This window comes from Gobio gobio (genome assembly GCF_949357685.1).
Source record: "Gobio gobio genome assembly, chromosome: 6".
Classification (NCBI taxonomy): Eukaryota; Metazoa; Chordata; class Actinopteri; order Cypriniformes; family Gobionidae; genus Gobio; species Gobio gobio.
This window is the reverse complement of record NC_137102.1, coordinates 41,171,518-41,229,818: the sequence shown is the minus strand read 5'-3', so window position 1 is coordinate 41,229,818 and position 58,301 is coordinate 41,171,518. Positions and strand designations below refer to the sequence as shown.

The window sequence follows — 58,301 nt, the reverse complement described above, 5'->3', positions numbered from 1 at the left end:
ACGTAATGATGATTAAAGGGTTAGTTCACCCAAAAATGAAAATAATGTCATTTATTACTCACCCTCATGCCATTCCACACCCGTAAGACCTCCGTTCATCTTCGGAACACAAATTAAGATATTTTTGTTGAAATACGATGGCTCAGTGAGGCCTGCATAGCCAGCAATGACATTTCCTCTCTCAAGATCCTAATGTACTAAAAACATATTTAAATTAGTTCATGCGAGTACAGTGGTTCAATATTAATATTATAAAGCGACAAGAATATTTTTGGTGCGCCAAAAAAACTAAATAACGACTTATATAGTGATGGCCGATTTCAAAACACTGCTTCATGAAGCTTCGGAGCGTTATGAATCAGTGTATCGAATCAGCGGTTCGGAGAGCCAAAGTCACGTGATTTCAGCAGTTTGGCGGTTTGACACACGATCCGAATCATGATTCAACTCGCTGATTCATAACGCTCCGAAGCTTCGTGAAGCAGTGTTTTGAAATTGGCCATCATATAAGTCGTTATTTAGTTTTTTTGGCGCACCAAACATATTTTCGTTGCTTTATAATATTAATAATGAACCACTGTACTCACATGAACTGATTTAAATATGTTTTTAGTACATTAATGGATCTTGAGAGAGGAAATGTCATTGCTGCTATGCCTCACTGAGCCATCGGATTTCAAAAAAAATATTTTAAAGGGATAGTTCACCCAAAAACGAAAATTTGATGTTTTTCTGCTTACCCCCAAGGCATCCAAGATTTAGGTGTCTTTGTTTCTTCAGTAGAACACAAATGAAGATTTTTAACTCCAACCGTTGCCGTCTGTCAGTCGTATAATGCATGTGAATGGGGTCCAATTCTTTTAGAGTAAAAAAAACCATGCACAGACAACTTCAAATTAAACCCTGCGGCTCGTGGCGACACAGACACGAAACAATCAGTTTCTGCGAGAAACCAAGCAGTATTTATGCTATTATTTCACCTATTATCAGACGAATGTCATCAGCTCTCCAGACCGCCATAACTTCCAGCAAATAAGGTTAAAATACCGGTGCGGTCATAGATATATACATAGATGACTCATTAGTGCCTGTGCGGATCGGTCGAATGAGGAATCTATATATTTCTATGATCGCGCCGGTATTTTGACTTTATTCGCAGGAAGTTATGGCGGTCTGGAGAGCTGATGACATTCGTCTGATATGAGGTGAAATATTAGCATAAATACCGTTCGGTTTCTCTGAGAAACCGATCGTTTCGTGTCTTAAGACATCAATGTGTCGTCATGAGCCGCAGGGTTTAATTTGAAGTTGTCTGTGCATGTTTTTTTTACTCTAATAGAATTGGACCCCATTCACATGCATTATACGACTGACAGACGGCAACGGTTGGAGTTAAAAATCGTAATTTGTGTTCTACTGAAGAAACAAAGACACCTACATCTTGGATGCCCTGGTGGTAAGCAGAAAAACATCAAATTTTCATTTTTGGGTGAACTATCCCTTTAATTTGTGTTCCGAAGATGAACGGAGGTCTTACGGGTGTGGAACAGCATGAGGGTGAGTAATAAATGACATTATTTTCATTTTTGGGTGAACTAACCCTTTAAGCTATTGTGCCCCACTTTACTTACATGGTTTATTATAGTCAACCTACTGAATGGTCTTATGAAAAGAATTAACAAAAGATTCTGATTGGTCAACCATGGCATTCAGAGGTCAAATATTACCTACTATTCACCATTGTCCATGGCAAGGCTGTATATCTAGTAACTGAAGGCACTACTTTCCTCTGAGCACTTCAGTTTTAATATACTGTAATTTTGCTGCAGTGTTCGTCTTGTTGCTAGGCTGATTGTTTAGTAAATTTTAGTATGCAATATAAAATATGCATTTTTATATTATACCAATCAGCGGTTTATATTGTATTCTAAAAAAACAAAACAAATAAAATGCATATTTTCAGCATTTATGTGTTGGTATACTGTCTGCATGTATTCAAAGGGCTTCTAAAATAGCGCTCTTCATCTACTGCACTTAATCCATCAGGAGTTTACATGGGGACTCCAAAGGACAGGTTCCCATGGCAACTGATTTATATCCTAATTAAAATGGGAGGGTAGTTTAATTGGCTTAACACTGGTTATTGCTCAAGGCGGGCCGCCCTTGGTGGAGGTGTGAGGAGAGGGGTCACTGCTCTGTGCTATCCACGAGGAGCACCTCGCTAAACGGTTAAAGCACCTGTGGAACCAGATAGCTCACGGTGTCAGCTACGCCCTTCATTTTCTGTTTTCCAAAGCTGGATAATTAATGACCAGCTTCAGGCTAAATGAGCTTCAAATGGCCTGACCACCGGATTACATCCCGTGATTTATTTTTCTTCTGGAAAAATTGCACCTCTAATTGTGTCTCTTCAGTTGCAAATTAAGACAGCCAAACAGTCAAACAGTTGGTTTCATGTGAGAGGGATTTATAAATGAATCGGAATGCTTTAAATGATCTGTTAATTAGTCAAAGGTGGTTAAAATCATGTAAATCCTTAATACAATCATTCTTCAAACAAAGCTAATCTTTTGTAATTATATTAATTACATACAATTACTTGCTTCAATTGAGTGTGTGCAAAGCATGGCATGGCTATTATAATATTATGGAATGGAGATTCAATTGTTTTCTTTGAAGGCGGTTGAAATATGCTTCAGGTCAGAATATGGCATTAGTTTTTGGAGACGGTTGGGTTTCTGGACCCCATTACTATCCTGTCAATCACCGAGCCCTCTTCCTCATCGCCGTGTGATGGCTGCCTGCCCTACACCACGTACCTTTAATAGCACATTTAAAATCATAATTTCAACCCCACAATTCCTAATCAATAGTTTGTTTGTATCTTTCCTCATCGAAAGGGCTCTTGTAAATACCCTTGCAGCAATTTGATGGAGAAACGCTGCTTTAATCACCTTTAACATGCTTCAGAAGAAAAGGGAAGCTGCTGTCGCAAGCCAATTCACTGGAACATGTTCAGATCTGTAGCCCTGATCTGTGTGACGGCATTAAAGTTTTTTTAAGGATCTTCAGGAAAATGCTTTAATGCTCAAAGGCACAGAGAGCTGCCGAGACAGAGTATTAAATAGCTTTAGCTTAAAATCTCTGTTACCTGTGGGAAATTCACAATAAAGGGAAAACTAAAGTCGATATGCCTATGTGTTCAGAATATTACTCTGGATATATGAGAAGTTTAGTCGTATGCTTTGGTTCTAACATAAAACATAGTGATTAAAGATTGCAGGTTGCTGTATTCCACAATAAACCAAAATGATGAGATGAGAAATTGCATTTATTTATATCACTGTCAAATGACAAACTCATTATGAAGTAATTAACTGGTGATTTATAAGATAATTAATCAGCCATATGAGAGATCAGCAAAAGTGGGCATCAAGTCAACATTGTTCATTCTCAGTTCCAAAATAAGCAACATGCCCATGTATGAAGCACCACATTGTTGTGCATTAGCAGATGGCACTATGTTTCCATGGTAACCAAATTAAGATTTCATTAAATTGTTAGGGCCCTATACCACGAAGGATGATGAATAAGTAACCCAAGAAGCCATATCGCTCTGGGAACAATTGCAGTATTATTTCATATTACGAGTAGCCTAAAGTAAATAGCCAGTGTTACGTATTCTGGGTACAAACAAACTCAACTACTTTCCCTCGTAAATCTCACAAATATGCCTCATGAGAGCGAACGTAGCGTTAAAAAGCCAAGTTAAACCTGAAACGGTGTGTCGCGCGCCGACTTCTGCGTTCATATTATTCTCATCATCTGCGCATATTTGGAGCGTTTCATAGCAGGGCTGCAGGCGGGCGGGCGCGCGCGCTCGGTGCAATAGCTATATTTTACTTGGAAACCGAAGTCCGAGGCAGCGCCATCCTGTGATTTTATTTCAATGCCAACTTGCATAGTCTACTTGAACCGGGTTAGTTTTTGTATAGGCTGTTTCCAACCGATATGCACTAAGGTCTCGCTCATCATCAGTCCTCACAGTGGTGCTGAACTGCAGCCTTCGCTGTCTTCACTGTTGAGCGCTCGTCAGGGGAGCGGACCTGCATCCTAAAGCAAACCTTTCTGAGACATTGCAGTCCTGTCACGTCTTCGGCTCTCCTATTTGCCTCCAACACGAGAGCGGGGAGAAGAAGAAGAAGAAGAAGAAGCGGCGGCTCAACGGTGGTGACATGGCAAGAAGCAGCATTATTTAAAGTGGTCAATCTTCTGCTCTTTTAATTCCACTGCAGCAACCTGAGTGAGTAGCGCACATTTCTGCTCAGTTAATGCCTCTGATATGGATCCGGACGCGGGCGTTGGTAACGCCAGACAAAGGGGAATGCTAGATTGCATTTTAGCGCATTGGATTATCATTATGTGTTAATTATGTATCTGACAGGGTAAATTAATGGCACGAATCGCTCTTGGTAAGCTAATGAACATTGCATTGTGTTTAGCTTCCATAAGTTCAGCTTTTTCATGCAGTGCTTGAATGGTTTCCTTATGTCTGTATTGCATACTCAGTTCAAAGCTGGATCTGATCTTTGGGTCTGTTCTGTCGAGAGAGCGATGTGATCATCTAGACTGGATTTCAGTTTAACTTTGCCTTAAAAATATGTATTTATCTTGTTTTTTACGTGGATTTGCTAAATATGAATATTATTTTCCTTATCATACTTTACCTCAAAGTACTGTAACTGCAAGATTTGTTTTTCTTACTGTTACCCTAAAAGATTTTGCTTGCAATAATACGCTTTGAATGCATTAGTGGCGGCCTGAGGGAGCTACATTATTTCAATGACCTGTATCCACATACCCCTTCAGCAATCAATAGAACCTAGGTCTTATTAACATCACATTCCTAAGTGCCCTGCTGTGCACATTAGCTAATAGGTGCTCATGGAGGAGGGGAGAAAGAAATATTTTCCATGGAGGTCAAATTGATATTCCAGAGTCATTAGCTGATTTAGAAACTAAAGCGAAACCTCTAGAGAAGCATTATGCCTTTAAATGGATTATGTCACATTTTGCATCTCCTCAGTATCACTATAGTAAATGCGGTAGGCACACTTTTAAGTCAGTATTAAGCTCTGGTGCATTTGCTGACATTGGTAATTGAAGCCTTTATTCTTTATTTCGACTATATTGTTTGCAGTGAAGAACTGCAGTCAAAGCAGCTAAGCTGCATTCTACTCCGTCATACAGTACATGTGATAGCCTCCCTATTCAGTCATATCACAACTAACTAGCCAAAAGTCAACATTAATTGGATTGAGCAGTTGTTCATCATCCTCTCTGTATTCACGCCACTAAAACTGTTGTATTTTTTTCAGTGCAGTGAAGGAGCTCTTGAGGCTATGCACTTGCCTGCATTTGGTGAAAGCATGTTGTGGGTTACACTGCTAAGCACAATTGCACTCGGATGGACGACACCTATCCCTCTACTTGATGATTCAGAAGAAATAGACGAGCCTTGCTTTGAGCCCTGCTACTGCGAAGTGAAGGAAGGCCTGTTTCATGTTCATTGTGACAGCAAAGGATTTACAAATATTAGCCAAGTCTCACAGTCATGGCTTAGACCATTTAAGCTCTACCTGCAGAAAAACACATTACGGAAGCTCTACTTCAACAGTTTTTTGCACTTGAACAATGCAGTGGCCATTAATCTGGGCAATAATGCCCTGCAGGACATCCATGTTGGGGCTTTCAATGGTTTGAGCTCCCTGAAGAGGTTGTACCTTCACGAAAACAAGCTGGAAGTGTTCCGGAATGACACATTTCTCGGACTGGAGAGTTTAGAATACCTTCAGGCAGACTATAATGTTATCAAGAGAATAGACAGTGGGGCGTTCCGAAATCTCCACAAACTCAGAGTGCTCATCCTTAATGACAATTTAATACCCATGCTGCCGGCGTTTCTATTCAGATCTGTCTCTCTGACGCACCTTGACTTGAGAGGCAACCGACTAAAGACGTTGGCTTATAAAGGGATTTTGGAATATATCGGTCGCAGTCTTATGGAGATCCAGTTGGAGGAGAACCCTTGGAACTGTGTTTGCGATATCATCCAGCTCAAAGCCTGGTTGGAGCGGATTCCGTACACTGCAGTTGTTGGCGAGATCACGTGCGAGTATCCCTTCCACCTCCACGGAAAGGACCTCAGAGAGATCAAACGCGGTGAGCTTTGCCCCTTACTAAATGAAGTCGAGATTGAGTCAATTCTAGCCGTCCTACACTTACCATTCTACACAGGGAGGGCGAGGCCTACAAAGCCGTCGTCTATAGTCTCCCCCAATCAAAATACTGTCTCCTCCGTGGAACAAAAAGAAAGAACTCCAAAGCCAACAAAAAGACCCAGGCCATCAAAGACACCACCAACACCACGCAGTGTGTTCCCTAATCAGCCGCCTGTAGCCGGATACCAGACACGGCCGCCTATACCCATCATTTGCCCCATTGGATGTACCTGTAACTTGCATATTAATGACCTTGGTTTGACAGTCAACTGTAAGGAAAATGGGTTTCGGAACATTTCCGAGTTGATGCCTCGACCCTTGAACGCCAAGAAGCTTTACTTGAGTGGAAATCTCATTCAGAGAATATACAAGTCAGATTTTTGGAATTTCTCCAGTCTTGATTTATTGCATTTGGGAAACAATCAGATATTTTACATTCAAGAGGGGGCTTTTGTTAACCTCCCTAATTTGAGAAGCCTTTACCTGAATGGTAATAGTATTGTGAAGTTAACTCTTGATATGTTCCATGGTTTGCACAGCCTTGAGTATTTGTATTTTGAGTACAACGAGATACGAGAAATCCAGCCGGCTGCCTTCAGTTTAATGCCCTCCTTGCAGCTAGTCTTTCTCAACAACAACCTCTTGCGAACGTTGCCCGTGGGAGCATTCGCAGGTACCTCGCTGACACGCCTGAACCTGCGAAACAACTACTTTCATTGCCTCCCAGTCAGCGGCGTTCTAGAACACCTGCATGCTGTCGTGCAGATCGACCTGAATCAAAACCCTTGGGACTGCTCCTGTGACATCATCCCTCTCAAAGAGTGGCTGGACACGCTGAGCTTAGTGGTCATAGTCGGAGAAGTGGTGTGTAAGACCCCCGAGCTGGTCTCAGGAAAAGATTTGCGCTCTCTGAATTCTGAAGTGATTTGCCCTGAGCTCCGACAGTCCTCGCTGTCTCCTGCCGAATCAGATGGGCTTATCACTACGTATCCCGAGGTGGGGCCGCACCCGCCGAAAGGTGCCATACCCCTCTCTGTTCTCATTCTCAGCCTGCTGGTTCTGTTCGTGTCTGCCTTCTTTGCTGCTGCAGCCCTTTGCGCTTATGCTCTTAAAAAGCGTGAAAAGCTTCCCTTTAGGAAGCAAGGGGAAGTGGGCCTGGCAGGCATTCAGATGGAATGTGGAATATTCACAGAACAGCCACCCACCTTACCAGAAACTCCTCCTTCCAATCACGTGTACGACAGCATTGGTGCTCCCTCTTCGCACATGTGCAGCAACCCCGTTTACAAAAGCGGGCAGGAGGAGTCAGGGCAGAAGCATCCCTTCTCAGAGACAAAAGAGAGCGGTTCACACTACAGAACGCTGGTGGAGAAGGAAAAGGAGTGGACCATGGCCATCTCCAGCTCCCCCATTAACACTATCGTCAGCGTCGGCACGCCGTGTGGTGACATTGCCGGCTTTCATGAAAACGGAATACTCTGCCCGACTGTCATTGATAGCCAAGGTCCCACGCCCAAGGTGGGATTAGTGGACAGTCTTTTTGGCACAACTCCCCAGTTTAGCAACCTGCCTGACAGACACACGCACCCTCCCTCAGAGTATCCACATGCCAAACAGGATGCCAGACAAAAGCAAACGATCACAACCACCACAGGGACAAGGACAGGATGTCCTAATCAAACCCAAAGTGATTACCCTGAGCTGAGGGCTAGACTCAAAACAAAGATGGATTACATTGATATGCTGGAGAGGTCATATCAATTCTAAGACATGTCAGATATAAGACTGCACATCCAAAATGAAAATGGTAAGATGGAAAAAGAATTAATGCGATGTAAAATGGGTACGGTTTTCCCTCAAGTTGCTCTGGAGGAAATCCCTTGATCAGATTTTTTAAAAGTGCCTTCATAAGAGCAGCCAGCAATGTTGTAAATGAGTATTTTTGTATCACAGTTTTATTTATCTAAAATACATAGATTTACATTAGACGGAAAAGGATCAACTTGCTGTGTCCAGACTTTGCTATGTTGGTAAAAGTGAAGCAAATTATACGTATGAATGCAGGGCGTGCGGTCTTGGCTTTTAACTCGTTTGCATCAAAAACTTCTGAGATATTTTTTATTTAACTGAAAATTGTCTATCAGCAATAGAGATACTGCAGTTATTGTATAACTGTCAAGTGCTTTGTTGAATCTGTATTTTCAAATTGAGTAGATCGTCTATATCTGGACTTATTGAATGGTTTTATGGACCAAGGTAAGGTCAAAACATGTAAAAGATTGGGAACTATTGATCATGTCTATGGACGTACCTTTCCATGGTCAATCTCACAAAGGCTAAGACAGATCTGTGCATATATTTATTCTTAGATTTCAGTGTTGCAATTATTATTGTAAGACATCATGTTAAATCAGTGTATAATGATTATGCCTCTGGTTTAGCCTTCCTTGAAAAAAACCCCATTAATTCAATAAAGGGTGCTAAACTAAGCCAGGTTCTGCAAACTGTACCATTTTCAGTCACAGATATGCAGATTTTGGCCTCTGCATAGCATGCACACACAACCACACACACACACACACACACACACACACACACACACACACACACACACACACACACACACACACACACACACACACACACACACACACACACACACACACACACACACACACACACACACACACACACACACACACACACACACACACACACACACACACACACACACACACACACACACACACACACACAGCACCTTACCGACATGCTCATGGTATGCTTCAAAAGAGATTCAAAAGAACAAAGTGTTTCAAACGAGAACTCATATGCTGGAAACTAGTAAATAACAGCGTGAAATTGGTCAGAGATTGCATGATATTGGCACTGTCGATTTGTGAAAGACTCTGTCAGGTCACCCACATACCTGGAGGAGAGGAAGCAGAGAATATGTGCAGCATTCTTATAGCATCCTCTGCAGTCTCCAGTCCCCTGAGTGTCCATGGGAGGGCATCAGTTAGATACACCTATTCACCATGCATAAGCTGGCTTAACCTAGTTACGCAGCATTGCGTAAGGGAGAAAAATAGCGTTTTTGGCATCATACTGTTAAAGCCTCGATTAAAGCCAAACCTGGAAAGAGATGAAGCTGAATATTTATGAGTATCGAAGTTCCTTCATACCGCGATTTGACATTTGTTGTTTTTTTAATTCCTCATTCGCATGTTCTTCTTTCATAATTTCTCATCTCATTGCATGAAATGCAATTACAAACCTCCCCTTAGTGACAACTAAACACATATTCCCGTTTTAGTCTCAAAGATCGACAGTAAACGTTAAAGTCAAGTTGAGGGTTTTCTCTGTTTTAGGGTTTTGCTACCGGTCTTGAAATTGGCCAGCCGACGAGCTGAAAGTCCAAGGACACGCGTGTGAAAGGAGGGTAACGTCAGAGCCCCGGATCGACTCTTATCGCGCTGCCCCTGTTTATTTTTGCTAATGTTGTACTTGGCAGATTCCATCCCTCACAGGCCATCCATCATTTACACAGTTGGACGTTTATGACGGCATTTCTGCTTCTGGCATACAGACCTGCTTGTCAAAGAGAGCAGCTTCCTAACCACCTTTCCTCAGTGCTAATTCACAAAGCTTTTGTCCAAAGTATGAGGAGAGATAATCCTCTCAATGCCACTCCAGTAACCCTCATTATACGCCTCTGCCACCCAATCCCACAGACGGCCCGGCCAACTGATCCTGTATGCAGAGAATGCGATCGCAGGGGCAGTCAGCTGCTCTGCTACATAGTGCTCATGTGCCCCGCCAAGACAAAGTGGCATTTAACCAAGAGACCATGAACAGGGAGAAATGGGCAAATGTGAAATGATAGCTTATGTTTAAAGGTTGATGCAATCGAACTAACCAGCAGTTACTTTCTTTGATAGTATTGTGTGACTATTTTTATGGGAATGCTCCTAACATAAAGTGGCATCATTATGAGGTTAATAATTACCTCGGAAAAATGCTCTCAGAACAGCCATTTAACGAAACACTGTTATTATGAATTCTGAACACGACATATGGCGATGAATGCGAAAATGTAATGCGCCGCACCACGGATAATGTGTTCCCAACACGTAAATGAGCCACAAAGTACCTGCAGAATTTTCAATGGGATGCAATTAGTCAGCAAACGGTGTGTGCCGTGGCTCTCTGACATTTGCATTTTTTACCAGAGACTGTGGCCTTTTCCACTGGCTGTCACGCCTGTAATGTGTCTGCTCAGACATGCCGTCAAAACCCTTGCCCCTTGGGAAATTCAGGGACACCATAGTGCAGGCAGTTGTCATTTTACTAAGTTGAAAAGCTGGACAGCTTGGACATGGTTCAAGTGTTCTGCTGTCGTCAGTGCTGCACTTTCTCAAAATGTATCACTGAGCAGAAAAATATGAAAAAGTTTGCCCTGGCTTGCATATAGATGTGTTTCTCTTCGACAAGAACTAGGCATGTCATTGTTCTGAAAAACCCCAGCGAATGCCTTTCTAATACTGATAATACCTTTCTGTATTGACCAATATTGCTGCGGTATTGTGTTGGGTGATATTTGCTGCATGTGGTTTGTGCTTTAACCTTTCAATATATTGAAGTTGCTTTTTTGGGAGAAAAGAGGAATAATAAGTATGTGCTTGAAGGGGACAGGTAGAGACAGAGAGAGAGAAACTGGAAAGGTCCTTTAGAAACCACGCATCTAGTTGAAAATGAAAAAGGCGTTAGATATAAGATTTTACACAGGTCTCTTATTTTATTGAACCAATTGAATCCCTACTGATCACTATACTATACTATACACTGTAAAATGGCAACCAATTGTTACTCTAAAGAACTGTCATATAATCCTTACATTTAGTTTTGGTGGTGTATTTAGGTTTATTTAGTGAATAACATTCTTGATTTGAATAAAATTGTTTAGATGCTACCACAGGAAGCATTTTTTTTATAGCAGGGATGCAAAATATGTCTGTACCATATGTGACCCTGGACCACAAAACCAGTCATGAGTCACATGGGTATATTTGTGGCAATAGCCAACAATTCATTGTATGGGTCAAAATGATAGATTTTTCTTTTATGCCCAAAATCATTACACTCTAAAAAATGCTGGGTTGTTTTAACCCAGCGATTGGGTTGTTTTAACCCAGCAATGGGTTGTTTTAAGCAAACATTTAACACAATTGCTGAGTTAGTCCATTTTCAACCCAACTTGGGTTATTTTTAACCCAGCATTTTTTAAAGTGTAGGATAGTAAGTAAAGATAATTTTCCATGAAGATATTTTGTACATGTCTTACCGTAAATATAAAAATGTATGATTATTAGTAATATGCATTGCTAAGGACTTCATTTGGACAACTTTGAAGGCGATTTTCTCATTATTTAGATTTTTTTGCACCCTCAGATTCCAGATTTTCAAATAGTTGTATCTCGACCCAATATTGTCCAATCCTAACAAACCATTCATCAATGGAAAGCTTATTTATTCATGATGTATAAATCTCAATTTCAAAAAATTGACCCTTATGACTGGTTTTGTGGTCCAGGGTCACATATTTGTCATCGGCCGTTATATTAATGCTTTGGAATTAATGAATATTGAATATTTAATTGTCATTTCCTTTCTTTTCATTTTATATTAAGTGAGTGTCAGATGATGGCAATGGTTAAGGTTAATCCTTGAAAACACTAATAATTTAATAACACTTAAATGGATATTTTTTTCGTACATTATACTGGCTAAATTCACTTGTAGCATTTGAAATGATTTTAGTTTTTTTTCTTCATGCATTAAGACACGGTAGTAATAACACTGAATATTAATATAGCCATTTATCTGTTAATGTTGAAAAATATTTTAGACTTATTATCAGTCAGAACTGTAATTTTGGGGCATCATTTAGTAGTGTGCTTTTCTTACTTTACAACACTACAGTATCATTTGTTCCCCTGTTCCTGTGTCACTATAGTATCTCACATCGACCTGAATGTCAGATCAAACCCTGTCTGAATGATAGATTGTGGTTGCTAGTATAGGAAATGATAAGAAAATATTACCTCACACCACAAACTTCTCTAAATGTACAGCCGGTGCAAGAACAGGCTCGTGTTTTGTATGCTGTACAGGTTCAATCTCTGTTTGAAGCAGCTCTGACACCATGCTGGGAGCTTTGTCTTGGGAAAAGAGAGTAGGATGCTGTCAAACCAGATCTTTTGTTTCTCCTCCTTTACTTTTCTTTCTTCATCTAGAATTAAACTCTGCCAGCAAGTAGAAAAGTTGTGTTTTAGTGTCTGACGAGTGACTTTTTATGCCCAATTTCTTCGTACAATATGGAGGTGCTGATATAGTTAGTGCGAGCTGGTTATTCCCTGTCCATGGTGCTGAATTTCTTTTGTGCAAAGGATAGAGAAGGAATCAGCAAGGCGTTCTGCAAGGCTGTGCAGCTTTTGCGGTGTGCTATTTCCTGCAGTGGGAGCTGTTTTTATGCATTTGAGGATGAATCTAGAATCTAGCACACTGATGCAGCAATCAGCGCCGTCTCTTAAGTCCACCATCTGTTGTAGTTCTTGGACATTTATGGGAGATCTGTCAGTGTAATTGTGTGTTTGTCTTGGCTGTGAGGGCATTGATCTGACCTACGGCATCTAACGGAGCAGCAGTCACTGTCTCAGTAATTACAGGTTTTCATTAAGAAAGGGGAAGACGAAAGGAAAACAAAGCATATTATATGTGGTATTTGTTTATTTGAATTGAATTAATATAAACATTTGAAAGTAATGCTTTTTACCTGTGATATCTGGCTTTATGGGAAATCACTACATCACAAAAAAAAAAAGGCTTCTTGGAACTTTAGACAGCATGGAATGCTTTTAAACTGCACTTTATTTTTTAATTAGGCCTACCTATTATTCTCAATGGAGAATTTTGCTGATCATGTTTATTATCCAGCAGCATGTTTCCTGGAAACATCTCTCACCTAGAACATTTCTAAGCTCTTTCTTCATCTTACACAATATAAAAGGAGAAAGAGACAGACATGCACGCACTAAGGGGTTGTGTGATTGAGTGATGATTTTATTATACCAATATTAAAATGCTGAAGTCTACACAGAGGTGTTTACACTTGTGTCAGAGTGAGCTGCTTTGGGCAGTGGGAACTAAATATGGAAAACGAACAAAGGAGCAGGTGAAAAAAAATAAATCCAAATGGACAAAGGAAGCTCTTTGTTTATAAATCTCCTATCCACGTTTCATGTCCAACTCGATCACTTATGATAGAAAATGATGTTAGAAATCATGTACGTGAAACAAGAGAGTAAGTCCATGAGGTGATGGCGCCTGAGCGTCGACATGAATGACGGCAAATATTGTGCGCAACAGTCCGATTCCGGAAGTAAAAATCCCATTCATTTTCTCCATAGGGGAATTGATTTTGTACGATTACTTACAAACCTTTAAAGAAAGACCGATGGTATATGCTTTTGAAGCTGTCAGCCTGTATTATTTCAATGTATTTTTTTTAAAAATCGTGTTAAACAGTGGAATTCCTGTTGAAAAACTACATAACCCATAATTCGGCTGAGAAATCTCCACCAATCAGAGAATCGATTGCTACAAGCAAATCTCACCAGATGAACACTTTAGCACCAGCCCTCAAACAGTCATGGGGACTGTAATTCTTTCCCTCATTAAAGATAGGCTATTATAAAGACATATATAAAAAAATATCCTGTAAGTTTCAGAACTTAAAATGTCCACGTTAGTCCAAAAACAGGTTTTATTGAAATTAAGCTGCTTAAACACCTCGCTTTGGACTTTGTCGCATTATGACATCATAGTGCAGAAGAAAATGAATACCTACTTCTACATCATTGGCTCTTTAGCCCCGCCCACCGATTCGTCCATGTCATGTAGGCTAATAGTAAATAGGCTACCTTATTTTCTTATATAAAATATTTTATTTATATAGGCTATAAATCTAAATAATTTATATCAGATGTATACTTGTATATAAATTGTATTTTATATTTATATAAAAATCTGAGACAAACACAGGATTACTCCAGCAACAATTTGAAGATAACAAGACATTTTGCATTGTCTTCCTTGCAGTCCGTAACTTTTTGCGCTCTAGCGGCTAATAAACAGAACTGCATGCGTCTAGCAGAAGAACGCTGTAGCCGGAGCTACTTCTCTCTGTTTATGTCTATGGCGAGTCACGCAGGGACTGTGCTCCTCCGCAGCGGTTCCTACCAGTCTGGTCTGAAATAGTCCCAATATAAACACTTATTATAAGTGTACCAAAATGATTCAGGGTAAGACAAAAACACGTTTTGGAAAATGGATTCATGTTGTACATTCTCATTATATAATGTTTGTAAATCTTGAATACAAAAAAGTTACGGACAGCAGCTTTAAGAAAGCGTGGATAAACTTTATTTTAACGAAGTTCCAGCGCCAGTAAGACCCTGTTTAGTTTGTTCACCTCATTTCACTGTGGATGTGTTTTTAAAGGGATGGTTCACCCAAAAATGGAAATTCTGATGAAATGAAAGATCTAGGAGATTGGGACAGGCTACCCACATGAAAAAATCCTATAGTATATTATAGTAAAATTACTCTAGTAAATACTATAGTGTTTTTGAACCGTATAGTAAATATACTACAGTAAATTAACAAAGTGTAGTAAATACTATAATATACTACAATATACTACAATTTACTGTAGTATCTTTACTATAGTATGGTTCAAAAACACTATAGTATTTACTATATTAAGTAATTTAACTGAGTAATTTAACTGTAATTTTACTATAATATAGGCTACTATACTAGCCTATATATAGTTTTTTTGTTCATGTGGGTAGAGCGAAATTGTTGAATAAAGTCGTTATTTTTGTTTGTTTTGGAGCAAAAAAAGTATTCTAGTCGCTTCATAAAATTAAGGTTGAACCACTGGAGTCACATGGACTAACCCTGTTTTTACTAGCCTACCTTTCCTGACCTTGAATGTGTTCATTTCATTGCTGTCCATGGAGAGGTCAGAGAGTTCTCAGATTTAATCAAAAATATATTAATTTGAGTACCGAAGATGAACGAAGGTCTTATGGGTTTGGAATGACATGAGAGTGAGTAATTAATGACAGAATTTTCATTTTTGGGTGAACTATCCCTCTAACAAGACTCTGTTCGACGCAGACTTTTCAGTATGAAAATAAAGATGACGCAGTGCCTACTATATTGGATCCGACAGCAATGTCGCAACACACAAGTGTGAGTAACAATGTTTTTACCATGTGACACTATTGCTTTGCCTGATATAGATTTGATATGTACTGAGTATTATACTGTAGCACCGTGGTCAAACTATGAATAGCTGTGATTGTTGATTCGCGGTTCCTTCCTTTGCTTCAGAATGTACGGAAGAAAGTACAGAACGCTGCTTTTGTTGGTGTTTTGATCTAAATCATTCGCTGTAATACTGAAAGAAAGAAAAAAACCTGTGAGCGAGATCTTCTGTTAAGACATTACAACACGTTTAAAAAAAAACAAAAAAAAACACGACACTGTAAATGACTGTAGGCCTATACATTTTATCGAAAAGGATGAACAATGAATAGCCTATAAGTGCGACAAATGATGGTAGGCCTGACATGTTTATGTAAACTCCGTTTACATACACAAGTCAACTATTTGAATTCCAAGTAGGCCTACTTCAACTTTATGCCACAACCCAGACTTACGAAGCATATGTAATAGGTACGTGTTTCCTTCAACTATATGAGATATTTTTCAACATTGGACATTTGCAAAACAATTCCACATACACGTAATGAATGGCCTGGCGGACGTTCAAATATTTTAATACGCAAAACCGTTACCCAGTCATATCAGTGGGTTACTTCCAACTCTTTATGGTTTATAATCCCTATTTTTATGAATAGGTAAAATACTTACATAACCAAGGCTGCTGAAAAACTGGGTGGGCACTTGCTCTCTATTAGGAAATATCTAAAAAGCATGATTGCCCAATCAGAAAGTATTCCAGAAAGCTGTTATATAAAATAATATATACTTTAGTAGCCTAATGATGGAATTCATTTTATAATATAACACTAGTTTCCATTGTAAGCTAATTACAAAAGATTACACTGAGCTGAGACCATAACTAGTGAAATGTGCAACATTTCTTAATTATTGTTTTTCAGTCTTGTGTCAGAATGATAGAAATAGTTTTGCTATCTTAATGTTTGCATAAGCAACCTGAAGCTATGCAATGTTTCTGCATGATAAGACATAATAACAATAATAAAGAGGGTTTTTTATGTTTTATATTGGATGCAACAATGCAATTACAAAGAGAGCATAATTAGACTCTTGTGCCCTACAACCTTAAGAATATGCCGCTTCCATTTCTTTTTCAGTCAATCCCAAACCAATCAAAATATATGCGGAGAGACATATCCACACTCTTTTCCCTCCATTTTCCTTCATTTAAATGAGAGTGCTGACCCCATTAGATAAAAAAAAGAAGGGAAGACAGACTGCATTCATTTCGAGAAGAGTGATTAATTACAGATGTTACTGAGACAATGAAATATAGATCATACCGACTGGGACTCCAGCCGGGTTTACTCAGTGTCAGGCTCTTCCAATTTTGATCAGAGGGAAAGGAATTCATCGCTGAGCTCTTTGGCACAGGTTTTTGTGATCATTAACATTCTCTTCAAAGGCTTGCAAAAAAGCATGCTAACCAAAAAATCCATCCTAGAAAGGGGGGGGAAGGAAAGCTGTGACATGCTGCGATATATATATATATATATATAAATATATATATATATATAACATTTTGTGTGTGTTTGGAGTTTGTGTGCCTTGTGTAAATGGCATTCTGAAATGAAATCTTTACACCAAATCCTTTGGTCGACAGATGCACAAGAGAACGAAATGGAAAGAGAGGATGTGTGAAAGAAAAGGCGAGAGAAGATATACTTTGCATGGCTGAGATAAAGGACAGATCATTAGTCAGGGCTCTTAATATAACTACAGGAACAGGAGAGCATGACACTCAGTTTTTAGACATTCGGGATCTATTTCCATTTTATGTGTGCTTATATCTGATCTGCAGATGTTCAAAATCTAGTTTACAATAATGAAATGTGTGTATATTTATACTTTGACTTTTTTGTTTTATTTTTCCATCTTTTTTTTGCACAGATCTAATTTCTCCTGGAAAAACACTGATTAATATCTGTTGTATATATATTATAGAGTCCACCTGCATTTTGGAACATTTCCAAAGGAAACATTATGCAAAAAAAAGCAATTTATTATTATGACAAAATGCAAATTATGATAGACACAACTAACAGATGTAAATGGAATACGTGTTTTTATTATAAATAACATACACATAAGTGGACACTTTAAAATGATCTTCATGCAGGGTTCGCGTTTAAAAAAAAACATTTGGATGGATGGATGGATAGAAGCTATTTGTGGGTTTCTCGGTCAAGATTAACAGTATATTTTTATGTTTATTATAAATAATTTATTTTATTTCATGTGCCCTCTTACTCTTTAATCATTAACTTTTAACCTTAACATTTAACCCTTTACAACAACATCTCTTCTCCGATTATGTGTGCAATGACAGGACAATAGGTGGGACAGGTCGGGACAATATCTCTCCCCTCTAGCAATCGGCCACTTAGTTAGCAATTAGCAAATTACTACAATACAATGATCTAATCAATTCCCAAAGGATAAAATCCTGCCCTGCATTTTTTTTCTCTTTTGCGAAGACGTTTCAATTGGATATACATTACAATAGGGAAGAATAAATATAGAATCAATATATACAATATAGTATAACATTTTATACGATTGCAGCTTCCGTTTCATGATAACTCTATGGGCCAGATTTACTAACAGCTTACGCCAGCTCAAACCCTCTTTTGCCGTTAAAAAACATCTCGGTTACGTATGTAACCCTCGTTCCCTGAAGGAGGGAATGGAGACGTTACGTCGACGTCACCGACATATTGGAATCCCAATACATCGGTGACGTCGACGTAACGTTGAATGTGACCGACTGAAAGGGAACTACTGTTAGGACTGCAAAGATGCGCAGTGATAAATTAGCGCTGAAAAGGCGTGGACACAGTTATTAATGGGGCAAAAAAGTATTTAGTCAGCCACCAATTGTGCAAGTTCTCCCACTTAAAAAGATGAGAGAGGCCTGTAATTTTCATCATAGGTACACTTCAACTATGAGAGACAGAATGAGACAAAAAATCCAGAAAATCACATTGTCTAATTTTTAAAGAATTTATTTGCAAATTATGGTGAAAAATGAAGTTCATCTCAATACTTTGTTATATACCCTTTGTTGGCAATGACAGAGGTCAAACGTTTTCTGTAAGTCTCCAAAAGGTTTTTACACACTGTTGCTGGTAGTTTGGCCGATTCCTCCATGCAGATCTCCTCTAGAGCAGTGATGTTTTGGGGCTGTCGCTGGGCAACACAGATTTTCAACTCCCTCCAAAGATTTTCTATGGGGTTGAGATCTGGAGACTGGCTAGCCCACTCCAGGACCTTGAAATGCTTCTTACGAAGCCACTCATTTGTTGCCCGGGTGGTGTGTTTGGTATCATTGTCATGCTGAAAGACCCAGCCACGTTTCATCTTCAATGTCCTTGCTGTTGGAAGGAGGTTTTTACTCAAAATCTCACTTCATTCTTTCCTTTACACGGATCAGTCGTCCTGGTCCCTTTGCAGAAAAACAGCCCCAAAGCATGATGTTTCCCCCATGCTTCACAGTAGGTAGGTTCTTTGGATGCAACTCAGCATTCTTTCTCCTCCAAAAACTCAAGTTGAGTTTTTACCAAAAAGTTATATTTTGGTTTCATCTGACCATATGACATTCTCCCAATCCTCTTCTGGATCATCCAAATGCTCTCTAGCAAACTTCAGACGGACCCGGACATGTACTGGCTTAAGCAGGGGGACACGTCTGGCACTGCAGGATTTGAGTCCTTATCTAGCGAAACGATCAGTTTCTGCGAGAAACCGAGCAGTATTTATGCAATTATTTTACCTCTTATCAGACGATCGTGATCATCTCTGAGCTCCGCCATAACTTCCGCTAAGTGAGGTCAAAATACGACCGTGGTCATAGATATATTGATCGTAGATGCCTCATTCTACTGATCCGTGCAGGTGCTAATGAGGCATATACGTATACATGACCACGCTCGTATTTTAACCAGAAGTTATGGCGGAGCTCAGAGATGATCCCGTTCATCTGATAAGAGGTAAAATAATAGCATAAATACTGCTCGGTTTCTCGCAGAAACTGACCGTTTCACTAGATAAGACCCGTATTCATCGTCTGGTATCATTTGGTATCGTTTAAAGCCCTTTGAAGCTGTACTGAAACTGTCATTTGGACCTTGAACTGTTTGGAGCCCACTGAAGTCCATTATATGGAGAACAATCCTGGAATGTTTTCATCAAAAACCTTAATTTCTTTTTGACTGCAGAAAGAAAGACATGGACATCTTGGATGACATGGGGGTGAGTAAATTATCAGCAAAAGTTTATTTAAAAGTGAACTAATCCTTTAATACAGGTAACGAGTGGAGGACAGAGGAGCCTCTTAAAGGAGAAGTTACAGGTCTGTGAGAGCCAGAAATCTTGCTTTTTTGTAGGTGACCAAATACTTATTTTCCACCATAATTTGCAAATAAAAAATCAGATTTTCTGGATCTTTTTCTCATTCTGTCTCTCATATTTGAAGTGTACCTATGATGAAAATTACAAGCCTCTCTCATCTTTTTAAGTGGGAGAACTTGCACAATTGGTGGCTGACTAAATACTTTTTTGCCCCACTGTATTTGTAGGAGTTTTCAGGCGCAAAATTTATGGGAGGAGAGTATTTAAATGAATCGTGCAAGGTGATGTACAAAGGTTTGCGCTCGTAAATTTACTGGTGTTTGCGCCATTATTTAACGCCCCCAAAAAAGCATGTATTAAACCCGACGCTAACGGGTAGATGGGTTGGTCATTATGGAACTAACGTATTACTGGCTGTATTTGTGTGCTTTAATTTGCACGTTGTCAGTAAATCACACGCAGAACAGTCCACTCCCATCAGTGCTTTTATGGAATTGCGCTCTCATGCTAATTTGCCCTCTTTAGTAAATCTGGCCCTATGACTGATCTTTTGTAATTCATAAAAAGAAATCCAACCTTAAAATGACAAGGATTACACAGTCTTTTATAAGTGAATTATAGTACTATTACATTACATACTATAGTGGAATTATGGATTAAAACATCAATTCTCTAAATATCCAGTTTAATGCCAGGGAATCTGCCCATGTAATTTATTTTTGCAAGTCTAGGTTAAATTCAGTGGAGTGAGCAGGAGTGATACCGTAAAGTAGTTCGCTCGATGCCTTCAGAATGTTGATGATGGTTGGTTGGTGTCAAGAGATGAGTTTGCAGCCTTCATAATGACAGTGAGAAGATTCGCCATCCACTCATTAGTACCGTAGTGAAAGGAAATGTTGTACAGTGGCAAAAAAAAAAAATGTATGCAAGCTTGTCCCATAATACGCCAATAAAAGCTTAATGATTTCCTCAGTTGTAATGAATGGGTATATCTATGCAGGCAGAGTTTAGCGGCTTCCATTATGACTCTTTTTTCATTTCCTCAGAGGAGGGCAGGTTATTGTTCACATCATCACTAGTCTCAATTCCAGAACGGTTCGTTTCAGAGAGCCCAGCGGCTTCAGGGAGTCTTCTCCGCTCTTAGGCTCTCTGCCAATCGTCTCTTAACTCTGACTGCTGGAATAACACCCTCACAGTATCAATTATTCCAGTCTATTTCCCAGTCTGACACTCGCCATTATCCTCTCAGATATCATCGCTGTCATTGAAATGGAGCCATGGCGGAAGCGTTTGTCTACCTGGGAATTTGCGCCTGCTCATCCCTGACATGGAATGGATGCACAGATGTCACATTAAAATGATGGCTCATCTTTTGCGGCCCACGTGTTCTATAGCCCATCTTTGGCAACACAGGCTCCCGTCATAATACGACGGGCTTCTACTTTGTCTAGACTCTTGAAGACGGGGGAGGAGGAGGAGGGGTCAGATGGCCAAATCGATTTAGCTTCAATAAGGTGCACGCACGCATGTCACAACAGTGATATTCAAATTCCTTTTGAAGTGCTTCGCTCGCAGAGAAAGCTCTTTACCCGGCAACGCATTCATTCGCTCACTCGTGAGTGTGGAGGAAAAAATGGTCTGTGACTAAGCACAATCTCTTTGATTTCAGCTTGGAGGATTGTGGGAATTCACTAAGACCAGATGAATGATATGTGATGGTTTCTTTCTCATATGATCGAAATTGCATTCAGATCAATTAGGTATAAAAGTGATAAGCACTTTTTTTTTTTTACTGCTAAGTCTGGCCTGGTTATGAAACGTACGGACCATCAAACGTGTGGCGTGTGTGAGTGGGGCTGACCTTGGCTAGCGCACATGAAAGGGAAAATGACAGTGGCAGCTGTATGATATGCAGTGGTGCTGTCTTTTGCAGTCTCTTATTTAGGCCTAGTCCCCGAAGTCATTTGCAAGGATAATTAGAGAGGTACATGAATTGTATCTGCAGAGCTTCTCTCCCCGTCCTTAATAAAATATGAAGTTTTTAATGACAGTGTGGTGTTATGCACCATTCATTATTCATCACTTTACGTAACCTTTATGTAAGTCCTAAATTAATCGGAACTTCAATACGTTTGAGGGATGGAATTTGGAAGGTTTCGTAGTAGTTATCGATTGCAGGTTCTGATTCGGAATGGGACAGCCCTACGGAAATCTAGTTTAGAGGATGAGCAAACATGAAAGGGAGCCCGGAGTACAAGCACATCATAGATGAGAACGATGAGATGAATCATTCAGTGGTATTTGTTCATGTGCTGGATACATAATCTGTTCCATACAGATTAAAAGAGATTATAGTTGTAGTTCGGTCGTGTTTCAAAGCGTCGTACCTGGTTAACGGATTTCATGGCTTCGCAGAGATAGAGAGAGCGGGAATTTGCATTTCCCTGAAAACAACACAGGGAGAGCGTGTTGTTTTAAGGGAATTAACCTTTGATGTCAATGAGGCACATTTCCAAAGCACATTTCAGCAGCCATATCTGAACTCTCCACTGCACGCTATCAGCTAGCATCAGTTGCCGCAAAGCAAACTGTTCTCTCAATCTCCCTCTCTCTTGCTCTCGTTCCACAAGGCCACTAGCCAGGTTTTGTATCCCATGAGACCAAAAGGGAAGAGTTTGCTGAATTATGGATATTTTACAGTGCCAGGAATTCTGTTGAAATCTTCTGCAAATAAGCTTTAAATCACTGCGGTGTCAACGCAGATTACCACTGAAATGCTTAAAATGCAGCCAAAAACTCAGCAAACCCAACAAGTACAACAGGGCCATTTTGAAGACAATGCAGCAACGGAGGCAGAAAGAAAAAGAGCCTGTTCAGACGTGTCTTTATATTATGCTAATACTAATTTGTTTGTTTTTCAAGGAACTTAAGGGGGCGTTCACACTGACAGTGATTAAAATGTTGGAGGTCACTGAGCTGTTGGTTTCGAGTAGGCGTTCCTACTGTCGCGGTAGTGTCTGCATTCCCATTGGCCGTTGCCGTGTCCTGTCGCCGCTCATTTGCATAAAGTTGAGCTCACGAGAATGATGTATGTTTGCTTTGTCACTGTGATTCGCCGTCAATGTGTGGCTGGTTAGCATGGTTCTGATAACCTGTGCTTTCTCCATTTCTCCATTAATGGCCATTTCCATTTGTTTTAGGCTAAATATAAACACTTATTATAGTAGATATTTTAATTATCATTTTTAAAGATGTTTTTAATGGGATGTGAAATATTTATACATTTATTTTATACACAATCACCATATATTATATCACCTGCCAAGCAACTGCTAGTGAGATTAATGGAAATGTTAACGCATAGCTCTTTACGGGTATTATAGACCTCCTTAATTTGCACCAAATAAACCATTAATAGGATTTATCGATCACAAAGAGTGAGGGAAAAGTAAATGTGGATTGTTTGGACCTTTAAGCACACAGTTTCATTGTGAGCTCCTTGTATTCAAACTGCCTCCAATCACTAGAGTAACAGCTGTGGTTGTTTGCTAAGGGGAGCTAACCCAACAGCCATACCTCAACCTGAGCTTAGATTGCTGTCGCTACAGACCTCTGTGTCCCATTGTTAGACAGCTACAATCTGTTCCTGCCAAAGGCAAGTTTTTATTCTTCTTATTGGGTTTGGTTTTAGCTCTCTGGGTTGTTCCTCTGCATCTCTCTCTCTCTCTCTCTCTCTCTCTCTCTCTCTCTCTCTCTCTCTCTCTCTCTCTCTCTCTCTCTCTCTCTCTCTCTCTCTCTCTCTCTCTCTCTCTCTCTCTCCCTCTCTCCCTCTCTCTCTCTCTCTCTCTCTCTCTCTCTCTCTCTCTCTCTCTCTCTCTCCCTCTCTCTCTCTCTCTCTCTCTCTCTTAACACACTGAGGTTATGGTTCCAAACCTGTATGGATTTCTTTCTTCTGCTGAAAATATAAAAATACAGAAGCATGCTTCAAATACTCACAACGGACCCAAATACAGAAACTCGCTTCAAATACTCATAACGCAACCAAATACAGAAACTCGCTTCAAATACTCATAACGCAACCAAATACAGAAACGTGTTGTGAATACTCACAACGCAACCAATTACGGAAATGCTTTAAATACTCACAATGCAACTAAATACAGAAATTTGCTTCAAATACTCATAACGCAACCAAATACAGAAACGCATTGTGAATACTCACAACGCAACAAATTACAGAAACGCTTCAAATACTCACAATGCAACTAAATACAGAAACTCGCATCAAATACTCATAACGCAACCAAATATAGAAACGCTTAAAATACTCACAATGCAACCAAATACAGAAACGTGTTGCGAATACTCACAACGGACCCAAATACAGAAACACGCTGCAAATATTCACAACGCAACCAAATACAGAAACGTGTTGCGAATACTCACAACGGACCCAAATACAGAAACACGCTGCAAATATTCACAACGCAACCAAATACAGAAACGTGTTGTGAATACTCACAATGGACCCAAATACAGAAACACGCTGCAAATATTCACAACGCAACCAAATACAGAAGCACACTTCAAATACTCAAGTCAAGTCAAGTCAAGTCAACTTTATTTATATAGCGCTTTTAACAATGTAGATTGTTTCAAAGCAGCTTTACAGTGTTAAACAGGAAAATAATGCAGCATAATTTTATTCAGCTGTATAGCCATTCTGGAAAAATTTCAAGTATCATACAGTGACAGTGTGGGCTTTAGATCAATAATTTGATCAGTAATTTAGTTTAAATGGTTAATTTAGTTTATTATTTAGATGTATTTCGATGTTTAGTTGAAAAATTTAGTGTCCCCAACTGAGCACGCCTAGCCAGAGGCAACAGTGGCAAGGAAACCAAAACCCCATTAGGTGACCTAATGGAGAAAAATAACTCCCATTGCATGGGTGTCGGAACCATTGTATGTGGGTAGGACGAGACCCACCCACTTTTTAAAACCAATGATATTGGACCCACTCACTTTTACCGTCTCTAATTCAGCGCATGTCACAATGCAACCAAATACAGAAATGCATTGCAAATACTCACAACAGACCAAAATACAGAAACACTCTTCAAATACTCACAACAGACCCAAATACAGAAACACTCTTCAAATACTCACAACAGACCCAAATACAGAAGCACGCTGCAAATACTCACAACACAACCAAATACAGAAACGCGTTGCAGATAGCACAGAGCTCAACTGTTGGAACTGAAGACAACTAGAAAAAAATCCCAGCAAATTAAGAAAACATCTTCATCAGTTTGACCACACGTGTGCTGCAAATACTCACGATGGACCCAAATATACGTGTCAAGTGAGGAACCTGGCTGTGACATGCTTATTGTTCAATGGCTACTCATCAGTGGTGTTGTTGAAGACCTGAAAGGTGAGTGTTTTGTTTATGTGTTGTCAAATTGATGAAGATGTTTTCTTAATTTGCTGGTGTTTTTTCTATTTGCATGCATTTACTTCGTTTGCTGCATGTTGACCTCTCTCGGCCGGCGTACATTTCACCTCCCTACCAAATTAGCTACAATAATTTTAGAATGCACATTTAGAATGGCCTTTTATTGTGGCCAGCAAAGAGAAAAAACACCTGTGTAATAATCATGCTGTCTAATCAGCATCTTGATATGCAACACCTGTGAGGTGGATGGATTATCTCGGCAAAGGAGAAGTGCTCACTAACACAGATTTAGACAGATTTGTGAACAAAATTTGAGAGAAATAGGCCTTATGTCTTTAAGTTCAGCTTATGAAAAATGGTGGCAAAAACAAAAGATGTTTTATTCTCCAGATTTTTGCCATCATTAATGATGTCAAATTCTTAGATTGTTTGAGATGTTTTCATCTTTATAAAATTTTACGTTTCTATGTAGGGTTGCATTGATATAAAAATTCTATCTGGTATTGATAAGCCAATATTTTATTTTCATGTTATGGCTGATATCTGATAATTGGCCGATATTACAATTCTACACTATTTTGTCTAAGTAAATAAAAAATAAAACAAGAAAACATTTTTTAAATGCTACAGGTGAACTTAGTCATCACAATATTAAATTAAATTAAATTGTGTGCATCCCTATTGCTTAGACCAATCCGTGAGTGTATAGAACATTTATTTTATCATATCTCTGGCATCTGAAATATGACTTAATGTGTACAATAAAGCACATTCTAGAGCAAAAGAGCAAAAAAGAACATACTGGTGCTAGGAAAGAAACTTTTTTTTTTCACTGCTGCAATGCAGAGAAAGATCCATCAAGACTGTACTTGATATGTCTGTTTGGTATATTGTTTATGCCTATTTCATCATCATGGCCACCACCACAGTGATTGCATCATCTCGTGCACTGAAACATTTGAACCCCCAGAATTCAGTAAAATTTCCCTTAGGTATTCAGCGTGAGTTTGACTGCAGTCCTTATTTCAGTATTTATATTTTTCGATTTCATTTCAACACTCAAACAGATTAGTGAGAGAGAGAGAGAAAGAGAGAGAGAGAGTGAACGTGTGTGAACATCTCATAGCATTTGGCTTAATAAATGCAATTCTGTTCTAAAGTTTCAGCACAGCCGAGTGTCAGAGAGAGTGTGCTATTAGGCATTGTGAAGTTCAGAGAATTCCATGAGTTGCTTCACACAATGGCTTTCGTCTAGATTAATTGAAAATGACTTCGGCTGAGTACAGCCTTTGCAGACACAATGTCTGCACGGTGCTGTAATTATTATCCGTTGATTTGGACCATGCTGTACAATTTACTCTTTCTCCTCTCTTTTTTTCTCCTATCCATTATTGTTGTTTGGTAAAGTAGAAATACAATTTCACAGCTCAGAGGCTGGGTCAGGACTGGAATTATGATTAATAATATTCCACTGAAAATGATTCAGTTCTCTGTGTTGGTGAAAACTAATTACTCTTCTTAATTGTACAAAATATTGCCTCACGAGACATGGAATATTATAGGAAAAACAAAAGACATGCACAAAGCTATGGCATATTAAACAGACGTTTCACCCGGCGCTTTGTAATGACCTCTCAAAGGCGTAACGGTGGTGTGCAATTATTGATAATTCAAGAGAAATTCCTATTGAATTATTCAGAAACAGACTCACAGCTTTCATTTAACATCTCAAGCTGTCTGCTTTATGGTCCCTGTTCCCCATTCAGATAATTGAGCCAATCCATTTGGCTTGGTATGGTGATAAAGTCCTCTGTGCTATGAGTTCAGTTATGACACTTGAGTTATTAATTACGCATCTTAAATTTGGTCATTGACTGTAATGCAAGGCTGTTAAATTGCCACCAGAACCCAGTTGCACATTGTGTCAATTTACAGGAAGTTAAAAGAGTTTTGTAAATGCATTATCTTTCCAACTTCTGCCCTATAGCTCATCCCTAGTTATTCTTCCCCTTCGACAATACACTGAGGGAGAATAATCTGATCCTTTACAGAAGGAAGCACCGTTTATTTATCACATGACCGCTGTTGCTTGGCAACCCAAAGCCTTCGGTTTATCCACCAGCACAAGTAATAAATCCATTATACAGAAAAGCAAAGTAGCCTCCAACAACAGACATACAACTCATTCCTCCATTTCCTATTGCAACAGAGCTTCTTCATTTATTATTTAATATTGAATTATTTATCAACATAATGAATCCCATCTATCTATCTATCTATCTATCTATCTATCTATCTATCTATCTATCTATCTATCTATCTATCTATCTATCTATCTATCTATCTATCTATCTATCTATCTATCTATCTATCTATCTATCTATCTATCTATCTATCTATCTATCTATCTATCTATCTATCTATCTATCTATCTATCATCTATCTATCTATCTATCTATCTATCTATCTATCTATCTATCTATCTATCTATCTATCTATCTATCTATCTATCTATCTATCTATCTATGAATTTTTTGTAAAAAAAGAAAAGAAAAAAAAGATAGAAAAAAGCAAACCCTGCATGAAGGTCATGTTAAAGTGTCCACTTATGTGTATGTGTATTTATGATAAGCACACTTATTGTCCGTAAGTCCGTATATATTATTCTCTAGCAGTATATACAGTGAGTAAAATAAGTATTTGAACACCCTGCTATTTTGCAAGTTCTCCCACTTAGAAATCATGGAGGGGTCTGAAATTGTCATCGTAGGTGCATGTCCACTGTGAGAGACATAATAAAAAAAATAATAATCCAGAAATCACAATGTATGATTTTTTAACTATTTATTTGTATGATACTGCTGCAAATAAGTATTTGAACACCTGAGAAAATCAATGTTAATATTTGGTACAGTAGCCTTTGTTTGCAATTACAGAGGTCAAACGTTTCCTGTAGTTTTTCACCAGGTTTGCACACACTGCAGGAGGGATTTTGGCCCACTCCTCCACACAAATCTTCTCTAGATCAGTCAGGTTTCTGGCCTGTTGCTGAGAAACACGGAGTTTGAGCTCCCTCCAAAGATTCTCTATTGGGTTTAGGTCTGGAGACTGGCTAGGCCACGCCAGAACCTTGATATGCTTCTTACAGAGCCACTCCTTGGTTATCCTGGCTGTGTGCTTCGGGTCATTGTCATGTTGGAAGACCCAGCCTCGACCCATCTACAATGCTCTAACTGAGGGAAGGAGGTTGTTCCCCAAAATCTCGCAATACATGACCCTGGTCCTCCTCTCCTTAATACAGTGCAGTCGCCATGTCCCATGTGCAGAAAAACACCCCCAAAGCATGATGCTACCACCCCCATGCTTCACAGTAGGGATGGTGTTCTTGGGATGGTACTCATCATTCTTCTTCCTCCAAACACGTTTAGTGGAATTATGACCAAAAAGTTCTATTTTGGTCTCATCTGACCACATGACTTTCTCTCATAACTCCTCTGGATCATCCAAATGGTCATTGGCAAACTTAAGACGTGCCTGGACATGTGCTGGTTTAAGCAAGGGAACCTTCCGTGCCATGCATGATTTCAAACCATGACGTCTTAGTGTATTACCAACAGTAACCTTGGAAACGGTGGTCCCAGCTCTTTTCAGGTCATTGACCAGCTCCTCCCGTATGGTTCTGGGCTTATTTCTCACCTTTCTTAGGATCATTGAGACCCCACGAGGTGAGATCTTGCATGGAGCCCCAGTCCGAGGGAGATTGACAGTCATGTTTAGCTTCTTCCATTTTCTAATGATTGCTCCAAAGGTGGACCTTTTTTCACCAAGCTGCTTGACAATTTCCCCGTAGCCCTTTCCAGCCTTGTGGAGGTGTACAATTTTGTCTCTAGTGTCTTTGGACAGCTCTTTGGTCTTGGCCATGTTAGTAGTTGGATTCTTACTGATTGTATGGGGTGGACAGGTGTCTTTATGCAGCTAACGACCTCAAACAGGTGCATCTAATTTAGGATAATAAATGGAGTGGAGGTGGACATTTTAAAGGCAGACTAACAGGTCTTTGAGGGTCAGAATTCTAGCTGATAGACAGGTGTTCAAATACTTATTTGCAGCTGTATCATACAAATAAATAGTTAAAAAATCATACATTGTGATTTCTGGATTTTTATTTTTAGATTATGTCTCTCACAGTGGACATGCACCTACGATGACAATTTTAGACCCCTCCATGATTTCTAAGTGGGAGAACTTGCAAAATAGCAGGGTGTTCAAATACTTATTTTTCTCACTGTATGTGTGTATCAGTGGGGTGGTCTTTCAAAATGAGGAAGAGTCCTCACATTTTTTAATATATCAAATGTAAATTTATGTCCCTGTTACACTTAATTTTCCGGGTTAAATAAACATTACATAAAAAGAGAGACCAAATACAATTCTATTTTGCATTTTACTCTAACTGTGTAATGATCTATTTATTAATACCAAGTATAAATTTCATCAAGTTTTTTATGCACTTTTACATTTATTCCAAAATAATAACTAAAGCCAGTAACAATATAAACAATATATATTATTTGTGAAGTAATGTTCAGCTTTTCTTTTTAATAGTCAACTTGTCATCAAGCTTGTACACACTGTTCACAGACATGGACACGAAGATGTACATTTAATTTCACCAAGCTGATTGCTCACTAAAAAAAACCCACAGTCATCATGTTGTCAGGCCATTTCAAGATTGATTTTTGATGTGACATAAAGCGATGATATCTAAGTGGCTGAGTTGTTTACTTTTGAATTAGTCTTCCCATTAACGCCATCATTGTCTTCATTTAGGCCGAGAATGCGAAAGAGGCAGGATTTATCGCACAAACCAATCATAGCATGATGGAGGCATTACCTCCTCTCATGTGACTTTCCACCATTCATTCTCAATTAGTTGTTTTATTTTTGTAATATCGATTATTTTCACATCCAGTTTTTTGAGGAGACACTGCCTTCTTGGAGGAAACGCCCCTTTGCTTAAAACAAGCCAAATGATCTGCCAATGGGGTGAGAAAAATAATCTTATTTCTGTTCGGGAGAGAAACAAGAAACAAGATTTCAATCAGAAACAAGATTATTTTTCTCACCCCATTGGCAGATCATTTGGCTTGTTTTAAGCAAAAACTCACTTCATTTTGATTTTATTTTCAAGAAAACAAGTAAAATAATCTTATGCCATTTTACTTATCTAGTAAATGCATCTTTATTTAAGATTTTTTTGATATTTAGACTAGAAACAAGACAAAATTACTAAGTAAGAAGAGCATTTTTTGCAGTGTGACAATTATTTTTGTGTTGTATGAAAGTGCTATGTAAGATTTCTCTGTAGACAATGAATGAATGAATGTTGTCAATACAGATCATCTGATCAAATCAACAAAATGAGTTTTCTGTACAAGAACCGCATAGACACCTGTGAACCTGAGAGCAATACAGACTCTTCCAATATCTGATAAGTGAGAAACAATAGCTTTCTCTAGATACAATCTCTTTGAAGTGTCCCCTTGATTTTTTAGATTGCCAATGTGCTATCTGCTGCTGGACTATCTTGAGATCCTGTCACCAATGTAGGTGCACCGTCTTGGGGAAGGGGGGGCAACAGAGGCTATCTAAGTGCTTAATCTGTAAAAAATTCCTCTGAATGTGGGGTGTATATTGCGTTATGCCACTTCAACCAGAGACAGGGAAAGTGAGCCAGCTTTTAATGTTTTTAGACTTCCAGCACATTCTCTTTTACTCGGCTGCACACATTCAGAAATGCGATCGAATGTGACCTTTTTTCCTACACAGAAGTGGGAGTATGTTTTTGAAGAGTTCATCTCAAAGCCTTTGACTTGATTACTCAAGCTGTGTTGTTTGTGCTTGCAGGCATCATAAAAGACAGAGAAACCCACAAAATAGCAGTTTGAGAGCTGCTATTCATGTTGCAGAAACACAGGTCAATGACAGAGCTAAAATGCTCATTATTACCACTGATTTTCTTTTTTAAAACAAAGTGTTTTATCTCAAACAAAACCATTAAATGAACTACCTATGGCATCATGTTCTAGTTTTATATTCCTCGCCAGAATTTCTAGCGAGGAATCCTTCAAAATGTGTCAGTAAGCAAACTAAGATACCACCCAGACGACCTTGGCACAGAGCGAGCAGAGAGCAGACTCATCTTTGTGTGTGGTCACTGGCTGCGAATGTATTCAAGGTTGGAGGACCAGAGCGTCAAGTGCGGTGCTTACAGGAAGGTGCGGGAAGCCCTTAGCTGTGACCGAGAATCCATAAAGACGCTAATTCGGAATAATGCCTCCTACCTGTATTTCATTTATTGTTTTTCTCTTCCGTAATGATGTGGTGGGTTGACGTCGCCCCTGTGACGGTCTGCCTGCAGTGATTAAAATAATGATCAATCACAGTGCACTGGATGGGCCCTCATCACGCTCACATTCCCACTGGGGCTCGAACACATTGATGAGAGCGGTTGATCCATTCACTAATGATTCAGAGCTGAGTTGAGAGTCAAGACTCATTACAATAACAGATGATGTTCTCTTTGATGACATGGAATTGCTCCAAGGAGTAGTTATTGAAGAAGCCTTCACTGAAATTAACGGTGAGAAGCTGTGTTTGTGCAGGCATAATAGTGCAACCTTGAGATGCAAAGAAAACAAATGCAACATAAAAGCTGTGTGCATTCCTGACTCCTCCACTTATTCTCCATCATGCATTCAGCCATGAAACGTCCATGCCTGTAGTTTCTTATTTGTCAAAGGAATCACTTGACTCTACTGTTTAGGATAGCAATAGCAAGTAATTTAACACATTTTGTTTGATTTTGATTTCTCTTAACGATTATGATGCCTTAACAGCCCTCTTAACAAATTGTTTTTTTTTTTTTTGAGTAAAAAATATTTGGAAAATAGAAATGCGATTTTTTTTTTGTCAAATGCAGAGATAATATATGTAAACCAACAAAGAATAAAAGAATCTGTCATTTATTTAATACATATAAAATACTACTAATTTATATCTTAAGCCATCTTAAGTATCAGATCTTTTAGTATAATTTATATACCATCATAGTGTTTATTAATATTTTTAATTAGCTTTTATTTTTATAATTTCAGTTTTCATTTTAAGATTAGTTTAAGGTTTAATACTTTTGTTACGTGCTTGTCATTTTTGTTTTTCAGTTTTAGTTTCCCTAATTTTACTTTCTTAAAGGGATAGTTCACCCTAAACTGAAAATGATCCCATAATTTACTCACCCTTAAGCCATCCTAGGTGTTTATGACATTCTTCTTTCAGACAAATACAATCGGATTTATAAGAAAAAATGTCAACATGTTCTCATGAAATGCGTATATATAACACAAATTGTATTTATCGTGCAATTTATATGATTGCAGCTTTTTCTACGCGATTTGGCTGTTCGTCCACACGTAAACGCAGTATCCGGTTACTGAAACCGGACTTTTTTTAAAACTCCGGCCAGGGTGAAGATTTTTAGAAACTCCGGTTGCAGCGTTGTCGTGTAGACGGTGAAACCGGAGATTTCGGCTTGTGAAGTTGAAGTGTGCGCCGTTCTCTCCTTTGTTTGACGTCAGATTGCGCACCGTTATCTCTTTTGTTTACATGAGTCGAGTCTATGCAATGGCGGACGTAGCTTTTAATAACTCTGCTAACAGAGCTTATCACATGTATACAGATACATGCGCAGTCATCTCATTGTATTGCAGAACAGAGGTGCCAGAATGCAATAATACAAAATAGTAAGGCAAGTGTGTGAAGCTTTTACAGTCCACTTGGGTTCTGCCCCTGTGTATATACAGTTACCTGTCACTGAGTCCAAAGTGAAGAATCTTGTAGAAGGGTTTCACTGAGCCCATGGCATCCCTCAGTGCATCAGCGCTGTGGATGGGATCCATGTGGAAATCACGAAGCCAATCATAGCGTGGTTTAGCATTTTCATATGGACAGAGATTTTTTTTTAAACCGTGCTTGTGTGGACGCGATTGTTTTTTAAAACTGAAAAACTCCAGTTATAAAAATACCCGTGTACATACATGCTTGGCTAGGTTAAGTCTGTGGGTTACATGCATATAAAACGTTATAAAGTGCGTATCATATGCATGCGAAAACTGCGTAACATATGCCGTAAAAAATCATTTTGGCGTATAAATCGCATGATTAATACAATTCGTGTTATAGATACGCATTTTCTTGAGATCAGGCTGAAAATGTCCTGGCTAATCAAAGCTTTATAACGGCAGTGAATGGCAGCCCAAAATTTGAAGACCAAAAAATTGCATCCATTCATTATAAAAGTAATCCATACGGCTCCAGGGGGTTAATAAAGGCCTTCTGAAGTGAATTGATGGGTTTGTGTAAGAAATATATCCATATTTAAAACTTTATAAAGTAAAATATATAGCGGACCTTCCGTATTCAATATACATATAAAGGGCCTTTCACACTGGACGCGATTTTGATGTGCGAATAATTTGCGCAATGGTTTTATTTTTTTATCAGCTGTTTGTGTAATGAGTGCTTCCACACTGGACGTGAATGTGCTGCGGTGAAAAAACGACGTTTATTTTTTCGCTTCAATGTCAATTGCATACAACCAATCACATACAAGGAAACAAAGATGATGTCACTAGCTATTCAATCAACATTAACATTTGCCAGGTATCTCATTTCTCGCGAGATTACAGCTCCTGTGGGGTACATGCAAGTCACTGAAGACTACAGACAACGATAACGAGTTAAAACTTGCTGTTTTTTTTTTTTCTAAACCAGATTGTCTACGCAACTACAAAAAGTTTATGTATTTCCGTCAGTACGACTGTGGCACTTAAATATTTACATTGTGACTCAACTGGAAACATAGCTGCTCCAGATCGATTGGTTCCTGAAGTGTGTGATTTGTCTCATCAGATGCGGTGCTACTGTCTCTGGAGGAGCTCCTCAAATTGTCCCACGGACATACGAAAGTAAGTGCGGAACCGCCATGATACAGTTTTAGCTCCTTTACAAGATTAGCATACTCGCATTCAGACTCTCTGTTCTTTAAGACTGAGTGAACCCAAAACATTATTTTCGGTCTTATGAAAAGCTCATCTTCACTGGATGATGAAGTGTCCATGTTTTCTCAGCGGTCGGCGGGAATGTTTTGGAATGTTGGAGCTCTAAAACGTCACAGACGTCGGAAATTCGGGTCACGGGCGCGGCTGATGTGAATGGTTTTGACGTGAACTATTCGCACACGAAATATTCACTTTTTCGTTACGCGTCTGGTGTGTAAGGGCCTTAAAGTGTTATGCCTCTCGCAGTTCAAAACTCTTACGCTACGTCCGACGTCATATGTCACATCAGTTACGCTTTTCCCATAAGTTGAATACGGAAGGTGGTCCGCAGGAAGCTGGATATTTTACTTTATATCTGAAAGAAGAATGACATATACACAGAGGATGGCTTGAGGGTGAGTAATTCATGTTGTTTATATGTCTATGTGGTGTTTTTAATATGCTTTAAGACAAACCATGTACAAATTTCATATGAATATGAATCATTTACATTATCGCTTATACTAAATGAAGCAAGGGTGTAGAGTTACATTCAAACTTTTTTAAGGCAATTTTTTTCACAGGAATTTTTGTTTTAAATATTTAATTTTGCCAATCAAGGGTGAGTTTTAAGGGATACAATTATTGACTACAGAGGGACTTTAAATGAAAATTAGAAATGTAGCTTAAGTTTTTTCTTATTTTTCATATAATATTAAAATTTTAACTTTATTTAAATGACCTTTTATATTTTTAGCTTTAGTTAATAGTAACACTGCTTGGTACATGGAGTCAGACTCAGACATGACTGAACTAGTTGCAATTCGAGTGAATGATTCAAAAGAACATGCTAATAAGAGTCATTGCCTCTGGAATTAGACTCCACTGGTCACACTGTATGTTTTTGATTCACTAAAATTGGCTCATAAGAGTTGTGATTGTGCTGTATGTCTCACCTTAAATATTACCGCATGGAACACTATCAGAATATTTTAGTACAATCTCCATCTGCATTGAAAGCATGCACGTGCGAGAACTGTTAATGGATCCAAATGTCATGAAAATTATTCGGTTCACTGTATTGTACTGGCCATCTATCCAGGGTGTCCCCCCACCCGTGGCCCGATACGCTGAGATGGACTCCAGCATCCCTGCGACCCTACTGAGGATAAAGCAGATTGGATGAGTGTATTTTTTTTTAATGGTACATAAGACCCGGTTCTCAGTTCCCAACTTTATTCATGTTTAAAACAAGTGATGTTGTTGGATAAATAGCCAGTTCATGAACAGGGCTGAAATGTGGGTGGTCAAATCCGGCCAAAGTGGCAACGAAAAAAAAAAACTGTTAACAGATGTTAATGCATGCTAATGGTAGGCTGAAAGTATGCCTCGTTCATGCACTTTCTACATCAGCATTTCCTTCCATATTCACTATCACTAGCTTTCTCCTAAGTACTTTTATTTATTATTATTTTATTTTTTTTGCCGGAAAAATGTGTGGAGCTCTAAGCTCCTCATGGCTGCAGCATATGCAGAATGATAACAAACAAATCTGCCATAAATTCTACAAACCATTTATGAATCACTTTGGAACTGCATGTATTACATAAAACATTTCCCATAAACCTAGTATCAGAGCATTAAATAGATAAACCCAGAAATTTACAAACCAACTCACTGCCTCATTGCCCTAAAAAATTCAGCTCAACTGCACACAATCTATGTATATATTTATACATATATACACTGTATATAACCATAAGCATACAATCAAGTTGACAGATATTTTAGGATGGGCTAAAAAATGTGCACTTTTTGCATATAGGATACTTGGTTGTCATCCACCATGCTATCTCTTGCCGTGTAGGGGCGGAGCACGTTTCTGTGTGCGTACAGCAGTGCAGCTTCTTTTTAGACTAGACTCCAGGGACATCGCTTGACAGTAATCCTACTCCAGCCCTGATCTTTCAAACACACTTACAGCTACAGTGTACGATACAAAAACAAAGAAATGCTTCAAACTAAAAATCGATTGTGACTATAAATAACGCTAACTAGCCATTTGTTAGGGACGCATAAGTGGAAGACATCACTCACCTAGCCCGTTCAATCAATAGGCTCTCATTAATGTTATCCATCGTCATTATCATCTTGCTGTTAAGTGTAAAGCTTAACCTTACAGAAGCGTGAAGTTCCCCATGATTGCATATGTTTCAGTTGCATTTCTGCCATTAGTAATTCATGAGCTTCTCTTTTTTTAATTGAGCTGGGAAAATGGAGGAAATACAACCGTTTCTCTGCATTTTTCATTGACACTGTTATTCTGCTTCAAAGTAATTAGGACCACTGTATTTAAAGGGCACCTATTATGCAAAATTCACTTTTTTTCATGGTGTTTGAACATAAATGTGTGTTGGCAGTGTGTGTACACAACCACCCTATAATGGTAAAAATCCACCCACTCCTTTTTTTAATCCCCATAAATCATAAGCAGTGTCTCAGAACAATCCGTTTGCAGATTCCTGGCAAAGTGACGTCACATTTCACAGGCCCCGCCCACGAGTGTTGACAGACACTGCCGTATTAGCAAAGACCCGCCCTCAGAGAGCTATACAAAGTCCGCCATATTTATCTCCTCGCCAGAGCATTTAACAGCAGCATTCGAGTAAGAAATGTGATCTTATAGGGGTGATGAATTGAGAAATCAACTTTCCCTTGAGCCTTTGATAGATTAAAGTTTATTGTGATATAAGAATATCCTGTAAGTTTCGAAGCTGAAAACGTCCTTGTTAGTCAAAGAAAAGCTTTTATTGACACCAGGCCCAGAAAACGCTCGATCTCAGAATATGTCGACCCTTGACGTCATCGTATGCTGAAATGCCGCCTCCACAGATAAATATGTACGCCTGATTCTGTAGCCCCGCCCACCGACTCGTGGTGCTAAACTGATCGCGCTACCGAGCAATAAACATGCCGAAGATAGCAATATATTGTGTTGTGCCTGGTTGTGGAAGAACACAGTCGCTGCATAAGCTTTCTTCGGATTCTAATATTGGAAATGTGTGGTTGAACATTATTTTTAATGAATAACCACGGATTCGTTTGTAAACAAGAGACTGGATTTGCAGACAGGATGATATTACATGAATGCATGAAGCTAATCACTAATGTGAGTACAATTTTTTTTTAATATGTGATAGTATTGCATTGTTGCAGATCAAATACAATGTTACATTGTGTACATGTCTAAACATAACTTACCACTGTCACAGGGCTCGCAAAGCCCAACGTCCCGGGGCTATGTGTTTTCCAGACGGGCTACCAATATTTATCATCTTAAATAGTGAAATAACATTCCTTTCTTGATGTGCGTTGTTCACTCTCATGACTTAATATTTGAAGGAAAAATACAATCGCGGAAGTTTTGATCATGCTGTCTGCAACGCGTATATCCACCGATCAGGTGGGCCAAGTATTATAAAATAACATTCATATTAAATGGCGGGTGGATGAGAGATAAATCATTGTGTTTGTTTGATAAAGACATTATGCGAGCCCTGAGGGACGAATCATTCCGGTTGCCAAAACAAAACAATGCCTCACACGTACTCATGGGGGAGCAGAAGCTCATTAAATATGTAAAGCTTATCCAATAAAAGCAGTGGGCATTTACTTCCAAGTTTTTAGTGCAGCACACCCATAAAAACCGAACGTGTCTTGAGAGAGGCTCAAAACCAGGGCAGAAAATAGTCTATTACTTATTCAATATGATGTTTTTGAATGTAAAAACCACGCGAACATCACAAGTAGACCTCAGACAACAGTATAAAGAAATAAAAAAGCCAGTTCATGACACCTTTAATAAAGCTACTAAAGTTCATTCAGTCAGGAGCAGTGAGTGATTTTCTGTTGATCTTTTGTTATTTGATTCATATTAACAGTAGATATAGCAGTAGGTACTGTATTTTACATTGCTTTCACTTTAGTACACAGATCTAATATACACATGCTATTTCTGCACTTGCTGCATAGGTGCACATACATAACCTACTGTTTTCATGTGAACTGTGTTTCTGACAGTCTGCATTTGACAGTTTATTCGCAATAACACAAAGAAAGAGAACTGGTCTAGTTTAATAGCCTACTCATGGACGCACCAACATCCAGCTCTCTGTGCGCATGTGTTGGGTGTGTGTGCTCAAGTTGAGAGTAAGGTTGAGAGTGATACGGCTGTAAAACGCATGCAGATGATAATACTTCATGATGATGAAGAACTGGAATGTCACGTGAGCGATGATTATCAAAGCCAAACAGATGTATCATGTTTCAGTTGTGAAGGCTCCGCCCTCTGGGGTGGGGAGCAGCAGCTCATTTGCATTTAAAGGAGACACACATAAAACAGCTAATTTTTCTCAAACCCAAAAATTGGCATTCTCAAAATAGTATATTAAATTATCTGTTAGGAATTTTGATCTGAAACTTCACAGACACACTCTGGGGACACCTGAGACTTATATTACATCTTGTAAAAGGGGGCATAATAGGTGCCCTTTAAAGCAAAATCAAGGCATCACTTCCTCCAGGGAATGAGAACAAACAGGAAGCATTTTTTGTGTGTGCAACTTCCATTTTATCTCCTTACAGTCTGAGCGTTTATGCATTTAAAATAATTAAAATATTTTAATTAAGCTCAGCATGCAATAACAGTCTTGGAGTGTTTAATTATTTTAATAGTTTTGATTCCGCTGTAATACTTCACAACGTTCATCAGTGGTAAATTATATCTTCCATTTATTACAAGCTGTAATAGCTCATTTTGCAGAATCATAGTGTAACTATAAATAAAGGCCTTCTAATGTTGTTTTTGAGGATTGTAGTGTGATTTAAAGAGATCTACAGATGCCTATGGGCTTTTAAAAAGAAAATTAATTCAATTTTTGACAAATAAAGCATCTGCATGCATCCTTTCAAAGATGAAAGCAGTTGGTGCACACCTTGGTTAATTAAATATAGGACATTATTATGAATTAATTTGCAGTTGTTCATTTGTAGTATCATACAAGTGGTGAAGTAAATACCAGGCATAATTCAGTTACATATCTAATTATGTATAATGTTAATTAATATGACATAATTATAATGGAAATGTATCCTTAAAGCTGGCAGTCGCTTAGTGGGAAGAGATTTACACAATGACTACAGCTTAGAGGAACAGGGCTTTAACTATTTTATGACACAATTATATTGTACTACTTTTTGACATAATAATGTGGGATATGAGTCATCACTGTTAATTAATGCTTGACAATGGCCGATGTTGTATTGCACTGCAGGACGCCAGAGCATTCATGAGGTATTAGACAAAGCGTTCTCCAAAATACTCACTTTTAAATAAGCATTCATTTGAAACAGATCAAACTGTGAGCTCAAAATGAGGTTCTGAGAGAGAGTGAAAAGAGCGAGAGCCACAGCTCCAGTATTGAGCAAAAGGCCTGTTTTGTATGTACAGACACAGAGCTCATTACAGAAGAGGCAGAAGCCAAATCCTTCAGTGCCCGTAGGCAGGGATTTACCGAGGAGGAGATAAAAGCTGGTTCATGATCGCAATAGAAGTACATGCTTGGTCACTGCACTTAAACACTTCATTGTTTTGGCATTCAGTTGAAATAGTGCTTTGACGGAGCTGTGCGAATACAATTGTTTCTGTCAAATTACATCTCTGTTCTCATTAAAGAAAGGACTTTTGCTGTTGCTGCAAAGAAAGTAAAACACATCGTCGGGCAGACTAAGTTGGGAAGCTGTAAGTGGGAATTTTGCACGCTTGGAAACCGTCGTTGTCAACACCTTCTATGTGGTTCGCAATTGCTTCTAAAATGTGTGACCTCTAGTTGCATGAACGATTCATTAACACGATGTGAGGCCATCAGTGAAGGCTTTGCTTAAAATAGCAGCAAAAATCTTTTAGATTCATTTTCTTGAGTATGTAGCTGTGCATTCATGTGTGCAAAGTATAACAAGCGTTTTTAGCGGTACTAACGAAATCAGTCTCCGTAGCACTTCCCTTTCTACTGTAGGTATTGACATCGATTCCTAGATGGATTTGATTTGCTCGCCCTTCATTGTCTTTAATTGTGCAAGCTGTTTGACATTCCCCGAAGAGTCAAGAATTGTGAGGAATGCGGTAAGAAATATATCAAGGCTAGACTGCGTACATGACAGATATTCTTGTTTGATTGCACTGACTTTGTAATCCCATGAAAGTATAACTACCTGGAGGCTGCACTTGTTTAGGCTGGTATGCGTTTTCTTGATGTCTGATTACAGAATTAACAATATGCTAAAAATCAATCCTCAAGGGTGCGGATGGGACATGAACAACAAATAAATAAATAAATACATATCCTCTTAATAACTTTCTGGGGTTCTGTTGTTTCTCAAATATGTGTTTAATATCAAGAAGATTGAGTATGCAGATAGTACGCTGTTCTGCAGAGAGCAGTCCCGGAATATAGAGTAGTCCTCGTTACGTATCCCTCACCAGTTTAGCGTTTAGTATTTGTAGAACATTGTAAAATGATGAAAATGAAACTGCTCGGATTCATTAGCTCTATGTGTTGCAGCAATAAGAAAGTAATTAAACCACTGCAGGCATTATGATGCTCCAGTTAAGAAAGAGGCCAAGTTCTTTCAATTTGTTTGTGCTGTAATGAAAAATAGATCAGCAGATTTTTGATAATGTTGTTTTAAATTTACAAGACAACGTATCGTAATGTCGCTTTTTAACCTCTCACAGATTCACAACATTCTCAGTGTTTGTTAAAATAGTTTATTGCTCTCTGGAATGCTTGATTCTGATTGGTCGTTCCCTGCAGCAGTTGGATATTTCCTATTATTCGCTGTCGTCAGTGGCAACGCTATCAGGCCGTTTGTTACTTTGATGTCTGTCGCCAATGACTCTCTCACTTGCTTCATGTATGTATATGGAATTTGTGCTGTCAAATCGATTAATCACGATTAATCGCATCTAACATAAAGGTTTAGTTGACATATTATACTGTATTTGTGTATATATATTTTATATTTATATATTATATACAGTAGATGTCTGTGTGTGTCTATATAACAAAAACATTTATGTTAGATGGGATTAATCGTGATTAATCGATTTGACAGCACTAATATATATATATACAGTATATATATATATATATATATATATATATATATATATATATATATATATATATATATATATATATATATATATATATATATATATATATATATATATATATATATATATATATATATATATATATATATATATATATATATTAGTGCTGTCAAATCGATTAATCACGGCTAAGCTTGCCCCTATATACACCGATCAGGCATAACATTATGACCAATATTGTGTTCCTAATGTTCCTAATATTGTGTTGGTCCCCCTTTTGCTGCCAAAACATTCCTGACCCATCAATGCATGGACTCCACTAGACCCCTGAAGGTGTGCTGTGGTATCTGGCACCAAGATGTTTGAAGCAGATCCTTTAAGTCCTTGCCTTCTTCCCATAGTGCATCCTGGTGCCATGTGTTCCCCTGGTAAGTGACACACAAGCACTTGGCTATCCACGTTATGTAATAGAAAACGTGATTCATCAGAGCAGGCCACCTTCATCCATTGCTCACGTTGCCACTGTTGGAGCTTTCGGCGGTAGACAGGGGTCAGCATGGGCACCCTGACTGGTCTGCGGCTATGCAGCCTCATACGCAACAAACTGTGATGCACTGTGTATTCTGACACCTTTCTATCAGAACCAGCATTAACTTCTTAAGTATATCGGACCACACGGGCCAGCTTTTGCTTCCCACGTGCATCAATGGGCCTTGGCCACCCATGACCCTGTCGCCGGTTCATCACTGTTCCTTCCTTGGACCACTTTTGATAGATACTGACCACTGCAGACCGGGAACACCCCACAAGAGCTGCAATTTTGGAGATTCTCTTACCCAGTCATCTAGCCGTCACAATTTGACCCTTGTCAAACTCAAATCCGTACGCTTGCCCATTTTTCCTGCTTGTAACATATCAACTTTGAGGACAAAATGTTCACTTGCTGCCTAATATATCCCACCCACTAACAGGTGCTGTGATGAAGAGACAATCAGTGTTATTCACTTGACCTGTCATAATGTTATGCCTAATCTGTGTATATATAATTCAAATCAATATTTCATATAGGCTACAGAAGTGAAATAAGTTTAGTTTAGGGTTAGATTTATGTCCTGATCACCCTGTCAGGGTTGATTTTGCGATAATAACAGGCTGACTCTACATTTTCTCTTATTTATTCAATTTGTGAGGAACTTACAAGATTCTTCATCAAAAATTTACAAAGCAACGAGAAATGCAGTAGCTAGCAGACACTCTTTTAGAGAGCAGAAAGCAAAAGTACAGAAAGAAAGCTAGAAAGAAATGAGGACATAAATTTGTGCTATACAAGAACAGTGTATCATATTTCCAAGCAAAGTCTTATTGGTTTGTTTATTGAAGATGGTGGAAAAACTCATTTTATGGATAGTAATAAACCTCTCTCTTTATTGAATACACAGATCAATTATAGACTGGGGAATCAAAACTGTAATCTTTTTTTCCCTCCTGTGAGCACAGACCCACAATTCTTCTTCTGCTGATGACAAACAAAGGAACCTCTGTCTAGGAGTTTTATTTCAGAGTCCAGATATAAAAGAGCACTATGATAAAAAAAAAGGTTGAATTGAATCCTTTTTGTCTGTTTATTTGTAAAGAAACACTTTTTTTTTCATTTTGTGTCACGGCTGTTTCATGTTTTTCATCCATCTGTTGCCAGAGAGCTTTGGCATGCAGCTTTCATCTCTACTCTACTTCACTATCATCTACATTTGTTTTGACCGCAGCGAGGACAAACGTGATTGAATATACCTTGTTCAGAGAAACAAAAAAAATCCAGTTACAATCAGACTTGGAGAGCAGGCAAATTAAAACTGTAAGGCATCAACAATAGATGCCTGAAACAAGCATTAGACTAGTTCAGAGAGATATGGTAATAACACGACTCACATGTCTGCAAGGTCACTTTACATTCTGTAGTTAAAAGAAAAAGACAAAAGGGCCACATAAAACAGTGAACGCACAGATTCGGCAGCTTCCAAAATCGGCTTTGATTAGCTATGATGGCAACTTAGCATTGTTCAACCGTATGTGCTCTAAATCATGTAAACCCCCTGCTGATGCCTTCCCTGTGAACTCGTAAACACAGGCGGCTGGCTGAAATTTAAATCTGCCGATTTGATTAACGTCAAAAAACAATAACCATCAATTACTTTCACAGCGACTTCCTGACAGCCAGTTGCCCATGCGCTGCGATATTTGATTTCACATTAACCAACTGCTTACATGAATTGTGGCACATTTCATGGTAGCTGGCAGCTCGCTATCTCTTGGTAAATCTGTTTCTTATTAATGTAAATAAGTGGCAAATGTGACATCCTCTAGAGAAAAATAAAACACACTTATATAGATATTGATGCTCTTTGAACTGACTTAGATTGTTTAAACATTTGTTCAATAAAATATGTTAATGGATAAGCGTGTGTTGATTTATTTACATTAGCAGGTATTTTTATCCAAAGTGTCTTATGAGCGATTCATCAGTAATTTATGGCAGCTTGTTTCCAAAATAAAAAAATGTAAAAGATAATTGCGACTTTTTATCTCACAATTGCGAGTTATAAAGTCAGAATTGCGTGTTATAAAATTCGGAGAAAAAAAAGTCTGAATTGCGAGATATTTTCAATTCTGACTTTTTTTCTTGGAATTGCGACTATATTTCGCAATTCAGACTTTATGTCTCAGAATAGTGAGATATGCAATTGAGAGTTATAAAGTACAATTCTGAGGGGAAAAAAGACTTAAGGCCTGTACACACCAGGACGGATATCGCGCGCGCTTATCGCCAGCGTTTTTCGTGACGTTTTTCGGCGCGTCTTGAGTGTTCACACCCAAACGATTTTCACTGGCGATGCGCAGAGTGAACGTGCAAATTCAGAAAATAGCGCTCCCGGTACACAAGGTGGTGCTGCGGCACTTTACGCTTCTGAAACTCGCTTGTCACACAGAAAAAGAAGAGAGACAGTATTTACGTGCTTGCCAAAACCATAGACATATTATGTCTATGGCCAAAACCATTCACACCCTTTTTGCTAACTGGCAAGCAGCATTAGCAGCTCATTTTCTTCTTTGTCTACTTACTACTTCTTCGTTGTATCAATGTGTGCTCGGCAAGACCGTTTTGTGCTTGAGCGCCACCAAGTCATGTTTTACTGTCACTTCAGCAGCTCCAGGCACGTGAACAAAAGCGCTGATCTCATTGGTCGGCCAGTTTTTAACGCTCCGCATCAAAATAAAAAAACGAACCCAAGGCGTTTTTTTTTTTATCACGCTTTTACGCCTGCCGTTTTACGTGTCGGTGTGCACACTCACATTGGCGGCCTTTGTTTAGTCACGAGGCGTTAAACGTCAGCGATAAACGCACGTGAAAATCGTCCCGGTGTGAACAGGCCTTTAAGCTACGAGTTTATATCTCACTATTCTCTACTTTTTTTCTCGCAATTTGTTATAAAGTCAGAATTGCATGTTATAAAGTCAGAACTGCGAGATATAAATCTAGCAATTCTGACTTTATAACACACAATTCTGACTTTATAACTCGCAATTGCGACTTTATATCACCCGATTCTGACTTAACAAAGTGCGAGAAAAAAAGTCAGAATTGTGAAATAAAAAGTCGCAATTACATTTTTTATTTTTCATTCTGTGGCGGAAACAAGCTTCCATAGTAATTATCTTTTGTCATTTATTTATTTGTTTGGTTTATCCTAAGTGACTTATAAGCGATTTATCAGTGATTATCGGTTGTAATTTACATATTTATTTTCTTATGAAATCTGTTTAAATGGAAAGAGAGTCAATTTAATTAAGGCCTAATCAGATAATATTATTTTAATGAAATCTCTATGGATAATCGGAAATATATATTTGATTTATTGGTGACACTTTACAATGAGGTTTGTGTTATATCTGCTAATATAATGTTAATAATGTTATATATAATGTTAATATCTGTTAACATGAGTTAATGCACTTTGCACTAACATGAATATGAATATTTTTTATTAACTAACATTAACAAAGGTTAATAAATGCTGTAAAAATATTTTTCTTATATTTAGTTCATGTTAACATACATAAACTAATGTTAACTAATGAGACCTTATTGTAAAGTGTTACCGATTTATTTTTCTATATTTTCATAAAAAAACATACAAAGAGTTTAGCTATTTATAGCATAATTGCACAGCGCTTAAAGGATTAGTTCACTTTAAAATGAAAATGACCCTAATGATTGACTCACTCTCAAGCCATCCTTGGTGTATATGACTTTCTTCTTTCAGAGGAACACAATCAGAGTAATATTAATAAATATCCTGACGCTTCCACACTTTATAATGGTAGTGAATGGGTACCACGAGTTTGAAGCTATTATTATTATTATGAACCCCCCGGAGCCGTGTGGAGTACGTTTATGATGGAAGGATGCACTTTTTTGAGCTTCAAACTCGTGGCCCCCGTCACTGCCATTTTAAAGCGTCAGGATATTTATTGTGTTTATCAGAAAGAAGAAAGTCATATACCAAGGATGGCTTGAGGGTGGGTAAATCATGGGTTAATTTTCATTTTAAAGTGAACTAATCCTTTAATAATCTCTGTGTTGATTTATTGTTTTTGTATTGCAAGTCTATAATGAAATTGAACATGAGAAATGAATAAGAGGTATGATTATTGACTCCACTTTATCCACAGGCAGGTCTTAGTTGAACCAGAAAGCTCATCAGCACCTGTCATGCGGTACTGTAAGAACAGGAGTGAGAACGTCAATGAGGAAGAAAAAAAGAGAGAGAAAGGCGGCAAGAGAAAAGAAAGGAGAAAAAGAGAAAGAGTCAGAGAGGGTGGGGAGGATGAGAGACCACACGAGAATCGACTCCTCTATAAATCAATTCTCAGCCAGGTTTCACAACAGTCTAAAATCTTCTATCATCATGATGAAGTATGAAAACACAAAGGAGGAGAAAAAAACAAGACTTTTGTTAAGTTTTAAACATCAATATAATGTCTGTGCTTCTCTCTAGATAGGAACGGCAGCCCACGTTTGTGCAAAAGGTGTATGCTGCCTGAGGAACCACCAAAAACAACATGTTATTGCTGAAAAAGAAATAGGAATTTCTCTGCCAATCAGGGCCTTTTTAAAAAGAAAATATTGCATTGTGGTGAATCGTGATCTGTCCAATGTGAATAACAGCACTGAATACCAGCGCTCTTGCATTGGCTTTTACACAGCAAACTCCCGTCAAAAACTTTCAGACAAATTGGCCAGTTAGAATGTACATTTGTTTTCACCACTAAAAAAAACGGCTCTAAAATAAGCCAAACCATCAGTCTTGCATGGCAACAAGCAACATACAAACTGAAATAGCATATTTTCCAGGCAAGTGTTCTGAAATGACTCCACTCCAGGTAGTTTGTTCCTCAATTGCTGATTCATGTGTTTCTGTGAGAGAGTTGAAAAACGGACGCTCCAGGCCGCAACACTAACATATTTGTGTCTGGAATGTAAAGAACGCAGGTGAAACAAACAGTGAAAAATAAGTGCTGTTTCACAGATTGTCCTTTCAGAACTGATGGATAAAAGAATGTTAAAACATTTTCCACACCTTGGAACTGATAAAAAATGTATGTGTAATAAAAAGTGTCATCATTTGTAATTCATGCAGTGTCATCTGCTATTCTTTGCACCTGTGAATGACTTTATGTAAAGGACATTCAGGGAATTGTGAACATATGCCATAATCCCGAAGCACTTTTAAAGTGCCCCATTATGCTTTTTCGAAAATTACCTTTCATGCGGTGTGTAAAATAGCTGTTTGTTAATGTAAAAGATCTACAAAGTTTTAAAGTAAATGTATTAAATAAATAAATGTATTGTCTACCAAAAGAAAGAATTGGCTCACTTCCTGTTACATACCTACATAACAATAGCTGTGTTTCCATTACCTTTCAAATTCCGCAAATCGAAATAGCGAATTGAAAATGCGCCCAATGGAAACACGTCAATCTAGCAAAAACTTCCATATATCGGAAAAGAAAAGGTTTTATGCTCGCATGAGGTGGTTTTTCAGGCAATTCGAAAAAAGAAATATTTCGCAAGACTCCAATAGCTCCTCACTGCAGAACACGAGATCCAGGGGGTGGGGTTGGGGTAGGTTTAGGGTTGGGGTAGGTGTAGTCTCAGCCTCAGACGTCACGCCCACGGACCGTTGGCTGAACGTCTGATGCATATGACACACTCAACTGGAAACACTTCAGGATTTTTGAAGTCGTCATCTGGGTGTTTGAATTCTACAGGATGTCCGCGTTCTCCGCCTGGAAACAAATGCCATGACGCCAAACTCCCTTGTGGAAGAAGAAAGCCTTTGTGTTTACAATTGTGACAATGAGCGCTTTTCAGGATCAACTAAATGCTGGATTTTCAAAAGCATGTGAAGTTCGCGGCTCCATGGTTGCAGTAATATAGCAAAGTATATAAAGTGGGAGGAGTTGGATCTGGATCTCCAAAACTGCAATGGAAACAGTTTTTCCGTATTTACAGGTCACCTGGAATAGATGGTGCGGTATGTTTGGACAGAAGACAAAACAGAGTTCTTTAAGAATTACGGGAATAACACTGGAATACTGGACTCAAAACAACAAAGAAATGCCACAATTTATCAAGACCTCAGAGCAGATATGAGGGAGACACCTTGAAACACCTCGTACGTGGCCGCTCACAAGAATAAGGGGCTTTCTCTTAAAAATAATGGCTAGTACGGTGGCTGTGATATATGTAAATCTACCAACATCCGTCGCCATGATTTTTTTAATGACTTATCGCGAGAGGAAAAAATTATGTTTTAGTTTCATAACATAATGGAAACGCCATAATTTCACAATCGTTTTTTATCGACATTTAGGAAATAACACGCAAATTTGTAATAGAAACCAGGCTAATGTAAAAAATAGCAGCCTGCTATGATCTTCACTAGCTGCGTCCCAATGCAGGGGCTGCATCCTTCGAAGGACTCCGAATTCAAAGGCCACGCTTTCGAAGGCCGCAAATTTCAGGCCAAGCGTTATTAAATGGGACGGTCTAGCCCAGGGGTTATCAAACCTTTCCTGGAGGACCCCCAGCACTGCACATTTTATATGTCTCCCTCATCTAACACACCTGATTCAACTCATGTGCTCATTATTAGAGACTGCAAGACCTGAAGTGGGTGTGTCAAATATGGGAGACATACAAAATGTGCAGTGCTGGGGATCCTGCAGGACAGGTTTGAAAACCCCTAGGACTCTAACCTATGGTTTAGAAACTATGACAGCCGCTGTTGATGAGTGGCAGTAACGTTGGTACTGGACTTTTTTGAAAGTTTTAACGGTCTGAAAACAAAACAGGGTCTACACCTGTCTAAATATGTTCACCGTGGTCCATTTATGTACATGATAAAGAGTATAACCTATGTAAAATTGCATCTTGGTAAGATATTAGTCAACATTTGAACCGTTTTATATATATTTTTTAATTTTAACATTTGTATCATTAGATGCATTATTATTGAAAGTTGAAACCCAATACTTAAATGTGTAATCTGGCAATTTCTCTCCAAAAAAAATCCTCTTATCACTTTCACAATTCTGGGGTAGGGTAGAACGCGAAGGATCCATCTGTTGTGTCCTTCGTTGCCCATGAAACGAAGGACACATTTCAAGGCCACATATGTAGGAGCCTTTGAATTGGGACAGCCTCCACCGCACTTCTGTGGATCAGCCTTTGAATGCATATATCGAAAGATGCAGCCTCTGAAATGGGATGCAGCTATTGGCTGGCCATGAACAACGTCTACTTTGACCCACCCTAGTTGTAGCTGAGGCCTGGAAGAGTTGATACGGTAAAATTGACGACTGTTCCTATCACTGTGTATCAAGTGCTGAGGAAGCCTCCAGGGCTGAAATTCAGATAAAGGCGTATTGTTTCACACACACTGTGAGCAGTAGACCATTCAGAGTAGAGTTGGCTCGCGAGGTTTAGGGAGACTGAATCTTCAAACGTACCTTTATCTGACCTTTATCTGACTCTTTGAGAAATTAGGTGATGTGCAATGTATATGAACTTGGATGCATGTAAACCAAGCGGCAACCTCCCCCAGTTTCTCTTGAAGCCAATACGGAAGTGACTTTAACTGCAATTCATCAACTGGCCACTAGGGACAGGCTCCAGAAGGGAGCAGAATCTCTTTGAGCCCCATGTTAAAATGCCCAACTTTACAGCAGAATAAAACATATTTACAGCCTGGTACAAATTGTGGTTTTGGTCTATACGGCTAATTTTGCCCTTCATGACAACTGTGAGGGGGGTTAATTTTTGTATAACTCATTTGTTTACATTATATAAAGCCTTAAAGTTCTGCATAATTAAGGGTGTGGTCACTTCGAGTGGCAGATGGATTGTCGTTTGTCTGCTGTCTATTAGTCATCACGTTACTTCATTGCACCTCGTTGCCCATTTTCAGTTATCCGGGAATGATGCGCGGTGACGCGTTGCAAAGATGGCAAAGGCCAGCTTGACCCTACTTTACGCTTCAAAACTGCTCTTCAGAATCCTATGGGAGACGTCACGGACACTACATCCATATTTTTTTTTACAGTCTATCATTTAGGGGAGCGCGGGGCACAACCTAATGCGGGGTTAGTTGTCCACACATGCCAGGATGAAGAAACTTAATGTATTTACTAGTTGCCATATCAACATTATTTAGAGAAAAATTGCGCCATAATTAAAAAATCTTTGGAAGATGTCACTGAACATTTATTTAACCATAGCAAAAGTAAATTTCTTACTTAAGTTTATTTGTCATCTCTGTTTTTTGTGTTTATTTAAAACAAGACAAATCTGATATTATTTTAATCTTATATCTGTTATTTAACAGATGAGATCATTCTTTAATGTTGATCTAACAGCAGAAGACACGAGCCACGGTTTAAATCCTATTTGCGCAGCTGGGGTGTGTTGTAACACTGCGTTACAATGAGCCCCTATTAGAACTACGCTATTATATTCTATACTTTTATGAATTATTTTGAGAAACCATGAGAAAAGGGTGAATAATGACTGAGAGTCAATGTTCAGAAATTATTTTTAATTATGATTATGTTTTTAACTATGCTGTAGCCCAGGGTTATTCAAATCTTGCCCTGGAGGGCCAATGCGCTGCAGAGTTTAGCTCCAACCCTGATCAAACTCACCTACCTGTGATTTTCTAATGAACCTGAAGACATTGATTAGCATGTTCAGGTGAGTTTTATCAGGGTTGGAGCTAAACTCTGCAGTGCATTGGCCCTCCAGGGCAAGATTTGAATAACCCTGATTGTAGCCTATAGCTGTTTTGTGGTGTGTTTGTTGTCAAACTCAAAAATCAGTATATTTTTAATGATTAAAAAATGCCATTATTTTATTTTAAAAAGTTATTAATTGTATGTTATAGACAAAATATTTTAGTTTGTCTTTTTTAAATTTTTGATTATATCAGGTAACATTTTAAGCTGTCATTTGGTCATGTTACAATGTACCCCACCTACGGGGCATGTTGTCACATTTCACGTCCATTCTTTCGGGGTAAATCAAGAAAAAAGTATACACTGTATTAATGAAACAAAACCACATATTTGTACTAGACATGTGGGGAATTAATGTGAGAAAAAATAAATACTCTGAACCCCAAGTGAATTTACACAAACTGAGACTGTCAAAAAGCGTTAGGTTGTGCCCCGCTCTCCCCAAAACCTATTCTAAGAGACCTCCAAAACAAAATTAGGAACCTTTTACAAAGCATAATAGGGGCACTTTAAAGAACATTCATTTGTTATTTTAAAGTCCCCCGTGGTGAAAATCAAGCTTTCAATGTAGTTTATGTCTATGTGTTTTTAATAGGCTTTTTTAATATGCTAAGACAAACCATGTGCAAATTCATAAGTCAACACCATTGCTGAGTATATTCTCCTTAAAACTGCAGTCTCAAAAACACGGTTCGAAATCACTGGTGTTTCTGACATCACAAACTACCTTGAAACCAATCACGTCAATGTGTGATCGTCAACGAGTGGATCTCTGAGCTGGTGCGAGCGAATGGAGGTGGGGCTAATTTGCATATTCAAAGAACCACGTACACTAAATGAGGCAAGGGTGCAGAATTCAAGCTATTTTAAGGCATGAAGAAATTTTTGGTAAGGATTTAAACAAAAAAGAAGCCATTTTGGTGATCAAAGATGAGTTTTAAGGGATAAAATTATTGACTACAGGGGGACTTATGGAACATCAGAGATAAATAATATTTTACTGATGTTTTGTTTATCTGATATGTTGTCTGTTTTTCTAGCCTGACGTCGTCATACTCAATTCTAGTCAGAATATGAGTCTGATACTGCTCCATAGGGCTGGGATTATGGGGCGTGTTTCAACCAAACCAGGAAAGACCTCAACCAATCAGAGCTACGGAGCGACGCATAGTTGTCAACAGAACAACAGAAGATGAGTGTAAACGATCTTTGCCAGTGTTGTAAAAAAAGAATTTAAGGATACACAGAGTACTTACCAACACAATCATCATTTTTGAGAGAAAGGTGAATGCATATACGAACAAGTTCTCCGTTTAGGATTAGAACAAATTCAACCAACACGCTCTTTGGTGACGTGAATGCTTACGTTACTGTTTATCATCTGTCCATCATCGTATAAAGCCCGCCCTGACAATTTGATTGGTCCGAACAGCTCCACAACGGATCAAATCCAGACCAAATGTTGTGGGCGGGGCTAAATTTGGCTGCCATCCAGGCTACTGTTTTTCCTGTGCTTTCTATAACCTTGTATACATCTTAAAGTATGACATTTATATTTTTACCTGCACCTCCCTTTTTAGTTGGTCGAGCATCTTGCTTCTGTGATCAGTCCAGCCCGTCGTAGTCTAACATTTGATAACGCATCGTCTTCGCTTGTATCTTATGTCGAAAACACCCTCCAAAACAATGAAAACTCTTGAAAGTTGACACTTTTTGGACAACGTTGCTTTTATTTGGAGCTCTGGGGAAAATTGAATCTCTTTCATGAAGATTACTCTCCTAGAGGCTGCAGATGGCTCTCACCGGGTTACATGCTTTTGATAATTGCTACTGCAGAGAGGCCTGAGGTTACAGCAGAGTAACGGAGCATTGCGAATGAGAGCCATCAAAGTGCTTTTCATTAGCCTCCTTCAGTCTCCTTATCAATTAACTCCTTTAAATCACACATTCACAAAGCTACCCAGACGTTCGGCGAATATGGAACGGGACGTGAATAACTCTATAGTGGAGCACCCTCATCAAGACAACTGCCAGACATCTCACCTTCACAGAGAGTTATTCTAGCGGGAGTAGACCTGTAGACTGTGCAGTTGTCTCTAATAGCCGTGATTATGCATTATTAGTAATGCCGGCGTGTTGGATTGACTTTATCAGCTCGAAAAACAGTGAGGTGGGAGTTTTCGAATGAGACCCTGTTTTGTCCCTGTCTGACAATGAGGCTGCAATTACTGATTTGCCATTTCCAGTGAGTCCCAGGCCCATTGTTTTAAAAGGTGCCTAGGCAATGATTGATGCGGATGTTTTTGTTGCTGTAATAGAAACACTGTCACCGACAGTGAAGACGTGATGGCCGCATTGTGTTTTTGTGGGGTATCCATCTATCAGATTGTCATATGGTGGCATGCTTTGCACCGATAAGCTAATTGCCTTTTATCAAATAAAAGAAAGCAAAAATTTGCAGATCGATAAGACTATCTTTAAAACGGCCTAATTGCTTAAGAAATGGGTGGAGAATGTATGAATGCGGCTATTAGAAAATGTTTGCAGGGATAATTCGCTCATTAAATGCATGCCTTGATCCACTGATGCACTGATACAGTTAGCACTGAAATCTGTTCTACATGCCAGCGCTTCAATTCTACATTCACGGCACGCGTGACAGAAGAACATCACAGTCTCAATAGGACTCGAGATAACCTCTAACTCGTCTAGCATATTTAAAATTCAGTTCTAGCACAATAATTCAGTTCTCATAGGCTTCATAATTACGACCAATATGCTACTTATAACAACGCATTAAGTGTGACGACCATAGTTTTACATTTGCATATGGTCCCTGACATGAGGGTCATGTTTTGGCCTAGCATAATATTTTATTATTTAATTCATTTATATATTTGATATATATATTTGGAAACTTGTGATGCTTTATTTAAGTGTCCTTGTTAAACATGTTGCATGTAGTTAGTGATAACAATAAATTATGCATAATTACATGCAACTAAACCAAACCCTAATCCTAAAATATATAATTATAATATAACAAGGACACTTTGTGCACTATGTAACTTTTCCGTCCACTAGAGGTCGCCTATTCCAAATGATGCCACGTTCGAGCGCAGAATCTTGGGACATGTGGTCTTCACCTCACAGCCGGAGGAAAAGAATCGGAATAGGACTCGGGCAGAAATCATGTTCATGGATGCGATTATTAACGTTACTGTAGTATGAAGCAGAGCAGGATCGAGTGTTGTGGAGCTGAGCAAGGCCGCTGGAGCGATTTGTTAATAAGATGAACGCAACACACGCCTCGCGTTAAGCGGGACTTTTATCATGCCACATTCGCCGGCGCTACTTCCGCTTTCCTGGTCATGAGTATGAGATAACGCAGCTCTGTTTATCATATTAGATATATCTGAGTGTTTTGATAATTATGTCATGACGTTACTCTGTGTGTTCGCTCGGCGGCAGCTATGACACTTGTTCACACTGCAGTGAGAGTAAAGCGTTTCTGCAAAATAAAACCGGAAACCAAGGGTAACGCAGATATGACGCAATTGACAGGCGACTCCCTCACACGTCCCGGTTCCTTGGTTAAATAGCAATTTCTCACGATTCACAAATAGTTGGAAACATTTGGGATATTGTAAGTACTCAACTGAACAAAATATATAAGACTGGCCTAGTGGTTTTTGGATATATATTCCTGAATTTTTTTTACACCTTTAACAAAGTGTAACCAAAACTTTTTGTGTAGAACTTTTTTAAATATATATATTTTTAAATTATCATTAAGACGTTTTGTTTTTTTACTTGATGGTTACACCACATGACATTTTGACAGTCAATAAATAATTGAGTAAATTGAAACTTTTCTCTGAAATGATACAAAAGTTTTTCGAAGCCACATGAAAAAGTGTTGTTATTGTTAACTAATTAATTCATTAAATTATTAACAATTTATTTTACTATTTTAAATCAAGCTGTACTAAAATATAAACATTATATAAAAAACTAAAACTTAAAAATGAAAATTAGAAATGTTTCTATTAAAGGATTAGTTCACTTCAAAATGAATATTTCCTGATAATTTACTCACCCCATCTCATCCAAGATGTACATGTCTTTCTTTCTTCAGTCGAAAAATTAAGTTTTTTGAGGAAAACATTCCAGGATTTTTCTCCACATAATGGTTTTCAATTGCAACCAACGGGTTAAGGTCCAAATCAATGCCGTTTCAAAGGAAGGGCTTCAGAGGCTCTGTACGATCCCAGCTGAGGAATAGGGTCTTATCTAGCGAAACCATCTTTAAAAAAAATACAAATGTATATACTTTTTAACCTCAAATGCGTGACTTTGCGGCCTTGTTCTTCTTCACGACGTATGACGGCATCACGTCGGAAAGGTCATGCTTGTGACGTATGTGGAAGTACCGACACAGTGGTAAAACGAAAGTGCAAAGACTAAATCAAACAGGCTTTGCAAAAATAAAGGTAAAACAACGATGTCGGACAATTTTAAAGTTGGAGGAGAACATTAGATGGAGTTTTTCGGCACTGTACTTCCACCTACGTAATGGACGTGACTTTTCCGACGTGATGATGTTATACATTGTGCAAAAGCAGAACACAGAAGTCGTGCATTTGAGGTTAAAAGTATATACTTTTTTCACTAGATAAGACCCTATTCCTCGTCTGGGATCGTGCAGAGCCTCTGAAGCCCTTCCTTTGAAACTGCATTGATTTGGACCTTCAACCCGTTGGTTGCAATTGAAAACCATTATGTGGAGAAAAATCCTGGAAGATTTTCCCCAAAAAACTTAATTTCTTTTCAACTGAAGAAAGAAAGACATGAACATCTTGAATGAGATGGGGTTGAGTAAAATATCAGGAAATTTTCATTTTTAAGTGAACTAATCCTTTAACTGAAATAAACTAAAATAAAGACTGAATAGAAAAATAGAAACTGAATACAATGAATAAACTATGACTGTTAATTAATAAATTATTTTTTTATTAAATAAATGAAAGCTAAATAGAAAAAATCTAATTATTAATAAATATAATAAAGTTTAAATAATACTAATATTACACTGATATGAAACTAACAAAAATGACATTTTTAGGATTTATCCCCTTTTTTTTTTAATTAATGACTTATATTTATTATTGCCCTAAAGAATGAACCACTAGCAGAGCAGTGCATTTTATACAGAGCATCTCAGTGCATCTCATCTCTTTCCGACAGACAACATTTGGATAATAATGGTTAAATCTGACATAATTATTTCGTCTTAGGCACAGACTTCTAGTCACGGCTATAAGAAGATGCGGCGATGAGCTAATTTACTGTATTGTCAGTGGGCCTATCATGGCATCTTATTAGGCTGCACTGCAAATCCTAAGCTAAATGATCTGTGTCTGGCCTTCCGAGGGAGAAAACAGCATTCTGCGGCAGAACTTCCGCCAGCGCAAATGAGATGCAAGATTTGATGAGAAATCCTCTCCCCCATACAGATATAAAAGCAAGGACGTGCACACAGCCGCCTCCCGATCCAAACATTGACTCATCAACACACGCCACCTGTGAAAACACCAAGCTATTTTCACAAGACTATAAGAGATGCACCAACTTGCACGTTTAACTGTTATGCGCCACACTTAATTCCAGCACAGTTGTGTGTGTGTGTGTGTGTGTGTGTGTGTGTGTGTGTCCTAAACCTACAATTTATCACATAAATGCCAGATAAACCTAATCACTATGCTAACATTTGCAGCTCCGATTGTGCCAAACACAGAAGCGTTAATTAATCTAATGTTCTTGCGGCAGACGCACACAGTCGCACATGCAGTCACGCTGTGGGAGTGATTTGTAAGGCACCATGTGGGGCTCTAATCTGCGGGTTGCAATGGGATCTTTACAGCCTGCTCACGGGCCACAGTGGCAGAATTTAGGCCCAAATTCAATCAGTCGTCTAGGCAGTCCCAGGCTTTTCCTGCAGGCCTCAAGGCGCCTTGGGACACGAGCTCCATCTGCAGTAGGGGTAAAGAAAGCTTGCGCTCGTGACGCTGGGGAGTTACGAGTATTGCAGGCCGCCGTCTCTCCTCACATTAGTGTCACGGCTAAACTAAATAAGGACTCGGGTTTGAGTGTTTAGCCGAGGAGTAATTTCATTTAGGGAACAACGTGGTGTTGTAAATCACAAGGATGAGACGGTGGACTGCATCTGGGAAAGGGCATTTATCTCAAGGCAATACCAGAACATCGAGTTAAAAAGAAATCACACCCTGAGATTATATTTCTGCAGACAGCGTTCGGATCTCTGTATTTCTGTCGTATTTGGAAGCCGGAGCCGACAGAAATAATGCCGGCGCCGAACGAGCCAAACAGCTCCTATTTTTCGAGTAAGTTAACTTTCATATGGTCATTGTTGAGGGATTTTTGCAGCGGCTTCGAGCGCTGAGAGCACTGTATTACCCGATTGCATCAACTAATCCGCCAACCTATTTGCTGAGGAATATACAGAGCAAGACACTGGAGAACTTATACGCGTCGGACCCGGTCGTCTGTGAAATTGATAAGCCACAAGAGATCGACCGTTTCTAACGAAATGTGCCGAGCCACAAACATGCATAAAACACCGTGGAACACAGAAGAGCATAGCAGGAGCCATATGCACCGCACTCAGGTAAATTGTCTGCATATCTCAAATATAATTCATCATCCCCAGCTGCAGTCCTGGCATATTCATTTTTCTCTCTCTCTCTCTCTCTCTCTCTCTCTCTCTCTCTCTCTCTCTCTCTCTCTCTCTCTCTCTCTCTCTCTCTCTTTGCATGCCGAAGGATTGCGTGCGATGTGATAAGGTGCATAGGTTGTCCCTTGAGGCCAAACTGACATGATTGGAGCATCCCATTAAAACCAGAATGAAAAGTCCTCACAATGGCTGAAACTCTTGGGAGCAAAATCGGCCCTGGGGACCGCATGAATCCCAGGGTTTTCATCAGCAGGTGAGAATGCGATCTTGCATACTTTTGCAGCATTCATGCCATGTCAAATTGATTTCGCGGGAGTGATATGTACACACTGTGCAAATTAAAAGAAAAAAGGTTAGGGCAACATAAAATAAAAAGCTAATCCGCAGCCAGAGTCGATCCTTTTCGTGCAAATGGAGTGTAGTTATGTTGTAGGAGCTTTAGCTGCACAATCAGTGC

The 58,301-nt window shown here is 38.8% G+C and overlaps 1 protein-coding gene across 1 annotated transcript; it reads left to right on the top strand.

The window, feature by feature from the left end:
- Positions 1–5,402: 5,402 nt before the first annotated feature.
- On the top strand, positions 5,403–47,652 carry LOC307127456 (SLIT and NTRK-like protein 3; the record flags this gene model as incomplete). The annotated part of the gene is made up of 2 exons (XM_079818680.1): positions 5,403–8,088; positions 46,468–47,652. One exon carries the CDS (start codon positions 5,403–5,405, stop codon positions 8,046–8,048), a length of 2,646 nt encoding a protein of 881 aa, XP_079674806.1. The 3' UTR covers positions 8,049–8,088; positions 46,468–47,652.
- Between the last annotated feature and the right edge of the window lie 10,649 nt (positions 47,653–58,301).